We start from the raw sequence: 61,646 nt of genomic DNA on the forward strand, positions 1-61,646 counted from the left end.
TATTCAAAATTACATTCAGTCAGCATTTTAACCCTTTAGGTGTTTCACAGGAATAGCAGCAAAGTGAAGGAGAAAATTCACAAGCTTCATTTTTTACACTCGCATGTTCTTGTAGACCCAATTTTTGAATTTTTACAAGGGGTAAAAGGAGAAAATGTAAACTTATATTTTTAGCCCAATTTCTCTCGAGTAAGCACATACCTCATATGTCTATGTAAAGTGTTCGGCGGGCGCAGTAGAGGGCTCAGAAGCGAAGGAGCGACAAGGGGATTTTGGAGAGTACGTTTTTCTGAAATGGTTTTTGGGGGTATGTTGCATTTAGGAAGCCCCTATGGTGCCAGAACAGGAAAAAAAACACATGGCATACCATTTTGGAAACTAGACCCCTTGAGGAACGTAACAAGTAAAGTGAGCCTTAATACCCCACAGGTGTTTCACGACTTTTGCATATGTAAAAAGATTTTTTTTTAAATGTCATTAAAATGTGTGTTTTCCCCCCAAATTTCACATTTTTGCAAGGGTTAATAGCAGAAAATACCCCCCAAAATTTGTAACCCCATCTCTTCTGAGTATGGAGATACCCCATAAGTTGACCTGAAGTGCACTACGGGCGAACTACAATGCTCAGAAGAGAAGGAGTCATATTTGGCTTTTTGAGAGCAAATTTTGCTCGGGGGCATGTCGCATTTAGGAAGCCCCTATGGTGCCAGGACAGCAAAAAAATACCCACATGGCATACCATTTTGGAAACTAGACCCCTTGAGGAACGTAACAAGGAATAAAGTGAGCCTTAATACCCCACAGGGGTTTTACGACATTTGCATACGTAAAAAAAATTGCTTTTTTTACACTAAAATGTGTGTTCCCCCCCCCCCCCAAATTTCACATTTTTGCAAGGGTTAATAGCAGAAAATACCCCCCATAATTTGTAACCCCATCTCTTCTGAGTATGGAGGTACCCCATAAGTTGACCTGAAGCGCACTACGGGCGAACTACAATGCTCAGAAGAGAAGGAGTCATATTTGGCTTTTTGAGAGCAAATTTTGCTCGGGGGGCATGTCACATTTAGGAAGCCCCTATGGTGCCAGGACAGCAAAACAACTCCCCACATGGCATACCATTTTGTAAACGAGACCCCTTGACGAACGTAACAAGGGGTACAGTGAGCATTTACCCCCCACTGGTGTCTGTCAGATCTTTGGAACAGTGGGCTGTACAAAATTTTTAATTTGCACAGCCCACTGTTCCAAAGATCTGTCAGACACCAGTGGGGTGTAAATTCTCACTGCACCCCTCATTACATTCCGTGAGGGGTGTAGTTTCCGAAATGGGGTCACATGTGGCTTTTGTTTTCTTTGCCTTTGTCAAAACCGCTGTAACAATCAGCCACCCCTGTGCACCTCAAATGTACATGGTGCACTCTCCCTTCTGGGCCTTGTTGTGCGCCCACATATGGGGTATCTCCGTAGTCGGGAGAAATTGTATTTCAAATTTTGGGGGGCTTTTTTCCCCTTTTACCTCTTGTCAAAATGAAAAGTATAGGGCAACACCAGCATGTTAGTGTAAAAAAATTACTAACATGCTGGTGTAGACCCCAACTTGACCTTTTCATAAGGGGTGAAAGGAGAAAAAGCTCCCCAAAATTTGTTAGGCAATTTCTCCCGAGTACGGCGATACCCCATATGTGGCCCTAAACTGTTGCCTTGAAATACGACAGGGCTCCAAAGTGAGAGCGCCGTGTGCATTTGAGGCCTGAATTAGGGATTTGCATAGGGGTGGACATAGGGGTGATTCCCAAACAGGGTGCCTCCAGCTGTTGCAAAACTCCCAGCATGCCTGGACAGTCAACGGCTGTCCGGCAATACTGGGAGTTGTTGTTTTGCAACAGCTGGAGGCTCCATTTTGCAAACAGTGGCGTACTAGACGTTTTTCATTTTTATTGGGGAGGGGAGGGGGGCTGTGTAGGGGTATGTGTATATGTAATGTTTTTTACTTTTAAATTTTATTTTGTGTTAGTGTAGTGTAGTGTTTTTAGGGTACAGTCACACGGGCGGGGGATTACAGAGAGTTTCCCACTGTGAGTTTGAGCTGCCGCGCAAAATTTGCTGCATCGCAAACTTGCAGCCTGATACTCACTGTAAGCCCCCTGCTCATGTGAATGTACCCTGTACATTCACAGGAGGGGGGGGGGGGGGGAAGAGAATCTCCAGCTGTTGCAAAACTACAACTCCCAGCATGCACAGTCTCAGTGCATGCTGGTAGTTATAGTTTTGCAACAGCTGGAGGTACACGGGTTGGGAAACGCTGAGTTAGCAAACAGACAATGTTTCCCAACCAGTGTGCCTTCAGTTGTTGCCAAACCACTACTCCCAAACATTCTCAGGCATGCTGGAAGTAGTAGTTCGGCAACATCTTTAGAGCCAGATGTTGCCGAACTACAACTCCCAGCATGCTTGGAGTTGTAGTTTTGCAACATCTGGAGGACTACAGTTTGCAGACCACTAATGCAATGGTTCCCAATCTGTGCCCTTCCTGATGTTGCAAAACTACAACTCCCAGTATGCCAAAACTGTCCAGGCATGCTGGGAGTTGTAGTTCTGCAACATCTGAAGGGCCAGATGTTACAGAACTACAACTCCCAGCATGCCTGGACAATAAGGGCATGCTGAGGATGTGTAGTTTTGCAACATCTGGAAGGGCACAGTGGTCCCAAAACTGTGGACCTCCAGATGTTGCAAAACTGCAACTCCCAGCATGCCCAGACGCCAAGGGCTGTCTGGGCATGCTGGGAGTTGTAGTATACAGGGTCCCAATACAGCAATGCATGTCGCTTTACGACGACGTGCATTGCTGTAAAGGGCCCGACCGCAGCTGAAGATCCACTCACCTGTCGCCGCCGCCGTCTTCATCGCCGGGATGCGGGTCTTCAGGGACGAGTTAAGTACCGGGGCTGGTCCCCAGCACTCCCCCATCCCCCGCCGCGTCCTCCGGTCTTCCTCCCGTCCTCTCTGGACTTCCAGGGGCCGGGCAGGAGGAAGTAACCGCCCCCCCCCGCTATTGGTTGGTTAGCTAACCGAAGAATCGCAGGGGATAGGAGGAGGTGGCAGGCTTGCCACCTCGCTCCTATACTTCAGCATGGTCCTGGCTGTCTGTGACATCCGGGATCATGCAAAATTACCGGGCGGTCGGGTCCCAGAGACCCGATCAGCCCGGTATCGCCGCAGATTGCAGGGGCGATTTCCCTAGCAATTTGCCTACATGGCCCCCTCGGCGTTTGCCCTGGATCCCTGCTGAAGTATTTCAGCAGGGATCCGCTTCCGATCTCCGCCGGGTGAGCGGCGGAGACCAGGAAAACACCATGACGTATGCATAAGTCATGGTTCGTTAAGACCCAGGGTGTGATGACGTATGCATACATCATGGGTCCTTAAGGGGTTAAAGAGATGGCGTACTAAAAAATAGCAAGCAAGTCTGAACCAAGTAGAAATGGACTACTGGTGACCAACAACATATACAAAAAGAAAATATTTACAGCTCACCACTTCGTAGATCCAATTGCAAGATATCCTGTCCAAGGTACACAGTACATAAAGCACAAAGCCACTCTGTGGTAGCCATCAATAGAAAAGCAAGGCTCCTTGTCCGGGGGAAGTCCAGTCCAGATTAAAACGTATCCAGTTTTATTTGGAATTCATTAAAATGTCCAGTGGACTACACACACAATATAAAAACCAAGGCTTGAACTAATAACCCTCGACACCATATAAATGGAAAGATACCAACTCTGTAGGGTCCACCCCTCCTTTGTCTGCACACCTGTGTAATCACTAACCCCGATCACTCCCAGGGTGTTAACCCTTCATTAGTAAGTGACTCACATTATTGAGGACATATGAAAGAATACACATTTAAATAAGGAATACATATACCATTACTGAATAGCAAAAATGTATATGAATACTAAAATTCCATTATATACACTTCCTCGGGTTTAAGCATAAAAAAATACACATGAGAGTAAATCAATAAAAATACATAATATCTGTCTTGTTATAAGTGACCAGTCATTAAAAATTTTGTTGACCAAACATGTTTTTAAATAAACAACAGTATAAAAGTTATTTTTTTATTATTTTGAACTTTTCAGAAATTCCTTGTGGCAATTGTATTTGGTGTTGGAGTTCTTGCGGTCCTATGCGATGCATTCTGTTACAGTTCTGAACGTAAACTGATACTGGGTGAAGAACCTAAAGGTTGGTGTGGGTGAATTTATATTTTTAGTTAGTTAACTTTTAGGCTAGGTTTCCACTTGTTTTTTCTTTTTATTTTTTGTACACCTAAAAAAAACGCCAGCAAAAACGCCAGAAAAACTGCCACAGGTTTTTCCTGCGTTTTGGCAGTTTTTCTGGCGTTTTTCCTGGCGTTTTCCCTGGTGTGTGGAAACAGCCAAATTTGTACCCTGTGGCAGTTTTCTCACTGCCTTCTGGGTACCACTCTGTGGGTTGGATGCTGAGCGCCCGGTCCACAGAGTGTAAGGAGATGAGTGATGTATAGCATCACTACTCACCTCCTCCGGCCGTATATTATACAGGGGGGCATAGTGTACCCCGTGTATACTATACAGGAGCCGGGAATCCTGTCACCAGACTGACAGGACTCCCTGCTCCTATAGCCCCTTGGGGCGGTATACAGAATATACAGCTATCTACAGATAGCTGTATATAGTGTATACAGAACACTTACCTCCCTCATTTCTGTCACCGCCGCCGGGTCCGTGTAGCTCCACCCCCTAGTGATGACATCATTAGAGGGCGGAGCTACAGACGAGATCCAGGCTATTTAAGTCTGAAGCTCTGTTCACATTGTCCGTTTTGGATAATGGGAACAGACCCTTCTGCCAGTGTCTACCCAGACAGGGAGACTCCAGCTGTTGCTAAACTACAACTCCGAGCATGCTCAGACAGCCGAAGGCTGTCTGGGCATGCTGGGAGTTGTAGTTTTGCACCAATTTGGAGGCTCCCTGTTTGGGAAGACATTGCATTATGGGCGCTCTCCCCTGCAGAGAGCACAAAAAATATCTTAACCCATTTTTTTTGTTTGTGCTTTTAATTCAATTTTTTCTTATCATTTCAGATCTGTGTATGCAGAGGATTATGGCGGATTCGATGGATTACGACGGATGAACTTGATTTATTTTATTTTAATAAAATGGTTAATGAGGGCTGTGTGGGAGTGTTTTTAAAATAAAATAATTTTTCCAATGTGTTGTTTTTTAATAATGGAGGCTGTCTAATAGTCTGAATCCATTACTAAGCCGGGGCTTAGCGTTAGCCCCAAAAACTGCTGGCGCTAACCCCCAATTATTACCCCGATACCCACCGCCACAGGGGTGCTGAAAAGAGCCGGTACCAATAGGCCCGGAGCATCAAAAATGGCGCTCCTGGGCCTAGGCGGTAACAGGCTGGCGTTATTTAGGCTGGAGAGGGCCAGTAACAATGGTCCTCGCCCACGCTGGTAACATCAGGCTGTTGCTGCTTGGTTGGTATCTGGCTGATACTGAAAATAGGGGAACCCTATGCGATTTTTTTATTTTATTTTTTTTATGAAAAAAAAACGCATAGGGTTCCCTGTATATTCAGTATCAGCCAGATACCAACAAAGCAGCAACAGCCTGATGTTACCACGGTGGTCGGGAACCATTGTTACTGGCCCTCCCCAGCCTAAATAACACCAGCCTGTTACCGCCTAGGCCCAGGTGCGCCATTTTTGACGCTCCAGGCCTGTTGGTACCGGCTCTTCCCGGCACCCCTGTGGTGGTGGGTACCGGGGTAATAATTGGGGGTTAGCGCTAGCTGTTTTTGGGGCTAACACTAAACCCCGGCTTAGTAATTGATTCCATCTATTAGACAGCCTCCATTACTAAGCCTGAATATTAAATTTAAAAAAAAACACAACACATTGGAAAAATTATTTTATTTTAAAAAACAGTCTCCCACAGCCCTCGTTAACCATTTTATTTTAAAAAAATCAAGTTCATCCGTCGTAATCCATCGAATCCGCCGAAATCCTCTGCATACACGGATCTGAAACAAGAAGAAAAAAAAACACAAAAAAATGGGTTAGGACATTTTTGGCGCTGGATAATGTATAGATGAGGGCGGCCGCTCTTCTATGGTCCCCTGCACTGACGTATATATGCACCTATTCAAATTTCCCACAGTGTTGTGATTGGCTGGAACCATCTGACCAATTACAGCTCTCTGTGGGAAATATGAATATGTGTATATATATGGCAGTGCAGGGGACCGCATCTATACATTATACAGGAGGATCGCAAGGGACCCAAGGCGATCTTTCAATAAGTACAGGTAACTACTACTCCCATCATGGAAGTGTGTGTTCCATGCTGGGAGTAGTAGTACTACCTAAAAAATGTATAAAAAAAGTTAAAAACACACACACTACATTTTTATTATTGTCGGCTACATTTTTAGTGCCCTACCTGCCCACATAAATTGATCCCTGTTTAAAAATTAATAATCATTTTGTTATAAAAGGATACATTTCGTTAAATACAATTTTTTCCATCACTATTGTATCTTTTTTATTATTATTTTTTAATTGTACCCTACAAAATTTTAATAAAAAAAGGTATTTCCATAACTTTTTTGGATCGCTAAAGTCCAACAGAGAATAAAAACCGCCTGAAAAAACGCCAAAGTTAAAACCCACATGGCGTTTTTTCACTCCCATAGACTTCTATGGGAGGAAAACGCCAAGATTTTCCCGGAAAAAACGCCAAAGTCTCGACAAGAGGACATTTTTTTTTAAACTGCCAAGGAGACCAAAAACTCCAAAAGGATTAACGCCAAACTGAAAAACGCGAAACTGAAAAACGCCTAGTGGATTTGGCATTTTGCAGTTCCCTATTGACTTGCAGCTAACATCTTCTTCACAAAAAAACCGCCATGCGGCAGAATGGGCGTTTTTATTGGTGTTTTTGTAAAAAAAAAAAAAAACAAGTGGAAACCTAGCCTAATTGTGTTAGTTTAGTTCGTTTTTAGAATCAACTAGTGGTTGTTCAGTAGTGGTTTTAAAATGTTGCTAGTAGTTGCTTTAAAGGGGTACTCCGGTGGAAAACTTTTTTTTTTTTTTATTCAACTGGTGCCAGAAAGTTAAACAGATTTGTAAATTACTTCTATTAAAAAATGTTACTCCTTCCAGTGCTTATTAGCTGCTGAATACTACAGAGGAATTTTTTTTCTTTTTGGAACACAGTGCTCTCTGCTGACATCATGACCACAGTGCTCTCTGCTGACATATCTGTCCATTTTAAGAACTATCCAGAGTAGGAGAAAATCCCCATAGCAAACATATGCTGCTCTGGACAGTTCCTAAAATGGGCAGAGATGTCAACAGAGAGCACTGTGGTCATGATGTCAGCAGAGAGCATTGTGTTCCAAAAAAAATATTTCCTATGTAGCATTCAGCAGCTAATAAGTACTGGAAGAATTAAGATTTTTTAATAAAAGTAATTTACAAATCTGTTTAACTTTCTGTCACCAGTTGATTTAAAAAAAAAAAAAATATATATATATATATATATATATATATATATATATAGTTTTCCACTGGAGTACCCCTTTTATAGTTTTGCTTTCAGTAGTTTACTAATGATGATTAGTTTTATCAATAGTAGAGTACTAGTTTTGATGTTTTACAAGTGAACTATCCTTTTAGCTATTTTACACTGTAGTTTACTGTTTAAAAGTATTTAAGGAAAAACACTTTATACATGGGCAAAGATTTATTCTGATTTATAACAGATTTCCAGGAGTGTCACTTGGTTACCTGGGTAGATTACTTGGGTCGAATTAGGTAGGGACATTGGGGGAGATTTATCAAAACCTATGCAGAGGAAAAGTTTCCCAGTTGCCCATAGCAACCAATCAGCTTGCTTCCTTCATTTTTAACAGGCCTTTGCAAAATGAAATAAGAAATCTGATTGGTTGCTATGGGCAACTTTTCCTTTGCACAGGTTTTGATAAATCTCCCCAATTGGGTTGAGTTCAGCTTGTGGTTTCATTTTTGGTAATAGAAAATAAACCCAAAAAGTATACAGGCATTTATACCAAAAGAGAAGCCATAAGGCATTTCACAGGTATGGAAGCAAGGGAAAAAACTAGTAAAGTGCAAGAATAATATGTCAATTTGTCAGGCAAACATATCCAGCAATCTGTAGGCATACAGTGAAATGTACTGGAATATAATCAGCAAAAAAAGGAGGGGCAGCAAGCCAGCCTTGCAAGTTAACCATAGAAAAGAGATGGAATACAAAAAAAAAAAAAGATAAATGCAGTGATAATGTGATGCCCCAGTATGGGATATGGTCCTTCTGTCCCGTCAGGTTGAGTCGCTGTCTGTCCCCGGGTCTCTCTTGTAGTGTCTCCCCCTATGTATACAGGTTTCACATAAAGGGTTTTAATAATGAGTAAAAGACCTTTATTGTTTGTCACATGATGATATTTGTACCCCATGATTGTGTTTAAGTCACATGTTTAAGTAATATGATTGTTACCCAGAGAACCCAGTGACCAGGTGACCTCACAATTAACCTATGGGCTCCTTGCACAGCCCCCCCCCCCCCCTATATAAGATAGGGAGGAGCTGCAATCGCTTTGTGGTAACTGCCTTGGGGTGTAGTGTAGTTGGGGTGTTGCTTCGGTATATGAGGGGTTAATTTGACCCCTGTCACTTGTGACACCAGGGTGAGGGTTAATACGCTGAGGTAAATCTTCGGCCTATCGCCACCCTTCCCAGAAACGATAGGTGCGTGCTTAAATGAATGAAGGTCCACAATAGAGATGAACTTGAACTTGCATAAACTTTACTGAGGTACTTGCAGTACATCCAACTAACAGCAACAGTTTTAGCAATACAGTCTCTATACAGCACGGCAGTGATTGACAGATGCTGAGGACCATTGACTTATCCAAAGGACTATTAGAATTAGGATTTGTGCAGAGATCCGTCCGGATTTAGGGATCTATTTAGGTCCGGTGATCTTGCGGAGTTAACAGGGATTGAGATAACTCACAGTTTTGTAAAGATGGCCATTGCGGCAAGGCTTGGGCCTAGTCACTGCTGATGACAGCTGCGCAGATCCTCCTCCATCAGCAGCCCACGAGGAAAGAGAGAGATTAATGGCCACCGTTCCCTTATATGGGCAGGGGCAGGGCCATTTTGAATTGGTCCGTGTCAGCTGTCACTCACCGTTACAATGCATGGTGGGCGAACACCTGACTTCCTCCAAAGGTCCTTGAACCAGAAAACCATAGAGTTTTTGGAACGCATCACGTGACCCGCAGGTCCTTTGATGCCACTACAAGGTAAGTACACTTTATTTACATATTTACACATTGAATTTGAATAATTTTAACTATTAAAGGGGTGACAAGGTGCTAAATATTGATGAGGACCCCACCGGTACCTAGGGACTCTGTCTTTGGGGACCTCACTACAAGGTAACAGATGCAATCCGGTACCGGGACACCACAGCTCTCTTTCATCTCTCTTAGCTCTTGAGGTCCAGTGCAGTCAAATCGTCTCAGTATCAGTGTCCAGAGCATCGGAGGCCTAAAGCCTGCAGTCACCTGTCAATTGCAAGTAAGCAAAAGTCATCTAATTGTCAGTCATCAAGTCAGTCAATTCAAGTCTACTGTATGGTCACCGTGGCCTGCATTATAGTCAGTCCACCTACTGCAGTCGATGAGAAACAGTTTGTGCCAGAAGAGTGTATGGGACTGTTCAAATTGCAAAGGGTTACTGGCAGGCAGGGGAGAAATAGAGGGGAAGGTGAAAGAAAGACTATTATTTACCGTTGCAGACTGTGCAAAGTCAGTACCTGAAAGGGTTAAACATATTCTGGTGTTTCCCACATGCAGGCTGCCGCAGCTCCGCCCCGTCAGTCCCCAGCAGTGACGCCTCTTCAGTGTGCGATCAGGAACTAAAGATCCACCCTGTGTTGCACAAAGGAAGGCTTTAGCAGCCGGACCAAACAGGAAGTTCCCTGGGCGCAGCCATATTGAAGGTTCCAGCGGCTGTGTCCGACTCTGAAATATACAGTTAAGCAAACGCTGCAGTGCACTCTGCAGAAACCAACGATCTCCCGCAGTAAGTCTCCGGCACCGTTGGTGATACGCATTAACTCCTTAGTGCCCAGCAGTGTCCCCGGGTACTTGCCATATAGTGTGGGAGCACCACTCAGAGGGTCCCATTCAGCCAAGATTAAGCTGCTGCAGCACCTTACCAAATGTATTAAAGCGACAGCGCACTTAAATCATCTTAAAGCGACAACTCACTTAAATCATCTTAAAGTGACAGCCCACTCAAAGAGATCTACAAGATGTCAGCACCCAGCTCTCCAGATCAACCCGGCAACAGTGCCCCTTCATCACCAATGGCGGGAGCCACTTCACGTCAACAATGTGGGTGTTCCAGACATGGATATTGGGAGCCCACCATCCAGTTGGGGAAACATGTACTCAGAGGGTAGGGAGTGATTGTAACTATTGTGTCTGATAAGGGGTCTGCAGAGTTTATATTGAGGATGAATATCATGAAACACTGTTTTGCTGAAATCGTAGATTCTTTGCATGCCTCTCTCTCCTACATGTCCCCTTTAGGCCAGCGGGCTGCGCAGCACCACTTAAAGGTTCTACAGGCCGAGCAGAAGTTTGCCAACCAGCAAGGTGAAATTTGCAGAGTGCAAATTCAAGACATCAGGTAGGTCAGTGACATTACAACCCAACAGAGACAACCATTTGGTGCCGTGCATGTCCTGGATTAAGAAACAAGGACTATCAAGCCCTGCTAGAGCCTATGCAGTTGGAAGATAATCCACTAGTCTGAGCTGCAAGAAGCCTTGCTACCGTTACTAATGGGAGAGTTCCACTCCAGCTAGTCTGTAAGATGTGGCTAAAGTCCTACCTAAATACACTCCAGTCGCCCAGCTGTATCTTCTAGAATCAAGGGACATTTTAACAGAATGCAAGGTGGCCCAACAGCAGATGGCCCAAGTGGTTCCGGGATCTTCTGTATGTTCCCCTGAGCCCTGGTGGGCACAGCTCCAAGTGGGAGACGAAGCCACTCCGAGAGATCAAGTCAGTGGAAGCATCAATGTCACCAAGAGGCACCATGAAGCTTTCAGTAAGCACCCCACTAACTTTGGATGTACGTCCATGATCCAGCACCGGATTCTGACAGTCGACAGCCCACCTATCAAAGAAAGACACCGTCCATTCGTGCCAGGCATGTATCAAACTGTTAAGAAGATGCTGGGTGACATGAAGGATGCAGACGTCATTCAAGAGAGTAAGAGTCTCTGGGCTGCGCCCCTTGTCTTGGTCAAGTAAAAGGATGGGACCATCCATTTTTGTGTCGACTACAGGAAACTGAACAATGTCACACATAAGGATGCTTATCCCCTTCCAAGAATCGAAGAGTTGCTTACAGCCCTCAGGACGGCTGCCTACTTCTCCACCTTGGACTTAACCAGTGGGTATTGTAAAGTGCCTATTGCCATGGAAGACCGAGAGAAGACAGCCTTCGTGACACCCATGGGACTGTTCGAATTCACGAGTATGCCGTTCTGGCTGTGCAATGCCCCTGCTACGTTACAGCATCTGATGGAGCGGTGCCTGGGCCATCTAAACTTTCCTGTTGTCCTTTTGTACCTAGATGATGTCATTGTGTACTCCAAGTCCCACCAGGAGTACCTTGGTCATCTGTAAGACCATCTTCCAAGTCTTGATCAAACATGGGCTGGAGATTAAGCCGTCCAAGTGTCATCTGCTTCAACCTCAGGTACATTACCTAGGTCATGTTGTCAGTGCCTAGGGAGTCCAGCCTAATCCTGAGAAGATAGAGATTGTCATGGACTGGCCTACCCCGCGCACAGTGAAAGATGTCATTAGCTTCCTGGGATTTGCCGGCTACTACAGCCGCTTCATTCCCCACTTCACCCAGATTGCAGAACCGCTCACAGCTCTCTTACGGGGTACAGCGAAGGAGAACTACAGTGGAAGACTACCTGTTGAATGGGCCGAAGAGCAAGAAACAGCGTTCCGAGCTCTTAAACACCTGTTGACAGAACCACCCATCCTGGCGTATCCAGACTACAGTCAGCTGTTCCGGTTGTATACTGATGCCAGCTTTGAAGGTCTGGGAGCGGTCCATGTCCCATGCAAGAAGGGCAGGAGCGAGTGATAGCCTATGCCAGTCATAATCTGTGAGGAGCAGAGAAGAACAATGCCAATTACAACTCCTTTTAACTGGAACTCCTCGCCCTCGCATGGGCCGTAACTGAGAAGTTTAAAGGCTACTTGGCTTCCATGCCATTCACTGTCTACAAGGATAATAACCCATTGGCCCATTTGAATACTGCCAAACTGGGTGCCATCAAACAGCGTTGGGCCTTAAGATTGATCAAGTTCAACTTCACCATCAGGTACAGAAGCGGCAAGTCAAAGGTCAATGCCGATGTACTATCTCAAATTACCCCAGGTGAAGAACCACCTGTCGAAGACGAGTGGGAAGACGTGGATATGCCCCCATTTTACCAGAAGTTCATGTGTCAGAATACTGTGACCACCCTTGAAGAGGGAGAACTCAGGTTTGAGAAGGTCCAGAAAGACCTATACATCTGGAAGACTCTACAAGACGAAAGTCGAGTCATGGGGGATCTGTTGGACAACCTTCTGATGAAAAAAGTACCAACCCGTCTACGCCGGGCCCAGTGTGACTAAGAGTTGAAACGTGTGTGGTGACAGAGAAAGCGACTGTTTGTGCACAAAGGATTCTTGTACCGCAAATCTTTGGATCCGTTTTCTGGTGATCCACTTAAAAAGATTCTGGTTCCCCAAAGAGACATGGCGATGGTACTCAACGCATACCATGATCAGTCGGGACACTTTGGGGTCCACAAGACAGAGGCCACTGTCAAACAAAGGTTCTATTGGATCGGAATGCAGAGCGACATCGAGAAATGGTGCAATGAGTGTGCCGTCTGCAACGCCCTCCATTCCATCCAGAGTGAAAGGCCTAACCAGTTGGTTGCACTAGACCATGTCACGTTGTCTCCTACCTTGTCCGGGTACACTTACGCTCTCACCATGGTGGATTACTACTCCAAGTGGGTTGTCATAGTGCCAGTTAAAGACCTCACAGCGAAGACCACAGCCCAGATGTTCTACTCTCATTGGGTGCAAATCCTTGGGTGTCCGGAGTCTGTCCTAACCGACCGAGGAATGGCCTTCTAGGCTCAACTCTTCCAGGAACTGTGTCAGTTCGATGCTTGCAAGAAACTCTGGACTACTGCTTACCACCCTCAAGGGAACGGGCTCTGTGAGCGCATCAATCAAGTTTTTATCCACATGCTGCGAGCAGCATCTGTGTTAAAGCACGAAAAGTGGCCCCGGTTGATGCCCGAATTGCTAGAAATTTATAATAACACAATCCACTGTTCTACTGGATACACCCTGTTCTACTTGATGATGGATCAACATGGGCAGCTGGCAAAAGACCGGACGTTTGGACTCCAAGCTCCCTTCAACAACTCTCTGCAAGCCTCTATGGAGTGGGTCTTTGATCACCAAAGAAGGATCCAGGAAGCCAGAGAGATTGTCAAGAAAAAGATGGGGAGGCTCAGCAAGGCAACGCCAATCCCCTTCAGTTAGGCGACAAGGTCTGGGTGCGGAAGTTCCCGAGGACCCATAAACTGGACTCAATTTGGGAGATGGAGCCCTACACAGTGACGACACGGAAACGGAGCCCTACCCAGACTCAGATGTGTACGCGATCCAGAAACCAGGGTACGAGCCTCAAGTCGTCCACCGTAACCGGATAAAATCATGTTGCAAAGAAGAACCTCCAGTACCTCCTCCACCATCTGTCAACCCTGTGAGGGAGTACGTGCCTAGAGAGGGGATCCTCGCATCCATGGATGTCCCCATGTTCTCTCCCAGTCAACCTGCAATCTTCGTTATAATGGCATCTCATGGGCCGGTGCAACCAACTCTAGTCACCTCACCAGCTCAAGTCCTGTCACCATAGGCACCAGTCTACACTCTGGTTTCCAGGTCTCCAGTATCTCTGCTAGCCAGCCCGAGTCCAGATAGTCCAGAACCAGCTCAAACTCTGGAAATGGATCTTCAAGAAGCCTCTATCACTCCAGTCATGCCAAGAGCTCCCAAAGAGGGAAGTGTTCCTGAGTCGCAAGAGGTGGTCCTGTGTAGATCCCAACGGTCTACCCAGGGTCAGCTACCGCAAGATACAAAGACTAACGCCATGTACAGTCAAGATTTAATATAGATTAAAGTCGTGTACTACATATAGTCCATCAGTACACATAAATCCATGTACACATATCTAATGTACATTAGAGCTCTGGCACTCACTATATCACAGTCCATTCAAATATCTTTGAGTGTCCTATGTCTCACATGTCTAATGTAACTTTCTTGTGTCCATGTGCTCAGGATACTTTGCTGGCCAAAAGGTATTCCTGTATTCATTACGCACGTAACTAAAAAGTCAAAGGTAGCAAGTGTCTAGTGTTATCTGAAAATGTTTAGCATAAATATAGCTAAAAAGTGTTCTGGGGAGTAGTGTGTCATGCCAATGGACCAAAGGGTTATTACATAAGGAACCTAACCGACCCGCGTTTGGGTCCCAGTTAAAGGGTAGCTCTCACCATCACTTTTTTTTTTCTGTCCCTGCCTATTACCCATCTATCCCTAACCCCCTCCCTGCCTTTAATTTTTTTTTTTTACATATTAAAAATGCTTTTTTGTCTGCCTGGTAGCATGCTCACTACCAGGCACACTTCCCTAGCAGGCACCACGTCACTGATGCCTGCTGGGGCCGGCACTTCCGCCTGTAGTTCACCTATACAGGGTGCCTCCAGCTGTTTCCCCACTGCAACTCCCAGCTTGCCCTGACATCTATTGGCTGTCAGGGCATGCTGGGAGTTGTAGTGGGAAAACAACTGGAGGCATCCTGTATAGGTGAACACCGGAGCACATACCGCTCCCCGCCACGCAGCCCGCAAAAATATCAGTACTTTATTGTTCAAAATATAGTTCAAAAACATACATATTAGCATAAAACATGAGAAAAATGGCCCTAGGATGATACAGGCATAGAAAAAGGGGGTGTTGGTACCAGTGTGCATGCAAAATGGCATCCAGGCTACAAAGTAATAAGTGTATCACAGTGGGGAAATATTTTGAGGCATATACCATATAGCATAGGAATAGTTCCACAGATAACCAAAGCTAGCCACACAACAGAACACAAAAAGGAAAATAGAATAGTAATAAATTAATATACACTGATTAGATCACACTTACCAACATGCATGTCATCTGGAAACACAGCACCACCAATCTTTATGTGCATTTGTGAAAGATCTGCATGAAAATAATTGTGAAATCACCCTAACGGGTGGATGTTTAGTGAGTTTTCTGCTACAGGTTTGAGCTTCAGTGGGTTTATAGCAGACCCCACTCAAGTTAATGTGGCTCAAACACATAGTGTGAAACTTGCTAAACATCCGCAGGTGAACGTACCCTTAAAGTGGTTTTCAAATATTCCCAACAGGCTTATATCCAGGTTGCAAAAAAATTGAACACTTCCTTAAATTCATTGCCACTCCAATGTCACACCCTGGTGTCCCTAGCAAGCAAGTGCAATAACTGGCTCCATTGGTCACATTAGTGATTGGCTGCTGTGTCACATGCACTTCCTCTGCACTTCTGGTGATAGATATTGGATCGCAGGAGCAGCGGTGAACTTAGCGGTAAATAAAGGTTTTATTATTTTACTAACCCAAGGTCCAGCCTGCAGAGAATTTTTTTAACATTTAATTTTAAATTAATTTTAATTTAAAGGGGTACTCACGTGAAAAGCCTTTTTTTATTTATTTATTTATTTTTTAAATCAACTGGTGCCAGAAAGTTAAACAGATTTGTAAATTACTTTTATTAAAAAATCTTAATCCTTCCAGAACTTTTTAGGGGCTATATACTACAGAGGAAATGCTTTACTTTTTAGATTTCTCTGATGTCATGACCACAGTGCTCTCTGCTGACATCTCTGTCCATTTTAGGAACTCTCCAGAGCAGCATATGTTTGCAATAAGGATTTTCTCCTGCACTGGACAGTTCCTAAAACGGACAGAGATGTCAGCAGAGAGCACTGTGGTCATGACATCAGAGAAATCTAAAAAGTAAAGCATTTCCTCTGTAGTATATAGCCCCTAAAAAGTACTGGAAGGATTAAGATTTTTTAATAGAAGTAATTTACAAATCTGTTTAACTTTCTGGCACCAGTTGATTTAAAAAAGAAAAGTTTTCCACCGCAGAACCCCTTTAATTTAATTTAATGACAGAACAGAAATTTGTCTAATTGTCTTTTAGAAATATTTAGGGTTCTCATGTAAAAATCTTTCCAATATTTTTATTTCTAGGGTGTTACTACAGAAGAAAGATGTATCCACTTAAAAGTCAGTGGCGGACAAAAACTTGTATGGACTGTACATGCAGTTCTGATGGAAGTTACGAGTGCTGCTCAGCGTAAGATGAATCTTTCACTAGTTTAACATAAAGGATACTGGATCGATCAGCCATAAGATTAAAATCAGTTGAAGTGAAAAACATTATCTCATTACAACCGGTCGAGGGGTAGGATATACTTGGCTACAAGTGCACAGTTATTTCTTAAAGGGGTACTCCAGTGGAAAGCAATTTTTTTTAAATCAACTGGTGCCAGAAAGTTAAACAGATTTGTGAATGAATTCTATATAAAAAAACGTAATCCTTACAGTACTTATCAGCTGCTGTATGTTCCACAGGAAGTTCTTTTATTTTTTAATTAATTTATTTTCTGTCTGACCACAGTGCTCTCTGCTGACACCTCTGTCCATGTCAGGAACTGTCCAGAGCAGCATAGTTGTCACGATTCGGCTGGCTGGAGGTGGATCCTCTGTGCCAGAGAGGGATTGGCGTGGACTGTGTCGGTGGACCGGTTCTAAGTTGTTACTGGTATTCACCAGAGCGCGCCGCAAAGCGGGATGGTCTTGCAGCGGCGGTAGCAACCAGGTCGTATCCACCGGCAACGGCTCAACCTCTCTGACTGCTGAGATAAGCACGGTACAAGGGAGTAGACAAGAGCAAGGTCGGACGTAGCAGAAGGTCAGGGCAGGCAGCAAGGATTGTAGTCAGAGGCAACAGCAGGAGGTCTGGAACACAGGCTAGGAACACACAAGGAAACACTTTCACTGGCACAATGGCAACAAGATCCGGCAAGGGAGTGCAGGGGAAGTGAGGTATAAGTAGGGAAGTGCACAGGTGAAGGTACTGATTAAAACCTCATAGGCCAATCAGTTGCGCACCGGCCCTTTAAATCGCAAAGACCCGGCGCGCGCGCGCCCTAAGGAGCGGGGCCGCGCGTGCCGGGACAGCACAGACGGGGGAACGGGTCTGGTAAGCGAATCGGGATGCGCATCGCGAGCGGGCGCGTCCCGCATCGCGAATCGCATCCCGGCTGGGAACATTATCGCAGCGCACCCGGTCGGCAGGTCTGACCGGGGCGCTGCGAATAGGAGAACGCTGTGAGCGCTCCGGGGAGGAGCGGGGACCCAGAGCGCTCGGCGTAACAGTACCCCCCCCCCCCTTGGGTCTCCCCCTCTTTTTGGAACCTGAGAATTTGAGGATAAGTTCCTTGTCCAGGATGTTGTCCTCAGGTTCCCATGATCTCTCCTCTGGGCCGCAATTCTCCCAATCAACCCAAAAATTTTTTTTACCTCTGACCGTCTTGGATGCCAGAATTTCTTTCACCGAAAAAACGTCAGAGGACCCGGAAACTGGAGTGGGAGAAACAACTTTGGGAGAGAAGCGGTTAAGGATGAGTGGTTTAAGGAGAGAGACATGGAAAGCATTAGGAATATGGAGAGAAGGAGGAAGAAGGAGTTTGTAAGAGACAGGGTTGATTTGGCACTTGATTTTGAAAGGACCAAGATAACGTGGTTCCAGTTTATAACTGGGGACACGAAAGCGGACATACTTGGCGGAGAGCCATACTTTGTCTCAGGGAGAAAAAATGGGGGGGAATTCTTCTTTTCCTATCGGCATGTTTTTTCATCCTGGATGAGGCCTGTAAGAGAGAATTTTGAGTCTCTTTCCATATGGTGGAGAAGTCCCGAGTCACCTCATCAACAGCGGGCAAACCAGAGGACATGGAAGTGGGAAGGGGGGGAAGAGGGTGACGGCCGTACACCACGAAGAATGGGGATTTAGCGGAAGATTCAGATACTCTGAAATTGTACGAGAATTCGGCCCATGGTAGAAGATCTGCCCAGTCATCCTGGGGGGAGGAAACAAAATGTCGCAAATAGTCACCCAGAACCTGATTAATTCTTTCTACTTGCCCATTGGATTGGGGATGATGAGAAGACGAGAAGTTTAATTTGATTTTGAGCTGATTACAGAGGGCCCTCCAGAATTTAGACACAAATTGAACGCCTCTATCCGAGACAATATGCGTGGGCAGCCCGTGAAGGCGAAAAATGTGTATAAAAAATTGTTTCGCCAACTGAGGCGCAGAAGGAAGACCTGGAAGAGGGATAAAATGTGCCATCTTGGAGAATCGATCAACGACCACCCAAATAACTGTGTTGCCATGGGATAAAGGTAAGTCAGTAATAAAGTCCATACCAATCTGAGACCATGGTCGTTCAGGAACAGGCAGAGGATGGAGGAGACCAGCAGGCTTCTGGCGAGGGGTCTTGTCCCGGGCACAGACTGTACAAGCCCGCACGAAATCAACAACATCAGCTTCCAGGGTAGGCCACCAATAAAATCCAGAGATGAGCTGGGTGGATTTTTTGATGCCAGCATGGCCTGCGAGGTGTGAGGAGTGTCCCCACTTGAGAATCCTGAGGCGCTGGCGTGGAGAGACAAAGGTCTTCCCTGGAGGAGTTTGTCTGATGGAAGCTGGAGAAGTGGAGATCAGACAGTCCGGAGGAATAATGTGTTGTGGGGAAGCTTCCACTTCAGAGGCATCCGATGAACGAGAGAGGGCATCAGCCCTAATGTTCTTGTCAGCAGGGCGAAAATGAATTTCAAAGTTAAAACGGGCAAAGAACAACGACCACCTAGCCTGGCGAGGGTTCAGCCGTTGGGCAGACTGAAGATAAGAGAGATTCTTGTGATCAGTGTATATAATAACTGGATATTTGGATCCCTCCAGCAGGTGCCTCCATTCCTCAAGCGACAATTTTATGGCCAGTAGTTCTCGATCACCAATGGAGTAGTTTTTCTCCGCCGGAGAGAAGGTCCTAGAAAAGAAACCACAAGTAACAGCATGCCCGGAAGAATTTTTTTGTAGGAGTACTGCTCCAGCTCCCACCGAGGAGGCGTCTACCTCCAGCGAGAAGGGCTTAGATGGATCAGGTCTGGAGAGTACGGGAGCAGAAGAAAAGGCAGTCTTGAGATGATTGAATGCGTCTTCCGCTTGAGGAGGCCAGGACTTAGGGTTGGCGTTTTTCTTGGTTAGGGCCACGATAGGAGCCACAATAGTGGAAAAGTGCAGAATAAATTGTCTGTAATAATTGGCAAACCCCAGAAAACGTTGGATAGCACGGAGTCCGGAGGGGCGTGGCCAATCCAATACGGCTGATAGTTTATCTGGGTCCATTTGTAGTCCCTGGCCAGAGACTAAGTATCCTAGGAAGGGAAGAGATTGACATTCAAAGAGACATTTTTCCATTTTGGCATATAATTGATTGTCCCGAAGTCTCTGAAGAACCATGCGGACATGCTGGCGGTGTTCTTCTAGGTTAGCAGAAAAAATCAGAATATCGTCTAGGTAAACCACAACACAGGTATATAGAAGATCACAAAAAATTTCATTTACAAAGTCTTGGAAGACGGCAGGGGCGTTGCAAAGCCCAAAGGGTATAACCAGATATTCAAAGTGTCCATCTCTGGTGTTAAATGCTTCCACTCGTCCCCCTCCCTGATGCGGATGAGATTATATGCACCTCTTAAGTCCAGCTTGGTAAAGATGTGGGCGCCTCGTAGGCGATCAAAGAGTTCCGAGATAAGAGGTAGGGGATAGCGTTTTTTTACAGTGATTTTATTAAGTCCGCGGTAATCAATGCAAGGGGGTAAGGAGCCGTCTTTTTTGGAAACGAAAAAAAATCCAGCTCCGGCAGGGGAGGAAGACTTGCGGATAAACCCCTTTTTTAAGTTCTCTTGGATGTACTCCGACATGGCTTGTGTTTCCGGAGCAGACAGAGGATAGATTCTGCCCCGGGGTGGAGTAGTACCAGGGAGGAGGTCAATAGGACAGTCATAAGGCCTGTGAGGAGGCAAAGTCTCTGCTTGTTTTTTGCAAAAAACATCAGCATAATCCAGATAGGCCTTGGGGAGACCAGATATCGGAGGAACCACAGGGTCTTGACTGACAGTACAGGGAGCAGGCTTAAGACAGTCCTTGCGGCAAGAAGTACCCCAGTTCTTGATTTCCCCGGTGGTCCAATCGAGGGTTGGGGAACGGCGTTGAAGGTACTGGCACAGTACAGGAAAAGGTTCTCCATGCGGCGTCGTGTCCTCTCTTGAGATGTCAAGCGAGACCGGTCAACTTGCATAGCCTCCACGGCGGAAGGCACAGGAACGGATTGCAGTGGACCAGAGGAGAGAGGAGCCGGGGAGAGAAACCACCTCGTGCGAACAAAGTCCATATCCTGGCGGAGCTCCTGAAGCCTTTCGGAAAAAAGCATGTCAATGCGGGTGGCAAGATGAATAAGTTCATGCAGGTTAGCAGGGATTTCTCGTGCGGCCAGCACATCTTTGATGTTACTGGATAGGCCTTTTTTAAAGGTCGCGCAGAGGGCCTCGTTATTCCAGGACAATTCGGAGGCGAGAGTACGGAATTGGATGGCGTACTCGCCAACAGAAGAATTACTCTGGACCAGGTTCAGCAGGGCAGTCTCGGCAGAAGAGGCTCGGGCAGGTTCCTCGAAGACACTTCGAATCTCCGTGAAGAAAGAGTGTACAGAGGCAGTGACAGGATCATTGCGGTCCCAGAGCGGTGTGGCCCATGACAGGGCTTTCCCAGACAGAAGGCTGACTACGAAAGCCACCTTTGACCTTTCAGTTGGAAACTGGTCCGACATCATCTCCAAATGCAGGGAACATTGTGAAAGAAAACCACGGCAAAATTTAGAGTCCCCATCAAATTTGTCCGGCAAAGATAAGTGAAGGCTGGATGCGGCCACTCGCTGCGGAGGAGGTGCAGGAGCTGGCGGAGGAGATGTGTTACGCCGAGCGCTCCGGGTCCCTGCTCCTCCCCGGAGCGCTCGCGGCGTTCCTCTCTCTGCAGCGCCCCGGTCAGACCCGCTGACCGGGAGCGCTGCACTGACATTGCCGGCGGGGATGCGATTCGCATAGCGGGACGCGCCTGCGCGCGAATCGCATCCCAAGGCACTTACCTGTCCCGGCCCCCGGCTGTCATGTCCTGGCGCGCGCGGCTCCGCTCCTTAGGGCGCGCGCGTGCCAGCTCTCTAAGATTTAAAGGGCCAGTTCACCAATGATTGGTGCCTGGCCCAATTAGCTTCCACCTGCTCCCTGGCTATAATACCTCACTTCCCCTGCACTCCCTTGCCGGATCTTGTTGCCTTGTGCCAGTGAAAGTGTTTAGTGTTGTCCAAAGCCTGTGTTTCCAGATCTCCTGCTATCCATATTGACTACGAACCTTGCCGCCTGCCCCGACCTTCTGCTACGTCTGACCTTGCCTAGTCCTTCTGTCCCACGCCTTCTCAGCAGTCAGAGAGGTTGAGCCGTTGCCAGTGGATACGACCTGGTTGCTACCGCTGCAGCAAGACCATCCCGCTTTGCGGCGGGCTCTGGTGAATACCAGTAGCATCTTAGAACCGGTCCACCGGCACGGTCCACGCCAATCCCTCGCTGACACAGAGGATCCACAACCAGCTAGCCGAATCGTGACAGTAGATCCGGCCATGGATCCCGCTGAAGTGCCGCTGCCAAGTCTCGTTGACCTACCCACGGTGGTCGCCCAGCAATCGCAGCAAATTGCCCAACAAGGACAGCAGCTGTTGCAGCTGACCGCCACGTTACAGCAACTTCTGCCACTGCTACAGCAGCAACCATCTTCTCCGCCAGCTCCTGCACCTCCTCCGCAGCGAGTGGCCGCTCCTAGCCTCCGCTTGTCCCTGCCGGACAAATTTGATGGGGACTCTAGACTCTGCCGTGGCTTCTTGTCTCAATGTTCCCTGCATGTGGAGATGTTGTCGGACCAATTTCCTTCAGAACGGTCTAAGGTGGCGTTCGTAGTGAGTCTTCTATCTGGAAAGGCTTTGTCTTGGGCCACACCGCTCTGGAACCGCAATGATCCTGCCACAGCCACAGTCCAGTCCTTCTTCGCTGAAGTCCGTAGTGTCTTCGAGGAACCAGCCCGAGCTTCTTCTGCCGAGACTGCCCTGCTGAACCTGGTCCAGGGTAATTCTTCAGTAGGCGAGTACGCTATCCAATTTCGTACTCTCGCTTCCGAATTATCTTGGAATAACGAGGCTCTCTGCGCGACCTTTAAAAAAAGCCTATCCAGTAACATCAAGGATGTGCTGGCCGCACGAGAGATTCCTGCCAACCTGCAAGAACTTATCCATTTGGCCACCCGCATTGACATGCGTTTTTCTGAGAGACACCAGGAGCTCCGCCAGGAAAAAGACCTTGATCTCTGGGCATCTCTCCCACAGTATCCTTTGCAATCTATGCCTGTGCCTCCCGCTGAGGAGGCAATGCAAGTGGATCGGTCTTGTTTGACCCAGGAAGAGAGGACTCGCCGTAGGGAAGAAAATCTTTGTCTGTACTGTGCCAGTACCGAATATTTCTTGGTGGATTGCTCTATTCGTCCTCCACGTCTAGGAAACGCACGCACGCACCCAGCTCACGTGGGTGTGGCGTCCCTTGGTACGAAATCTGCTTCTCCACGTCTCACGGTGCCCGTGCGGATTTCTCCTTCTGCCAACTCCTCCCTCTCAGCCGAGGCCTGCTTGGACTCTGGTGCCTCTGGAAATTTTATTTTGGACTCTTTGGTGAATAAGTTCTGCATCCCGGTGACCCGTCTCGTCAAGCCGTTCTACATTTCCTCGGTCAACGGAGTTAAATTGGATTGCACCGTGCGTTACCGCACAAAATCCCTCTTAATGTGCATTGGACCCCATCACGAAAAGATTGAATTGTTCGTCCTTCCCAACTGCACCTCTGAAGTCCTCTTCGGTCTCCCATGGCTCCAGCATCATTCTCCCACCCTTGACTGGACCACTGGGGAGATCAAGAATTGGAGCTCTGTTTGCCACAAGAAATGCCTCACCTCTGCTCCCAGTCCCATCTGTCGGGCCTCAGTGTCTCCTCCTGTGCCTGGTCTCCCCAAGGCCTATCGGGACTGTGCCGTACCTCCTCATAGCCCCCGTCCTGGTGACTCCCTGCCCCTTGCCAAGCTTCACCCTCTGCCCTCCCTCCCCATTCCCACTCCTGCTGTACTGCCTGCCTTTGAGGAAACCCTACAATCGCTCCCAGTGTCCTCGTCCCAGGTGAAGCAATTGCCGGACAAAAAAAGGGGGAGACCTAAAGGGGGGGGGGGGTACTGTTACGCCGAGCGCTCCGGGTCCCTGCTCCTCCCCGGAGCGCTCGCGGCGTTCCTCTCTCTGCAGCGCCCCGGTCAGACCCGCTGACCGGGAACACTGCACTGGCATTGCCGGCGGGGATGCGATTTGCATACCGGGACGCGCACGCTCGCGAATCGCATCCCAAGGCACTTACCTGTCCCGGCCCCCGGCTGTCATGTCCTGGCGCTCGCGGCTCCGCTCCTTAGGGCGCGCGCGTGCCAGCTCTCTAAGATTTAAAGGGCCAGTGCACCAATGATTGGTGCCTGGCCCAATTAGCCTAATTAGCTTCCACCTGCTCCCTGGCTATAATACCTCACTTCCCCTGCACTCCCTTGCCGGATCTTGTTGCCTTGTGCCAGTGAAAGCGTTTAGTGTTGTCCAAAGCCCGTGTTTCCAGATCTCCTGCTATCCATATTGACTACGAACCTTGCCGCCTGCCCCGACCTTCTGCTACGTCTGACCTTGCCTCTGCCTAGTCCTTCTGCCTCACGCCTTCTCAGCAGTCAGCGAGGTTGAGCCGTTGCCAGTGGATACGACCTGGTTGCTACCGCCGCAGCAAGACCATCCCGCTTTGCGGCGGGCTCTGGTGAATACCAGTAGCATCTTAGAACCGGTCCACCGGCACGGTCCACGCCAATCCCTCGCTGACACAGAGGATCCACAACCAGCTAGCCGAATCGTGACAAGATGATTGTTGAAGCTGTGGTAGTAGCTGCTGTAGCATCACGTCAGACAGTTGAGACAGCTGGTGGCCTTGTTGCGCTATCTGTTGCGACTGCTGGGCGACCACCGTGGTGAGGTCAGCGACAACTGGCAGCGGGACCTCAGCGGGACCCATGGCCGGATCTACTGTCACGATTCGGCTGGCTGGAGGTGGATCCTCTGTGCCAGAGAGGGATTGGCGTGGACCGTGTCGGTGGACCGGTTCTAAGTTGCTACTGGTATTCACCAGAGCCCGCCACAAAGCGGGATGGTCTTGCAGCGGCGGTAGCAACCAGGTCGTATCCACCGGCAACGGCTCAACCTCTCTGACTGCTGAGATAAGCGCGGTACAAGGGAGTAGACAAGAGCAAGGTCGGACGTAGCAGAAGGTCAGGGCAGGCAGCAAGGATTGTAGTCAGAGGCAACGGCAGGAGGTCTGGAACACAGGCTAGGAACACACAAGGAAACGCTTTCACTGGCACAATGGTAACAAGATCCGGCAAGGGAGTGCAGGGGAAGTGAGGTATAAGTAGGGAAGTGCACAGGTGAAGGTACTGATTAAAACCTCATGCGCCAATCAGTGGCGCACCGGCCCTTTAAATCGCAAAGACCCGGCGCGCGCGCCCTAAGGAGCGGGGCCGCGCGCGCCGGGACAGCACAGACGGGGAACGGGTCTGGTAATCGAGTCGGGATGCACATCGCGAGCGGGCGCATCCCGCATCGTGAATCGCATCCCGGCTGGGAACATTATCGCAGCGCACCCGGTCGGCAGGTCTGACCGGGGCGCTGCGAATAGGAGAACGCTGTGAGCGCTCCAGGGAGGAGAGGGGACCCGGAGCGCTCGGCGTAACAATAGTTTTGCTATAGGGATTTCCTCCTGCTCTGGACGGTTCCCGAAATGGACAGAGGTGTCAGCAGAGAGCACTGTGGTCAGAAAGAAAAGAAATTCAAAAAGAAAAGCACTTCCTGTGGAACATTCAGCTGCTGATAAGTACTGGAAGGATTAAGATTTTTTTTTTTATAGAAGTAATTAAAAAATCTGTTTAACTTTCTGGCACCAGTTGATTAAAAAAATGTTTTCCACTGGAGTACCCCTTTAAAATTGATGGGGGAAATTCATTAAAGTTTGCACCTGATGCAGACTCTTCAAAAGTGGGCAGGGCTTGATACAGAGGGGGTCTTTGTGAAAAGAGGGCATGGCTACCTGCGCTCTAAATTTACAATTATGCCTGCTGCCAGGGTACTGGTAACCTTTTTGGTAGCACAGCATGCAGTATTGTTGCACAGTTAGGGCTAATTTACACTGCAGATTTTCAGCCTGCAGAGTTCTGCATGCAGCAGACTGCTGAAATTGATGGCGGTAAATCCACAGTGTGCATAGAGCAGCAGAATCCCATTAAAAATTAAAGCAGTTTTTTACAGTGAAACATTAAAATTTTTTATTTCATTAGCACAAACTGCTCTTTTCAATTATTCAGTTATGGTAACATTCATATAGATGAATATTGGGACCAAATGCTGGTGTTTGGAATTTTTTAAAATTTTTGTTTAGTTTAGATTTACCATATTATTTATTTCCTATTTTTTCTATAGTGTTTACTTCATATACTAAATATATTCTACAGTATATTAAGTATATACATGTTTACATGCTGTGCTGTGATGGAGGGCATCTTAACAGTTAAATGCATTAGCTTTTATTGCTGATTTCCGCTGTAACTGAGGCCAATATATTAGATTAGATATTATTCTATTACATGGGAAATACAGCCCCCCACCTAGTGCTAATCTAGGTGGGAAGCAGGAAGCCTTATGGATTTTGCTTACCTTGTCAGGTTGTGCGCCAGATTCTGGTGCATTGCGCCAGAAATTCTGTCTGCACCAGAATTTGCACCAGAATTGAAAAAAAAACGACTAACTCTTCATTTTACTAAGAAAACCTGAAAAATGGGTGTGACCGTTGTGAAAAGGAGGCGTGGTCACTGAAAAGGGTTGTGTCCCCGACATTTTAACAAAAAAACAACATATTTATTAAGGTTTCCACAGAAAATGTGGTGGATTTGAGCTGAGGAAAACCCGACAGATCAGAACATGTGTAAAAAAAGCTAAATGTAGGGAAAGTGCAGAATGTAGGGAAACCTTAGTAAATACCGTGGAAAACTATTTGTAGGGAATTAAAACCCACAAAGAAACCTACACTCCACTCTTAGGCTAGGATTCCACTTTTTGTGCTGAGTTATGGGGATTAAAAAAACACCTGAAAAAATGCCAGTGCAATGTCCTGCATCTGGCGTTTTTTCTGGCATTTTTTCATTTGTGTGGAAATTGCATTTTTGTCACCTTTTGGCGTATTTTTTTTTTTTGGTACCCCAAATTTGTTGGGTACCAAAAAAAAAAAAAGGATGCTGCAGTGATGGAAAACATTTTATTAAAAGAAATGTATATATTTTATAACAAACTTTTTATAATTTTTTAATAAAGTGTGTGTGTTTCACTTTTTTTTCTAAATTTTTTACATTTTTTAGGTAGTACTACTACTCTCAGCATGGAACAGACGTTCCTGACACCCGATGCAATCGTCCATTATATAGCACAGATGCCGCTGTATACAGCGCTCCCATCTCTGCTCTGTACTCCGGCCAGTGATGTCAGTAGAACATAATTCATTCATATTTCCCACCGAGAGCTATGATTGGCCGGATGATTGCAGCCAATCACAGCTCTGTGGAAAATATGAATGAGTGAGTGGCTGGCCCGGAGTATAGTGCAGAGCAGGGATGTGAGCGTTGTATACAGCCGCTCCATCTCTGCTATAGACAGGACGATCACAGCGGGTGTCAGTAGTGACATCCACTGTGATGTGTCCTTAAGCAGGCACTACTACTCCCAATATGGAGCACACACTGTGCTCCATGCTGGGAGCTGTAGTATCTGCATTAATAGACAGATCGCAGCGAGTGTAACTTCTGACACCCGCTGCAATCTGTCTACTAATTCAGGTACTACAGTTCCCAGCATGAGTCAGAGTGTGCTCCATGTTGGGAGTAGTATTACCTGCAGTTAGGGACAGATCACTGTGGGTATCACTCCTGACACCCGCTGTGATCCACCTGTATAATGTATAGAGGCAGCGGCCGTTCTCCTATGGTCCCCTACATGGCCGTATATATACACATATTCCTATTTCTCACAGAGAGCTGTGATTGGCTGAAACCATCTGGCCAATCACAGCTCTACAGGAAATATGAATATGTGTATATATACATCAGGGCAGGGGTCCATAGAAGAGAGGCCCCATCTATACATCACACAGAAAGATTGCAACGGGCGATCTGTCTATTAGTACAGGTACTACTACTCCCATCATGGAACAGTGTGTTCCATGCTGGGAGTAGTAGTACTAACTAAAAAAAAAAAAAATAAAGAAAGAAAAAAAAGGGAAAAACACACACACAATACATTTTTTATAATTGTCAGCTACATTTTTATTTCCCCGCACACATAAATTGATCCCTGTTTAAAAAGTAATACATTTATTTTTATTAAAAAAAAATATAAATTTTGTTCGATACAATTTTTTCCTTCACTACTGTATCTTTAAAAAAAATAATTTAATGGTACCCTACGAAATTTTATTAAAAACAGGTATCCCCATCAAAACCGCCCGCAAAAAACGCCAAAGTTAAAACCCACATATCGTTTTTCTTGGCGTTTTCTCACTCCCATAGACTTCTATTGGAGCAAAACGCCACGATTTTGACTAAAAACGCCGGTTTGAGCTACATACAGCGTTTTTTTTTGGAGAACACAAAGGAGCTGAAAAAAAGCCAAAAAAGTTAAAAAAATGCGAAAAGGATTAAAAAAAACCGCCAAAGTGAAAAAAACGCGAAGTGGAATTAGAAATTTGCGATTTCTCACTGATTTAAAGCTAACATCTGTCCGCAGCATTTTTTGGCCAAAAAAACCGCCATGCGGCAGAATTGGCGTTTTTCTTGGCCTTTTTGAAAAAAAACAAGTGAAATCCTAGCCTTAGGCTAAGTCTCCACTTGTTTTTTTTCTGGCAGTTTCTGTAAAATTGACATTGCAGTTTTTGAGCCAAAGTCAGAAGTGGATCCATAAGGGAGGAGAAGTGTAAGTTATTCCTTTACATGTCCTATTCCTTTTGAATCAACTTCTGGCTTTGGCTCAATAACTGCAGTGGAAACTCTTAGTAAATCAGGGCCAGTGTGTTTAGCTCTTGCATATTTTCCTACCCATTGAAGTCAATGGGTAGTAAAATCAGCTGCAGAAAATACGTAGAAAAATTTTGATTAGATTTATCAAAACTTGTGTAGAGGATATGTTGCCTAGTTGCCCATACCAACCAGGGACGTGCACAGACATTTTGGAGGGCAGGGGCTCAAATAAAATAAAGGGCACTTTTCATTATATATATATATAAAAAAAATAAAATGTTAGTAAAAGCCTTACATATGTTTAACCCCTTAAGGACCACGGGTTTTTCCGTTTTTGCACTTTCGTTTTTTCCTCCTCACCTTTTAAAAATCATAACCTTTCAATTTTGCACCTAAAAATCCATATGATGGCTTATTTTTTGCGCCACCAATTCTACTTTGCAGCGACATCAGTCATTTTACCCAAAAATCTATGGCGAAACGGAAAAAAAAATCATTGTGTGACAAAATTGAAGAAAAAGGCCATTTTGTAACTTTTGGGGGCTTCCGTTTTTACGCAGTACATTTTTCGGTAAAAATGACACCTTATCTTTATTCTGTAGGTCCATGCGGTTAAAATGATACCCTACTTACATAGATTTGATTTTGTCGTACTTCTGTAAAAAATCATAACTACATGCAGAAAAATGTATACGTTTAACCCCTTAAGGACTCAGCCCATTTTGGCCTTAAGGACTCAGACAATTTAATTTTTACATTTTCATTTTTTCCTCCTCGCCTTCTAAAAATCATAACTCTTTTATATTTTCATCCACAGACTAGTATGAGGGCTTGTTTTTTGCGCGACCAGTTGTCCTTTGTAATGACATCACTCATTATATCATAAAATGTATGGCGCAACCAAAAAACACTATTTTTGTGGGGAAATTTAAACGAAAAACGCAATTTTGCTAATTTTGGAAGGTTTCGTTTTCACGCCGTACAATTTATGGTAAAAATGATGTATGTTCTTTATTCTGAGGGTCAATACAATTAAAATGATACCCATTATTACATACTTTTATATTATTGTTGCGCTTAAAAAAAAACCCCCAAACTTTTTAACCAAATTAGTACGTTTATAATCCCTTTATTTTGATGACCTCTAACTTTTTTATTTTTCCGTATAAGCGGCGGTATGGGGGCTCATTGTTTGCGCCATGATCTGTACTTTTTTTTGATACCATATTTGCATATAAAAAACTTTTAATACATTTTTTATAATTATTTTTTTTCAATAAAATGTATTAAAAAAGTAGGAATTTTGGACTTTTTTTTTTTCCGTTCACGCCGTTCACTGTACGGGATCATTAACATTTTATTTTAATAGTTCGGACATTTACGCACGCGGCGATACCAAATATGTCTCTAAAAAAATTTTTTACGCTTTTTGGGGGTAAAATAAGAAAAAACGGACGTTTTACTTTTTATTGGGGGAGGGGATTTTTCACTTTTTTTTTACTTTTACTTTTACATTTTTTTACATTTTTTTTTACACTTGAATAGTCCCCATAGGGGACTATTCATAGCAATACCATGATTGCTAATACTGATCTGTTCTATGTATAGGACATAGAACAGATCAGTGTTTTCGGTGATCTTCTGCTCTGGTCTGCTCGATCACAGACCAGAGCAGGAGACGCCGGGAGCCGGACGGAGGAAGGAGAGGGGACCTCCGTGCGGCGTTATGAATGATCGGATCCCCGCAGCAGAGCTGCGGGCGATCCGATCATTCATTCAAATCGCGCACTGCCGCAGATGCCGGGATCTGTATTGATCCCGGCACCTGAGGGGTTAATGGCGGACGCCCGCGAGATCGCGGGCGTCGGCCATTGCCGGCGGGTCCCTGGCTGCGATCAGCAGCCGGGATCAGCCGCGCATGACACGGGCATCGCTCCGATGCCTGCGGTTATGCATAGGACGTACTTGTACGTCCTGGTGCGTTAAATACCACCTCACCGGGACGTATATTTACATCCTGCGTCCTTAAGGGGTTAAAATTGTCATCTTCTGACCCCTATAACTTTTTTATTTTTCCATATTTGGGGCGATATGAGGGCTAATTTTTTGCGCTGTGATCTGAAGTTTTTAGTGGTACCATTTTTGTATTGATCGGACTTTTTGATCGCTTTTTATTAATTTTTTCATGATATAAAAAGCGACCAAAAATACGTTATTTTGGACTTTGGAATTTTTTTGCGTGTACGCCATTGACCGTGCGGTTTAATTAATTATATATTTTTATAGTTGGGACATTTATGCACGGCCTGGAGACATCTCAGGCTTGGAGCAATCAATCGCCGAGGGGACACGCCGGACGCAGGTAAGGGGACCTCCGCTCATGTCCCAGCTGATCGGGACACCGCATTTTCACTGCGGTGGTCCCGATCAGCCCCGCTGAGCAGCCAGAAAGGTTTCACTTTCGGTTTAGACGCGGCGTTCAACTCTGAACACCGCGTCTAAGGGTTAATAGCGCGTGGCACCTCGATCGCTGCCGTGCGCTATTAGCCCCGGGTCCTGGCATCAGATACATGCCGGGACCGACCTGATATGACGCGGGGTCACCGCGTGACCCCGCGTTATATCGCGGGAGCCGGCCAAGGACGTAAATATACGTCCTTGGTAGTTAAGGGGTTAAGGGGAACTCTAGTACAGAACATCTTACTCTCTCCTACTCACAGGATAGGGGATAAGTATCTGATTACAGGGGATCCCACCACTGGGACCCCCTTCTATCTTCTGCCCAGCACCCCGGCTCTTCTCATGTATGGAGCGATCTAAGCACCGTGCATGGATTCCTGTCGACCACTGCACAAAGCAGTGGCAAACACACCCCTCCATGTATCTCTGGCTCCCCCATGTATCTCTGGCTCCCCCATAAAGATACATAGAGGGACATGTCGGCCACCTCTTCACGCAGTGGTCGACGGTAATCCATGCATGGTGCTTAGATCGTTCAATACATGAGAAGAGCCGGGGTGCTGGGAAGGAGAGAGTGGGGGAGGGGGTCCCAGCGGTCGGACTCTGTGGATAGGGGATAAGATGTTCTGGACTTTACAACATCTTTACAGCCGGATCTATGTTATCATATTGTAACCTTGTCTTTTTTAATATGTAATGACTCTGTTTATGATTCTATGTACTTTTATTTTCTTATTCTCAAATATCTGTTTTAAAGAAAAATTCTTTATTAAAAAAAACTGTTATAAAAAAAAAAAAAAGATGTTCTGTATCAGAGTTCCCCTACAACACAACACAATTCCTGAGGTAGGGGCCTCCGTTGTCATGTCAGCTAAATAGGACCCTGCCTCACCCCAGGTAGGTCCCGATCAGCCCCCCTAAAACCCACTGGCACCAGTAGTTTGCACTTTTAGATGCCACAATCAAGTTTGATCACAGCATCTAAAGTGCCGTATATTGCTGTGATCACTGAGGTCTGGCATTAACTGTATTCTGGCTGCTGATAACAGCCATTACTTACCGGCATTGAAGCAAATTCAGCTCCAGATCTCACTTCAAAGTCTAGTAGCATCCTCTAGGTCAAGGGGTCCTCAAACTTTTTAAACGGGGGGCCAGTTCACGGTCCCTCAAACCGTTGGAGGGCCGGACTAAAGATATCAAAACATGAACACCATGCACACATATATCTTATTAGTGGACTACCACTTTAAGTACGCAGCACAGTTCCCCCCACATTAGGTTGGCAGTATAGATCCCCCCACATTAGGTTGTAGTTCCCACACATTAGGGTTGGCAGTACAGTTCCCCCACATTAGGGTTGGCAGTACAGTTCCCCCACATTAGGTGCAGTACAATTCCCCCACATTAGGTGCAGTACAATTCACCCACATTAGGTGCAGTACAATTCACCCACATTAGGTGCAGTACAATTCACCCATATTAGGTGCAGTACAGTTCCCCCACATTAGGTGCAGTACAGTTCCCCCACATTAGGTGCAGTACAGTTCCCCCACATTAGGTGCAGTACAGTTCCCCCACATTAGGTGCAGTACAGTTCCCCCACATTAGGTGCAGTACAGTTCCCCCACATTAGGTGCAGTATAGTTCCCCCACATTAGGTGCAGTATAGATCTCCCACATTAGGTGCAGTATAGTTCCCCAAATTAGGTGCAGTATAGCTTCCCACCTTAGGTGCAGTATAGCTCCCCACATTAGGTGCAGTATAGTTCCCCCACATTAGGTGCAGTATAGATCCCCAAATTAGGTGCAGTATAGATCCCCCAAATTAGGTGAAGTATAGCTCCCCACATTAGGTGCAGTATGTTCCCCCACATTAGGTGCAGTATGTTCCCCCACAGACATACAGCCTCCAGCCATACAGTGTATGGCTGGAGGCTGTATGCCTGTGTTCTGCCCCTCCCCCCCCCCTGCGTGCGCCACATTCCCGGCGGCCCCTGTTGTTTTAAAGTAAACGCGGGGTCTCTGAGAGCGCATCCCTGTGTCCCGAAAACATCTTTCGGGACACAGGGATGTCCCAGGCAGCGGCGGGCTGGATAAATGTCCTCGGCTGGCCGCATGATGCCCGCGGGCCATAGTTTGAGGACCCCTGCTCTAGGTGTTCAAAAATTATATGTATGCGATAATAAAAATGAACTATATAAGTTGAATTTCAAATACAGACTGAAAACTATAATACTATTACTTCCCATTTGACAGGTTACACAGTCATGAATGATACCTCCAAATGTCTGCTGTAGCTGCACTCGGACAGCAGGCTCTCTCCCTGTATATGAGGGTCCCTACCTGCAGCCATCTCAGTCCGATCAGCAATCTGCTGTTCCATGCCTGCTCAGGTGGCTGAAGCAGCAGAGTGCAGATAACACTGATCAATGCCATGCTATGGCATAGCATTGAACAGTGTATACAATCAGAATATTGCATATAATAATTCCCTATGGGGACTAATAAAATGGTGTAAAAATTGTAAAAAAATGAAGTTAAGAAATGTGATTTAACCCCTTCCCTAATAAAAATTAGAATCACCCCCCCTTTTTCCATTTAAAAAAAAAGTATGTAAACAAAAATAAACATAAACATACATGGTATCGCCGCATGCATAATAGGGGTCAGAAGATGACAATTTTAAACATACTAATTTTGGTGCATGTAGTTATAACTTTTTAAAGTAATATAATAAAATGAGGGTCTGAGGAAGCGTGCCTATGCGCACGTGCATTGGCTGTCACCCCTTCGTTCGAGCCATGTCCTTGTCTGTATTGAGCACCTTGCACTTTGTTGGATAAATAAAACGGTTTTCGTCTACGGCAGTGGAGTGCGATCAGTCTTCTTTACATTTATATAATAAAATAAAACCTACATAAATTGGGTATCCTTGAACACGTATGAACCTACAGAATAGACAAAAGGTGTCATTTTTACCAAAAAGTGCACTGTGTAGAAAAGGAAGCCGCAAAAAAAAAAAATTAAATGGTGTTTTTTTCTTCAAATTTGTCCTACAAATAATTTTTGTAGATTTTGTGGTGAAATGACTGATGTCAATACAAAGTACTATTGGTAGCACATAAAAAAGTTCTCATATAGGTCTGTTGGTGGAAAATACAAAAGTGCAAAAAAGGAAAACGCTCCTTTTTTCTGGTAATGTTTACTTATCCGTATGAGGGCTCATTTTTACGCCGTGATACATAGTTTTTTATTAGAATTTTTATTCACTGTTTATAAATTTTTTTCTCATACACAAAGTTATCAAAAATTTGCAATTCTGGACTTCAGATTTTTTTTTTCCTTTTATGCTATTGACTGTGTGGTTTAATATTATATTTCAATAGCTTGGACATTTCCTCACGTGGCGATACCACATGTTTATTTTTGTTGTTTATTTTGTATTACATTATTTAATTTGAAAAATGGGAAAAGTGGGGGTGATATAAACTTTTATTAGGGAAGGGGCTTATTCACATTTATTAACACTTTTTTTGAAATATTTTATTTACTATTTTGTATTACCACCTCTAGTATTTGGGGCAACAATGCACTACAACTCCCAAGTGACAGTGCATTACAAGCTCACAACCTCCAGCACACAAGGCAAGAAGGCACTACAGACTGTGCAGTGCCTTCTTGTTTTATGTGCTGGAGGTTATGAGCTTGTAATGCACTGTAGTTTTACATACTGGGAGTTGTAGTGCATTGTCACTTTACATGCTGGGGGTTGTAGTGCATTGTCACTTTACAAGTTGGGGGTTGTAGTGTTTTAACCTTTTGCATATTAGAGTCTGTACTAAAAACTTCAATATGTAAAGTGACAAAGCACTACAACCCCCAGCATGTAAAGTGACAAAGCACTACAATCCCCAGCAAAGCACTACAACCCCCAATATGCAAAGGGACAAGGCACTACAATCCCCAGCATGTATAATGACAAAGCACAACAACCCCCAATATGGAAAGGGACAAGGCACTACAATCCCCAGCATGTATAATGACAAAGCACTACAACCCCCAATATGCAAAGGGACAAGGCACTACAATTGTTGTAGTGTTTTGTTCCTTTGCATACTAAAAGTTACACGCACAAAAAAACACTAAATTAAAACTATTACCGTGGCAGGCAGGGCAGAGGGCAGAGGAGATCACCGGAGACACTTCAGGAATGCAGACTCCTCTGCTGTAATGCTGCGGGGGTCACGTGACCTAGCAGACGTGCGCACGTCTTTTACCCAGGCAGCCCCTGCGCTCTATTGTAAGGAGGACTCCCGGAGGCCTTGGGATAGTTCAGGTACTGGCCGGACTTGAGATAGAGAGCGAGCAGACCGGAGGGGGAGGGAAAAGAGAAGGAGGGGGACTTGTCTGGGTTGGTAATTATGCTATGTGAATCAAGAGTTCTGCTGACAACCTGTGGAGGTTGCGCTGCCCTGACTTGGGCAGTGCTGTAGATGTTTATAAAAAAAAAAAACAAGAAGGGCATTAAAGGGGCAGATGCAAAAGGGCAGGGGCTAGAGCCCCCTTTGAAGCCTATGTGTGCACGTCCCTGATACCAACCCTTTCAAAAATAAAAGAAGCAGTCTGGTTGCTATGGGCAACTTTTAATCTACACAGTTTATGATAAATCTTCCCCTTTAAGTTTAACCCCTTAAGGACTCAGCCCATTTGGGCCTTAAGGACGCAGAAAAATTTAGTTTTACATTTTCGTTTTTTTCTCTTCGCCTACAAAAAATCATAGCTCTTTTATATTTTCATCCACAGACTAGTATGAGGGCTTGTTTTTTGCACAACCAGTTGACAGTTGTAATGCCATCACTCACTTTACCATAAAATGTATGGCGCAACCAAAAATATACTATTTGTGTGGTGAAATTAAAAAGAAAACCACAATTTTGCAAATTTTTGAAGATTTCGTTTTCACACTGTACAATTTACGGTAAAAATGACATGCGTTTTTTAATCTTTGGGTCAATACGATTAAAATGAGGCCCATGATAACATACTTTTCCATTACTGTTGCGCTTAAAAAAAAAATCGCAAACTTTTTAACTAATTGAGTACGCTTAAAATCCCCTTATTTTGAACACCAATAACTTTTTCATTTTTCTGTATAAGTGGCGGTATGAGGGCTCATTTTTTGTGCCACAATCTGTACTTTTTATTCATACCATATTTGCTTATATAAAACATTTAATCAATTTTTTATAAATTTTTTGGGGAAATTTTTGCTTATGTAAAACTTTTAATCCATTTTTTATGAATTTTTTTTGGGAAATTATTTACATTCACGCCGTTCACCGTACGCTATCATTAACATTTTATTTTAATAGCTCAGATATTTACGCACGCGGTGATATCAAATATGTATATAAAATATTTTTTAACACTTTTTGGGGACAATTTACGTTTTTATTGGAGGAGGGGGGTTTTCACATTTTTTTCTTAATTTTTTTACTGTTTTACTTATATTTTCACACTTTAATAGTCCCCACAGGGGACTATTTATAGCAATCATTTGATTGCTAATATTGTTCAGTGCTATGTATAGGACATAGCACTGATCAGTGTTATCGGTCATCTTCTGCTCTGGTCTGCGGGAAGGCAGATCAGAGCCGAAGACGCCGGGAAGGCAGCGGAGCCAGGTGAGGGGACCCCCGTCAGCCGTGCTGGAGCGCTGCGGGCGATCCGATCATCCATTTTAATGACCGCGATGCTGCAGATGCCGTGATCTGTATTGATCACGGCATCTGAGGGGTTTATGGCGGACACCCACGGGATCGCGTATGTCAACCATTACGGGCGGGTCCCTGGCTGAGATCAGCAGCCGGGACCTGTCGCGCATGATCCGTGCATCGCTCCGATGCTCGCTGTTATGCTTAGGACGTAAATGTACGTCCTTTTGCGTTAAGTACCAGCTCACCAGGACGTACATTTACATCCTGCGTTGTTAAGAGGTTAAAGTGCATGAGCAGTCAGCAAGTGGTTAAAATATGGTTGATATCCACAGTCTTTTCTGGACCTGTCTATGATCAGTCTGTCAGTTGCAATCAATGGGTCACCTATTTGGACAATACACAAACATGTGTATCAAATCACTCTAGGACAGGTATACATGGTGGGCACTGCACTTACAGTGTCTCAAGCACGGACCTACACAGGTGTGCAAATCAGATTAACTGGTGCAAGGCTGTATAAGAAGCATTCAGGAGTTGGGGGTGCTCAGCCATAAAGAGCGCAAAACACTGCATATCAATGTCAAACAAGTAAATGGTAGCACTCCCACAATCTCCTATGCAAAATTATCTTTATTGAATATTTTTAAAACAAGAAGTAATACAGGGTGAGCAGGTATAGCAGACACGAACACCGGTATCGGTCCTGTGCCTGCTATACATGCTCACTGTGTTTCACTTTTTGTTTTAAAGATATTCAATAAAGAAGATCGTTTTGCATAGGAGATTGTGGTGAGTGTTACCATTTACTCTTCTCGTTTGACAAACATGTGACTTGCGATGTACCTATACTTCCATAAACAGAATATAATGTGCTTTTAATATTCTTCTATCTCATATAGTTACGGCACGCCAGTGAGATATGATAAGGAGAGATGCAAATTCGTATTTGACCAGAAGGAGTGTGTTTACAAACTGATTCCAAATGAAGATCCAGCCAAACAGTGTGAATCGTATGCAATGGTGGGATAACCAGTTGTCTGCAATCTTCACAACAATGCTGATCTTTTTAAGGAAAATAGTTACTGTACTTTTATTTACCATGTTAAGGATAACACAAAATAAAATGTAGGCTTTATGACTCCTTGCTGATTCTATTAAGATGAAAAAAAATATATCTTTAAAAAGACAAAAAAAATGTACGTAAGCCATTGAATGATTGCTTATCTAAATCCCCTAGGGTGATCAAAAACATTTTTTTTAAACTTAAAAAAAAATGTTTTAACCCCTCAAAGGGGTAATCCGATGGGAATTTTTGCTTATTTTTTTTTAAATCAACTGGTGCTAGAAAGTTAAACAGATTTGTAAATTACTTCTATTAAAAAAAATCTTAATCCTTCCAGTACTTATTAGCGGTTGTATACTACAGAGGAAATTTTTTTTTTTTTTTTTTCTGTCACGACCACAGTGCTCTCTGCTGATACCTCTGTCAATGTGAGGAACTGTTAAGAGCAGGAGAAAATCCCCATAGCAAACATATGATACTCTGGACAGTTCCTAAAATTGTGTCAGAGGTGTCAGCAGAGAGCACTGCGGTTGTGACAGAAAAGAAATCCCAAAAGAAAAGAATTTCCTCTGTAGTATACAGCTGCTAATAAGTACTGGAAGGATTAAGAATTTTTAATAGAAGTCATTTACAAATTTGATCATTTACAAGTTGATAAAAAAAATAAAAAAAAGTTTTCCACCGGAGTAACCCTTTAAGGATGCACTTTTGCTGTTTTCCTCCTCGCCTTCTAATAGCCATAACGCTTTCAATTTCTCACCTACAGACCAATTGTACTTGCAATTACATTACCACCAAAGCTAAAGTGAAAAAAAAAATATGTGCTGGCGAGATTAAAGAAAAAACACTATTTTGCTACTTTTGGGGGCTCCATTTCTATGCAGTGCACTTTTAGCTAAAAATGACACATTGGACCTCATTTACGAAGGCTTTTTCGAGTGGATTTTGTAGGGATTTTTGTGTCATGTGGCAGAATTTCCAACAAAAAATCCAAATCCTACTAAGGCTGGGTTCACACTATGTTTGTAGTGTATGGGAACCGGATACGGCTGGGGGGAGCGAAAACCGGGCACTCCCGTATCCCATCCAGATCCGGCCCAAACCCCATTTATTTCAATGAGCTGACCGGAGTCAAACGCTGACTCTGGTCGGCTCATTTTTTCCCCATATACGGTTTTCTGACCGGACCTAAAACCGTGGTATACCACGGTTTTAGGTCCGGTCAGAGAACCGTATGCAGGGCAAAAATTAGCTGACTGGAGTCAGCATTTGACTCCAGCCGGCTCATTGAAATGAATTACATACGGGCCGGGTCCGGATGGGATACCGGAGCGCCCGGTTTTCACTCCCCCCAGCCGTATCCAATTCCCGTACACTACAAACGTAGTATGAACCGGCCCTATCTCTTCACTTCGCTCAGAAAACCCTACAAAGCAGTGTGGCCATCAGGGAAAAGGGTATGTCTCCAAAAAAAAAAAAAATATGTGGTGGATTTGAGCTCTGGAAAACTCCACAGCTCAGAGCATGTATAAAAAAGCAAAATATAGGGAAAATCGCCAAATACAAGATACAATGGTAAATACCATAGAAAACTCCACTCCACTCTCCATAGTAAATAAGGCCCATTATCTTTATTCTGTTAGTCAATAAAATTACAATGGTACCCAACTTATATAGGTTTTATTTTACAACTTTTTTGCTCCAAGAGCTGTAGTTTTTATTGGTACCATTTCGTTTTGATAGGACTTCTTTGATCACTTTTTATTTAAATTTTTTTTCTGGTATATGAAATTACCAAAAATCAACAATTTTGGAGTTTGGTATTTAAAATTTTTTTTTTTTTATTGTTTAATTAACATTACATTTTAATAACTTGGACATTTATTCGCGTGGTGGTACCACATATGTTTATTTAGTTTGTTTACATCATTTTATTTGAAAAATTGGAAAATGGTGGTGGGGGGGATGATTCAAACTTTTATTAAGAAAGGGGCTTATTCATTTATTAAAATATTTTTTTTTACATTTATATAAATTTTTTTTAGTCCTCATAGGGGACTATAACATGCAGTCTTTAGGTTTCAAACACTGAACAATTGAATACACTAGTCCTAAAAGACACCAAATAAATACCATATCATATACTCTCCTTTTGATTGTAATGAAAATATAGGAGGGACTCCAAAAAGTATTTTTATACACAGTAAACTGAGTGCAACAACCTTCTTAGATAAAAAGAAGATTTTTTTTATTTAAATACCAAATAAATACCACTTACAACAACCCAATATAACATAAATAAATGGAGATGCCAACAAGGCAATGCTAATCAAATTAGTTAAGAAGGCAGCAAAGTATTTTTTTTTTATATATAAAACAACATAGACTTCACTAGGGGCCCCTTGAGAAAGGAGATTATCCAAAAAGTGAGTACAGAGGGATCACGCCATAAGATATGGGTAAGAACATTGGGGGGTATTTATAAAACCATGTACTCCATTATTTTGGCTGTAGTTTATCTCTATTTTTTGGTGCAGTTGTTTTTAGAGACAAAGTTTTGCGACAAACCAAATAGAACATTTTTTTTCAAAGGGACGTTGGAAGTTGTGATTTCAGTTGATATGCAGTGGTCCGAAATTTATGATTTACGATTTTTCAGTTTGTCGCATCGTTTGGCGAAGCTGTGCTAATTTAGGCCCAATTCTACACCAGTCCTGATGTGCCTTAGAAACTGGCTGTGGACAACATTATTAAAAGTCCCACATTTGTTGCACGGGTTAAAGAGTTTCACAAAAAGTTGCAGAGGAATGTTATAAGCACCAGATTTATCACATGCCCTGCACCATGTAATAAATTTGTAATAAATTTTCATGAATTCCCCCCATTATGTATACGTGATAATTTTACATGGCACTGGGCCCTTTCTTTATGTTCTGTCTCCCTGAGCATATATACTTGCAGTGTGGCTAGGAGCACTATTTCCAAAGTAGTGTCTATTATGGCTTAACTACTACTACAGTCTATAATATATGTATAGTTTAGATTCATCAAAATGTCTATGAAATCTACAACTTTAAAAACTAGAGATCATAGACCAAACATTAGCCCGTAAACAGCTCCATAGGAAGAAAAATAGAAAATAGAGTTATCAGGGTAAGAGCATGGCAGTTAGCAGATTTTAGTTTTTTTTTGTTTTATTAAAAATTAAATAAAAATATTATAGTCAAGAAAAACTTATCCAAATTTTGTGTCTTTGGAATTGTACTGACCCATAGAATAAAAGTAGCATGTCAGAATTACTGTACAGTGAAATAGAATTTTACCCTACGCATACTTTTTTGTCTGGCTTTATATAATATATAATAAAATAAGATTCCAGTAAAAAGTACAACTTGTTCCACAAAAAGTGCTCATACAACTACATTGTAAAAGTGTAACCAAAAATATAAATTCAGTAGGTTGGGAAGAGGTCAATATTGCTTTGGTGTATTACATCAACAGTCCACTGAAGATGACCATGAGGATTTTTTTTTCACCCAATGTATGCCATACAACTGTCCTATTAGCATGTCTCAAGAAAGAATTGCCATGGTGGGCAGGGAAAAGTGCAGCCCTGACCTCAAACAGACAACTGTCCCTGCCTTTTGAGGTGCCCAGCTCCTTAATAGGATGGCCCAAACCATGGTTCCAGACCATACACTGCTACAGTGCAAGGCACAGTAAAGTCCAATGCAATAAACAAACACTGTAGAGATGTTATGGAAGCAGGTCAGGACACAATGGTTTACCGGGCATAGAAAAAGAAACAAAACACAGTGGATAAATAGACAAACAGAAAAAGAATAATCAGACAGGCCAAATCCAAACCTAGAGAGGTCACAGTACAAATAGGAAAAACAGAAGAATAGTCTGGTCACTTAGCCAAGGGCCAAAATACACAGTAAAGATCAAGTAAGTAGAATACAGGAGCTAGTGCTGAAATAACTCAAACACAGGCAAGGAGTAACATACTGACTGCATATACATATGCCACTTGAGAAGGGCATGGACACGGAGGCCAGATTTAATTGGTCCAGTGACCAAGCCCCCTGATCGGCTATGGCATCATCACATCAAAGCAGAATGAAGCAGCCAAACTCAAGAGAGGTTAACCCTTCTGCCAGAACAAGATCCACGACAATACTTTTTGCAAAATACAATTCAGTGTCAGAATTTTATTTGCAGAAATTCCTCAGTGTGAACAGAGCTGTGGGAAGATCATTAAAGTCAACAAGACTAGCATTCGAGGTGGCTGTGAAGCTTAATACTGGCACAGAAGTAAGTTCCTCGATTCCTTAGTGTCCATAGTGTGCACATACCCTAAGGGTAATTGATATGCAAGAGAACTCTTTCTGGTCCAATCATACAAAAGTTAAAGTAAGAAACAGACTGCCCATGCTGACCATTGTCTGCCAAATTATCTACAATGGGAGTGTGAGAATCATAACTGGACCCTAGAGCAATGAAAGAATAATGTTTGGTCTGATGAATCACATTTTCTTTCACATTATGTGGAAGGCTGGTTGGGTGTCAGTGGCATACTGACTGGCTGGTCTGATCAGACTTCGTACGAGGGTAGAGGATCCCACATACCTTGCCCACATACCTGGCTGCTCCCACATACCTGGCTTCCCCCACATTCCTGGCTGCCCACACATATCTGGCCCACATACCATGCTGCCCCCACATACCTGGCTGCCCCCACATACCTGACTGTCCCCACATACCTGGCTCACATACCTGGCTGCCCCCATATACCTATCCCACATACCTGGCTGCCCCCACATACCTGGCTGCCCTCACATACCTGGCTCACATACCTGGCTGCCCCCACATAGCTGGGTGGCTAACCTGGCCCACATACCCAGATGGCTAACATTGCCCACATACCTGAGTGGTTTACCTGGCCCACATACCTGGATGGCTAACCTGCACAACATACCTGACTAGCTGACCTGGCCTACATACCTGGCTGGCTAACTTGGCCTACATACCTGTCTGCCTAACTACCTACATACATACCTGTCTACCTAAATACCTTTACACCTGGACTACATACCTGTCTGCCTAGCGATCTACCTACATACCTGGCTACCTAATTACATACCTGGCTACATAACTACCTACCTACATATCTAGTTATGTAACTACCTAGATCCAAATAGCAGCACACAAAGTAGTAGGTGCAAAATTAAGAAAAATGTATTGCATCATTCCAGTGTATAGAGAGCAATGTTTCCGCGATCTCTCGTCACCATTCTCAAGCTCAAATAATTGACCCTCAGTGCAGGTTATATACATTTGGATAAATACATAATTACATAACATCAGTGCACAGTGTAATACATATATAATTACAATATAATAAGAGACATGTGTCCAATACACTGGTGATTTGAGTGATACTCATGGTGTTTATCCATAATGTGATTCCTCCGAGAGCTTGTGATGTAGTGGGCGGATGCTTGAAAATTGCTAATATACAGTATTTACATCTTTATACATATTATAAACACTTACCCAGCAGAGCAAATGGACAGGCATGTAACACGCTTGTTTAGCGTGGCATAATAGTGACTGCGCAGGTGTAAGCAGCCCCACCAATCAGAAACGAGCTGGCCCACTCGTGCATGTCCAATCAGAACGCGTTCTCAGTGTAACCTTTTGGAGCATGCGTCCTGATGTGAGTCTGCGCATGACATGCCATCTTTGTGAAGGGAAGGTATCCCACACCACGGACGAGACGCTGAGCATGCGCATAAGTTTACAAGCGCATATCCTGCGCCATCTTTGAAAAGGTAAATTATCCAGTATTGTACAGATATATATGTTTAGAGAACCACTGCTGATGATCCCATGTCCTCTTTGCATGGGGTATTTAACAGATAGAGCTAGCATGGCTCATAACCCTATAGCTAGTGTATGGGCTGTGGGTATGTACACACAGATGGTACCTGCGTACACAGATGTCACTGCATGTATGGGGTATAGAGCAGACTGGCCCCAGTCATCTGACAGTTCCCGCTGCCCAAACTCCACCCAATGCCCCTAGCTCTTTCGGGATATTCTGTAACCCCCAGAATAATTTAGACACCTCCAATAAGTGGCCAATAACAAAAATACATATTGGTGGTGCTTGGTGTATGAAGATAAATACAGCAACATGTCAAATGCTCTGCTGGTGGCTATACATGATGAGTGTCCAGAACATCTGAAATACAGAAAAAAAGAAGAAAAGCAACATTAGTATGGTCAGAGTTCATAAAATACAGAGAGATGCATATCAGAATCAAGGGTTACTTCTAGAGGGCTACCTCCTATTCATTTTTGTTGTGGATTTAAATTCTGCATTCAGGTTCACACTTCTTTAGCAAAATTACCCGATTACCACCTCTTTTGGGAGGTGGGATATTGTCCAAGATCATGAATTTAGGGTCACGCTCCTGCTGGTGTGCTTCCGCAAAATGATTTGACACTGGAAGGTCGTCTCTTCTTAAAGAATATAGTGGTATAGAGACCTCTAGGTATATATTAAATAACTTGTATTAGATAAATATTAGAATTGAGATGTGAGGTAGGTGTGTATGTGCAAATAGACTAGCAGTAGATGATATTAGTAAAAATTAGTTTATTAATGTAAAATATAGTAGTCCTAGCAGGACCCTTGCTATGGATCTACTAAATATATTAACAACGAATTTGTGCAAAAACTGTTAAAAATAATATTACGTTGTGCAAAGAATAATAAAAATATAAAAATATAAAATATCTATATACATATAAAACTCAACGTGAGTGTGTATGTATGTATGTATGTGTGTATGTTCCACAAAAACTTTCAAACGGCTAAAGATATTAACATGAAACTTGGTACAAATGTTACTTATATGTCAACAACAAACATAGGATAGGTGATTTAACCCTTACTCACCCCCATTTGCCAGGGGCGGGGCTTATGTTTAAAGTCCCATGCAAGTCAATGGGGAATATATGTTACTGCATAACTTCCAAACGGCTGGAGATATTTCGATAATACTTGGTCACATGTTACTTATATGTCCACTTAAAATATAGGATAGTTAATTTAACCCTTAACTACCCCCATTTGTGAGGGTCAGGGTTTTTGTTTAAAGTCCCATGCAATGGGAAATGAATGTTCCCACATAACTTCCGTACGGCTGGAGATATTTCAATACCTGGTACACATATTACAGGTCGGGATATGAGGACAGGATGGGACTTCGGGATAGGAGAACGGGATAGGAGGATGGGATATGAGGACAGGATATGGGGACGGGATAGGAGGTCTGGATAGGAGGTCGAGATAGGAGGATGGGAAAGGATGACGGGATAGGAGGATGGGATAGGAGGACGGTATAGGAGGTCGGGACAGGAGGTCGAGATAGGAGGACGGGATAAGAGGTACGGGTCGGGATATGAGGTCAGGTAGGAGGTCGGGATAGGAGGATGGGATATGAGGATGGGATAGGAGGTCTGGATAGGAGGTCGAGATATGAGGACGGGAAAGGAGGATGGGAAAGGAGGACGGGATAGTAGGTCGGGATAGGAGGTGGAGATAGGAGGTGGAGATAGGAGGTGGAGATAGGAGGTGGAGAAAGGAGGACGGGATAGGAGGTCGGGATAGGAGCTCGAGATTGGAAGACAGCATAGGAGGTGGGGATAGGAGGACTGGATAGGAGGTCGAGATAGGAGGACGGGATAGGAGGATGGGATAGGAGGACAGGATAGGAGGACGGGATAGGAGATCGGGATAGGAGATCGGGATAGGAGGTTGGGGTAGGAGGACGGGGTAGGAGGTCGAGACAGGAGGTCGAGATAGGAGGATGGGATAGGAGGTCGGGATGTGGGGTTGGGATATGACAACAATATATGAGGATGGGATATGAAGTCAAAAGCTTCCTCCTTTGTTTATTTTCCTCCCCAACAAGGATTAGGAAGGAAAACCGGGCAACACCGGGTACTCAGCTAGTTACTAATAAAATAATGGGGCAGTCACCAATGGTATAGAAAATTGTGGACAGTATATAACGTTTTGTAATCCATGGAAATGCTTTGTAATCCACAGAGATACTTTTACAAATGTTGGGCATACTTCAACTATATTGGTAGTGTTGCAGTCCACTGAGGTTTAGCAAAATAGTAACAACTAAAGTATCAAATAAAGTATATGCCGGTGCTTCTGCACCACTCACCGCTTCGCTGTGTGCAGGAAACCTGGGATGGAAGCCCCTATTTCGCTGGGCTTCATATCACAGACTGGCTCAGCTTGGCGGCCGGCTCAGTGTGGATGTCTGCATGGTAAATTCGAGGATTTCCCAATTCTGATGGCAACAAGGATGCGGTGTGTGGCTGGTGAGTGGATGCAGGTGCAGATTAGCAATGCTGAAGTCATCGTCCTCGTGTTGGAGAGTGCACGTATGCACAGTGGTCCCAAAACAAGGGATTCCAGCTGTTGCAAATGGTAGGATGGTGTAAGGCTTCCAATGGTGAACTGAATGCTGGGGGTGGATAGGCTAGATGCGTTTCGGTAGTGACCCCTTTTTCAAGAGCTATTGCTAATCTGAACCTGCATCCACTCACCAGCCACACACCGCATCCTTGTTGCCATCAGAATTGGGAAATCCTCGGACTTACCAAACAGACATCCACACTGAGCCGGCCACCAAACCAAGCCAGTCTGCGATACGGAGCCCAGTGAAATAGGGGCTTCCATCTGAGGTTTCCTGCACACAGCGGAGCGGTAAGTGGTGCAGAAGCACCAGCATATACTTTATTTGATACTTTAGTTGTTACTATTTTGCTAAACTTCAGTGGACTGCAACCCACCACCAATATAGTTGAAGTATACCGGACATTTGTAAAAGTATCTCTGTGGATTACAAAGCATTTCTATGGATTACAAAGCATTATAACTGTCCACAATTTCCTATACCATTGGTGACTGCCCCATTATTTTATTATATTTTAATATTTCTTTTTATTATTCTTTGCACAACGTAATATTATTTTTAACTGTTTTTGCACAAATTCGTTGTTAATATATTTAGTTGATCCATAGCAAGGGCCCTGCTAGGACTACTATATTTTACATTAATAAACTAATTTTTACTCATATCATCTACTGCTAGTCTTTTTGTGTTACACCGAGCACTCCGGGTCCCTGCTCCTCCCCGGAGCGCTCGCGGCTTTCACCTTCTTGCCGTGCCCCGCTCAGACGCGCTGACCGGGAGCGCTGCATTAATATTACCGGCGGGGATGCGACCCGCGTAGCGGGACGCGCCCGCTTGCGGCTCGCATCCCGGTCTCCTCACCCATCCTGTTCCCCGACGGCTCAGTCCCAGCGCGCGCGGCCCCGCTCCCTAGGGCGCACGCGCACCGGCTCTCTGCGATTTAAAGGGCCAGTGCGCCACTGATTGGCGCCTGGCCCAATTAGTGCTCACACCTGTGAATTATCTTTATAACCTCACTTCCCCATCCCAGCATTGCCGGATCTTGTTGCCTTGTGCCAGTGAAAGTGTTCCTTGTATGTCCCAAGCAAGTGTTCCAGACCTTCTGCTGTTGCCCCTGACTACGATCCTTGCTGCCTGCCCTGACCTTCTGCTACGTCCGACCTTGCTCTTGCCTAATCCCTTGTACCGCGCCTGTCTCAGCCGTCAGTTGGGGTTGAGTCGCTATCGGGTGGAACGACCTGGGGGTTACCTGCCACTGCAAGTCCATCCCGCTTTGCGGCGGGCTCTGGTGAAAACCAGTAACCCCTTAGACTCCGTTCCCCTGGTACGGCCCACGTCATCACTCCACTGACACAGAGGATCCACCACCAGTATCCTCACAGTATCCGGATCCTGACAATTTGCACATACACACCTACCTCACATCTCAATTATAATATTTATCTTATTTATCTAATACAATTTATTTAATATATACCTAGAGGTCTGTATACCACTATATTCTTTATTCCCTTTCTGGCACGTAGGGTTACGTGTAACACAGAAACCTTGGTACATATTAGCACAGTGTGAGCCCCCCAAACTCTTGTTTTCAAGTCTCTTCTTGAGGATTGTATAGCGATGTTGATTGAGACGAGTCTTGAGGTCAAGACTCGTCTCATCAACATATAACAATTGGCAAGGACAACAGAGAAGATAGATTACAAAATGATGATGCGTGTCTTGTGTTCATTAATGAGTTTTTTAGGGTATCGTCTCTCCCAAAAATCATTGGTCATTTTGGATAGAGCTCTGTCTAGTTTGATGTCATCATCGGGGATACGTTCCGCCCAAAGCATTTGACTGAATGGAAGGGACCTCACCATTGCTCTTGGATGCCCACTATCAAACCTCAATAGTGTATTGCTATCCGTGGTCGCGTAGTATAGGTCAGTAGTCAGTTTGTTGTCAGTCTTCCCTACTGTCACATCTAGGAAGTTTACAGATGTCATAGAGTGAGTAATGGTAAATTTAATATCTGTATATACGTTCTTGAGGAATTCATGGAATAGTAGAAGTTCGTCCACGGTTCCTGTCCATAGTAGGAAAATATCGTCAATGTATTGCCACCACTTCAGCACGTGGCTGAAGTGGGGTGACACATAGATGCATTCCTCCTCTAAGTGTGCAACATAGATGTTGGCGTATGTGGGCCCCACATTACTGCCCATAATGGTACCCCATCTTTGCATGTAATAGACATCGTTGAACATGAAATAATTACATTCAAGCACTATTGTGAGCAGTGAGACAATAAAGACAATCTTGTGTGTAGGAAAATCGGACAAAATTAAGGCATTTTCAACGGCATTTACACCTCCATCATGATTGATGGAGGTGTCCAAACTTGCCACGTCTAGAGTGGCAAGGATGGTCTGATTGTTGACAGTCACATCTCAAATTTTATTTAGGAGATCTGAAGTATCCCTAATGTAAGACTGGGTATTGGTAGCAAAAGAGCGAAATAATTTGTCTGGAAAAATCGAGATATGGGAAGTTCACTGATTCACGACCAGAGACAATTGGTCTCCCTTGAGGTTTCTCACGATCTTTATGTATTTTTGGTAGTAAGTAGAGCATAGGTGTCACAGGGTAGTCAACTAACAGATATTTTTTCAGACTATCATCAATCAGACCCTCCTCAAAGCCGTATTCTACTAGTTGTGTAATGCGAGATTATTTCCGTTTTAGGGTCTCTGGATAACAATTGATACATTTCAACATCACTTAGTTGTCTCTCTGCCTCTTGTATATATTGGAGCCTGTCCATGACCACTATAGATCCACCTTTGTCTGCTGGTTTGATCACCAGACGGTGGTCATGGACAAGCTCCTGTATGGCATTGAGTTCATCCTGTGTCGTATTGGGGTGTTTTAGGCGTCTATTTTGATTGCTCAATTTTTTTAGGTCGCGCTCAATGCACTCCTCAAATGCACTGATAGCATATGAATCCAAAGGGGGTTGAAACTAGCTAGGAAGATGTAAATCAAAATCTCTAAGTGCCATCCTGGAGGGGTCGGCCCGTTTGACTTTCCCCATAATGTCACTGTAAGTTATCTTTTTAGCAGATTGTAAGGAAAACCACAATTTCAATATCAAGTTACGAATAAATTGTATTACATCCAATTCAAGCTCAAACCAGTTGACGTAGGTACTGGAACAAAAGCTTAGACCGTTAGACAAATGGATGAGATACTTACCACGGTGTTGGTGTTTAAGCTCTCTTTTTCTTGGTGTGATTGTTGTTGTGCCCCTTGGAGGCCATGGGGTCCTGTTCTGATTTCTTGTCCTTACGCCCCCGTTGTGTTTGCGGTCTCCCCGCCGATACCATCCTAAAAAAGGCTCCTGTACCTCATCCTGTCAAGAAGACTCTGGTGTCTGGTTGGAGGAAATTTTCTGATCATTATAAAAATCCTTAAAGGGGTATTCCAGGCAAAAACATCTTATCCCCTATCGAAAGGATAGGGGATAAGATGTCTGATCGGGGGGGGGCCGGCCACTGGAACCCCCCACGATCTACCTACAGCAGCCTGCATTCTAGGCGTAACTGCGTCTGAAGTTTCGGAAACCTCTGGGCTTCAGAGATGGGGATTTGATGTCACCTTACGCCCCCCCCTCCATTAATTTCTATGGAAGGGGGCGTAACGGCCGCAACGCCCACTCCCATAGACATGAATAGAGGGGGCGTGGCGTCACGTCATGTCCCCGTCTCGGAAGCCCGGAGGTTTCTGAAACTTCAGACGCAGCTACGCATAGAATGCGGGCAGCTGCAGGGAGATCGCGGGGGTCCCAGCGGAAGGCGCCCCGTGATCAGACATCTTATGCCCTATCCTTTCGATTGGGGATAAGATGTTTTTGCCCGGAATACCCCTTTAAACTTCCTAGTACGTCTGAAAGAAAATGGTTTATTAGTCCACAAATAAACTTTAGACATGGAGTAGTCCTGGGTATCTCTGAACCACTTGTGTCTTTTTGTCTCCTCGAGACCTGTCTTGACCTTGCATAAAAATTTATTTTGCTTTTCAAAAAGAGCAGTAAATTCCTCACTAGATAAATTTTGTTTCAGCGATGTTTCCAAATCTGAAACCTTGCCTTTTTTGATTTTTTTATCTTTCTGCAGAAATTCTAGTTGCAGTAACAAAAGTTCAAGGGAATACTGGTTAGTTATCCTTTCAAAGCGGTTCCTATAATTGGTATCCATAGCACATGTACAGTCTGACGGTTGTATCCTCATACCTCTAGGATTGCGTGCAACCTTATAATATTCTCTTAGTGTGCTATAGTGAAGTTGTAAAGTCATTAATTTCTCGGTTTCAGACTCATAATTTCTTTGTAGGTCTATGATGGAAGGAATATATTGGAAAGTCGCCTCTCCTTCGGCACTCCCTAGAATTCTGCAGACATCGCTCTCTGTATATTTGAATACACTGGTATTGGAAAGAGTACTCACATTTCTTGCATGACATGTCCGTTATTCTGCAAATTTTGTTACATGTTTATTTATATTCTTCCTTCAAAAATTTATTTTATCATCTGGTTATGTACTAGTAGTATCTTCCGTATACCAATTTGTGTAATTCTTACACTTTTTTTAACGTATATTTGATTTATATGTTATGCTAATTAATTGTACCCGCCTAATTTCTGCGTTTTTTTTCTAAGTCTGTTTGTGTATATATACCCTCTCAGAACCTTGTCTTGTTATACCAATCTGAGGAAGGGGAGTACCCGAAACACGTCATTGGTTCCTGAATAAAAGATACTTTCTTTAAAAAATTATTTTATTATCGTGTCTGCTATCTCTGGACTAATCTGCGCCTACAGAGGGTTTTTTCTTCATACTTCTGGTTTCACTTGTGGACGGACGCCAGCTCCTATCCACTACCCCCTGGCTTTGCACCTTCTCCGTGAACCAGCACTTGTACCCAGCAATCGGGTTATATGCGCATATATTGTGTGCTCCAGGGGAGCACAATAATACCTACCCTAATACATTTCTGTATCCATAAGATAATGCACTAGGTGCCTTGTGTGGTTGCTTTCTTCTTTTTCCCTATTCTTGATTCACATGATGTCCAAGTGCGCTCCATCAGACAAGAACATGAGAGCAGAAGAACCTGCACGCAGCGACTCTGCATACTGTGTTCCCCCCTACTAGACCACCTATTTTTTATTCATCAGTTGCTTCACAGTATGGTAGTCGTAATGAAGCTCAGATGTGTGGTCCGTATCCTCCTATCCATCAAGCACCACAATACTATCAACCCAACCCTCCTGTACCACCTCCTCAACAGCAACACAGTGAAGGTTGCTCGGACTTCACCGCTTCCCTTAGGTCCACACAGGACTAGTTTTTTTTTTTGTATTTTTTCTAAGTTTAACATTTTTAGATTGTGTATAATGTGCCACACACTTTATGTTGTGTGTGTTTGTATATTTTTTATTGTTTTGATCCCATGAGGGTCTGTTTGTGTTAATTGTGTCCCTTATTTGGGTAATTTTGGACCAGTTTGATCTTTATTTTATTTATAAAAAATATTTATGACAAAACTGAAGTGTCCACTGTTTGTCTTTTTCTTGTAATCCAAAAAAAAAATTAGTATTAGTATTGCTTCATACTAAACAAAAAAAAACAAAAAAAAAAAACACATTCAGATTAACTCCTAGAAAGACACGTCTGTTGCCAGGGCACCGAACCTTCAGGAGACCAAAAAAATTATCTGCAAAACGATCTTGCATACATAAACCACTTAAATATTACCTAGATGTATTCCAGCTGATCGAGGTGGGAAAGGATGCAAGATTTTCTTCGAAATCTATCTCCAAACCATCATGGTCTCGGACATAGTTATGAAGAACACAGCATGCTTTCACCACTTGATCGACGGTCTCTACATTTAAGCAGATTACAGTGTGAAGAACTCTCCATTATGCCAGAAGCACATTGTACAACCTTTCGGGCTCGGCTTAGACGGTAATTAAAGATCCTCTTCCTGGAATCTAAGCATCACTTTGGAAATGGTCTCAAGAGGTTGGTGGAGAGCCGAAAAGCCTCAACAGACACCATTACAAAAGGAGCTGGATCCGAGGTTCCAGGAAGAGGTCTGGGAGGGGGCAAAGAAATCTGGTTCAAGAGAAGTTGACGCCCAATCTTTGAGGCCTGCAACACCCTTGAGTCTGAGGAGCTCCCATATCCACCTACATTCACTGCCACAAATTTATAGTTAATGTCGGCCACAGCCATAAGAATTATCGAAAAATATATTTTATAATTAAAATATAAAGAACCAGAATGTGGCGGCTTCTGTACGCGGATATGTTTACCATCCACTGCACCTAGACAGTTGGGAAAATTCGCTACTTGTTCAAAACCAGCAGATACTTGGAGCCAGGTTTCAACAGTAGTTGCAGGCACCACTCCTCCCAAATCACAGTAGATGTCTCCTTTAATATATTGCCTATTGTAGTTTTTCCCACAAAAAAATGGGACTGCAGAGATGAAAATTATTCTCCAGTTGCCAGGAATCTGAAAGAGAAAAAAAAAAAAATTGTCAAACAAATACATCAAACATTAAAGTTTTACTACAGTGTGAAAAAAATACCCAAACAACTTTGCAACGAAAGATTGTCAGATTTAGTAATATTAGAACTGACAAAAATATTACCTAATGTATGCTCCACAAGAACTTGGCTATTTTTGTTAAGTCAGACCACAGTGCTCTCTGCTACCCTCTGTCTGTGTGGCAAAATGTCAACAACAAGAAAAAATGCCACATAAACCTATACTGCACCAAACAGTTCAAGACACATACACAGAGGTGTCAGCAAAGAGCAATGGGTTCAGAATGTTAATAACTATCCAAATTCCTGTGGAGCATACATGAGATGCAAATTACTGGATGTATTAGGAGTTTAACATACAAGTTAGGTAGAAATATGGTTCATTTTCGTGCAACAGTTGATTTGCAAAATATTCTTTTACAGTGGAGAAAACATTTAAGCAAACACAATCCAAAGGGTTATAATAATACATACCTTAATGTGATCAAGAGCCTAACCACAGGTGGAATTGGCTTCCTCATGTGGGTCTTGTATGGCAAACTTCGAGGAAGATAGGAATTCCGGCGCTGATCAAGGAGGAGACAATGGAGCCAGGTGTGTAACGAACAGATTTAATCCAATGCGACGCGTTTCCCCGCGCTTGCGCGGTTTCATCAGGCATGTCAAACACTTCTCAAGGAGGGGTTTATATACGCGCAGGTATTAACCCCTGCCTGACAAAATGGATTTTCACATCAAATATATAAATGTAAACATATATAATCATAAAATGCGTATGGACACTTGATAAAAATTATTATTAAAACAAAACCAAGGAAAAATTAATTATGATAAATAAAAATAGGGAGGGAAAAAAGGGGGAAAGGGGAAAAAAGAAACGCATAATGTGTGTAGAGACGTGGATCATGAAAAATATGTCATCACAACCCCTTATCTACATGTGGCCAGGATGTAACAAATGACATATATATATATATATATATATATATATATATATATATATATAATTTTTCTCAAGTGTCCATACGCATTTCTATGATTATATATGTTTACATTTATATATTTGATGTGAAAATCCACTTTGTCAGGCAGGGGTTAATACCTGCGTGTATAAAAACCCCTCCCTGAGAAGTGTTTGCCTTGCCTTATGAAACCGCGCAAGTGTGGTGAAATGCGTTGCATTGGATTAAATCTGTTCGTTACACACCTGGCTCCATTGTCTTCTCCTTGGTCAGTGCCGGAATTCCTATCTTCCTCGAAGTTTGTCATACATCTCCTTACTGTTTTTAGGAAGGCTGCAGACCAGGATCATCTTATCAAACGCATATCCTGGCAGGGTAAGCCTTTACTTTTCCCTCCCCTCCCACACACCTGTGATCCCGTTGATTCTCCACAAGGGAGCGCCTGTTTTTCTTTGTTTTACAGATCATGTAGGTCTCCTGAAGAGTCAACGAGGGCCTCAAGATGCTGAACAAATTGTCAAAAGCAAAAATTCTTGTAAACTCATAACATTTCTCTGGGTACCTAAAAAAAAAAAAAGGTAAAATAAAGCAACAGCAACATATTGCCTAGGTTGCTACACAGGTTTGCTGATAAAAAATAAATAAAAATAAAATTATATATATATATATATATATATATATATATATATAGTTCAAATAAATAAACATAGGTTCATCTATCAATAAAAAATAATATACCCTCCCAAAGTCCGGTACCAAACGTAAAAAGTGCCTCCAAAAGACATCTGCCAAAGGAGAGGATGGACCCAGTATCTGTGTCTCCTACGAGATATAGGCTTCAAAAAAAACATTGCACAAAAAAAATTGTCAGTTTTACAGTTTTTTTTACATTTCCCAAAAAATAAATATATATAAACACACAAACCTGACGCAGAAACTGGATCCTGTGTGCCAAAAGCAACAGCAAACAATTTGCAGCATCGCTGGGAGCCAATCTTCCATGGGGAGCAGACATTCTGAATAAACAATGCCTTCAAAACCACAAAAAAGCCAAAAAGGCATCCGCGGAGCGGAAGTAGAACTCTACAAAGGAAATTACATCAGAAGAGGACAGATACTTTCCATTAATCTTAATCCCTTTTAGCTGTGTCCAAAATCCAACTTGGAAAGGCTGGAAAAATTGCCAAGGTGCCAAAAATACAATTTCCACAAAAATGAAAAAACGCACGTTTTTTTCAGGCATTTTTTTTTATTCAAAAAAACGCAGCACAAAAAAACAAGTGGAATCCTAGCCTAAATTGTACTCTGTCACAGAGTGTTAAGAATGGTGTGTACTGGTTTTTATACCGTCTACAGACTAGTATAAGCAGCAGATGATTTCTTGTGGAAAAAATATACAGAATTACACTGAAAAAATCATTCCTGCCTCCTGTGATATGGTTCATGAAGTTCAGGCGGCTTGTTGATATGTAGGAGGCAACGAAAAGCTATCTGCCCCCTGATAAAATTCTGTGACTAGGAGGTTAATGGCTGGCATCAAAATCCTTCTCAGTGACAACAAGCACTGCACTTCTCTCTGTCCACAATGCTGATGTAACTAGCAGTTGGCAGTGGAACGCTGAGGTATAAACAATTCAGCGTCTCTGTAACACACACAGACACGCAGTCCGTCCTAACTCTGCAGTGTATATGGCATGAAATGAGCAGCCGCAAGATGGCTGCCGATTATATAGGGCTGTGACATCATAGGGCTCAATTAATGCTGATAGGCTGCATCCCGCATGTGATTCAGGGTCATTCCGTCTACCTCCCTTCCCACCTTGCCTTCCCAGCATCTCCTGCCCCATGTAATGACATGTGGATCTGCCATTTTAGGTGTCCTGGAGCCTGTAAAGCTGTAAAATGGAGTTTAATGAAGCGATTCACGCGATAGAATCGCGGCGATATTCGCAATCGTTGCGAATCGAATATTTCATAAAATTCGTAACGAATTCGGGTTCATCAGCTTCGATTCGCTCATCTCTAGTTATTTACATCAATTATTTAGGTAAATGAGAAAAATATCATTTGCATAATAATTTGGAACAGGGTGTATAAGGAAGAGCTTGTGCGGGAGGTGCTGCAGCGAGGTCGGGCCTGGAGCCCAAGTCACAGCACCCTGCGAGGAGGCTTCAGGTACCGCTAAACACCCCCACTGTGTCTATATGCATAATATATATATATATATATATATATATATATATACACACGGGGATGCTTCTCTGCACCCTTTCATCCTTTCTATAGCCTAAACCCCATTGTTACCCCCTGCAAGACACCCCAAGTTCTGCCTAGTCCTACTCATTGCTGCCCTCCCCTATCTGCACCCCCATATAAACTTTCAATAAGGTTCCCTGTGTGTCAGTATGATCCTCCGCCTATCAATAAACCCTATGTGTGTCAGAAATATCAGTCACTATGGGGGATATTGTCTGTGAGAAGCAGATTTTTATGTAATTTTTTTTTTGCATTCTTTTTGGTGGCCTTGCGCCTTTTTTTTACCAAAAAGGCGCACAGACTTGATAAATATTGCATTTTTATTTTTTTATTACCTCATTAAGCGCTTGGAGCTGCCAAAAGCACAGGCATTTTCCACAGAGCATTTTTTAAAAGGACACCACAATCTAAAATCAGGAAACACTATGGGCAACACAGCAATTTCCCCTTGACAAAGGGTTAGATAATTCAGCCACACAAAAAAAAAAATAAATTAAAACTTGGAATTAATAAAAGAAATCAAAAAATGGTTTGGCTTTGTACATGGAAAATTAGACTCAATTCCAACAGCTGGGGGCAGGGTGAGATATTAAAGCAAAACTGTTCTTTACCAAAAATGCAGATTTGTAGATTAGAAAGAAACCAGATTTTTCACATTTAATTGGGTAAAAAGATGGAACAATTTAATAAATGGATACACGCCATCTTTGTAAATTTAAAATGGTAAGGGGTGGGAAAATGAATAAAGGGAAAATGTAAAAATGGGCATTTATCCGTGAAGTAAGATTACAAACATGTACATCACTCTTGTTAATGAAAAGGACATAGAGGTAAATAAAAAAAATAAAAAAATGACCAACATACTAAAGCTCATATTATTAATCCATAGATGCTGCAGAGAAAAAAACATTTTAATAATACAAATAACTAAATAACATTTGATAGGGGACATAACCACACATGACACAGTGTTAGAACACATAACTTTGTTATTAAAGCAGTATAACAAGGGATTAAACTGTACAAGGGTTCTGCTGACGTTTTCCAAAGGTTGCCTCTAGCCGGGTCTATATTTGTGCATTTTTTGAATGATATGCACCCATTGATGCGCTAAAATTACAGAGTGTTAAGAATGGTGTGTACTGGTTTTTATACCGTCTACAGACTAGTATAAGCAGCAGATGATTTCTTGTGGAAAAAATATACAGAATTACACTGAAAAAATCATTCCTGCCTCCTGTGATATGGTTCATGAAGTTCAGGCGGCTTGTTGATATGTAGGAGGCAACGAAAAGCTATCTGCCCCCTGATAAAATTCTGTGACTAGGAGGTTAATGGCTGGCATCAAAATCCTTCTCAGTGACAACAAGCACTGCACTTCTCTCTGTCCACAATGCTGATGTAACTAGCAGTTGGCAGTGGAACGCTGAGGTATAAACAATTCAGCGTCTCTGTAACACACACAGACACGCAGTCCGTCCTAACTCTGCAGTGTATATGGCATGAAATGAGCAGCCGCAAGATGGCTGCCGATTATATAGGGCTGTGACATCATAGGGCTCAATTAATGCTAATAGGCTGCATCACGCATGTGATTCAGGGTCATTCCGTCTACCTCCCTTCCCACCTTGCCTTCCCAGCATCTCCTGCCCCATGTAATGACATGTGGATCTGCCATTTTAGGTGTCCTGGAGCCTGTAAAGCTGTAAAATGGAGTTTAATGAAGCGATTCACGCGATAGAATCGCGGCGATATTCGCAGACGTTTTCCAAAGGTTGCCTCTAGCCGGGTCTATATTTGTGCATTTTTTGAATGATATGCACCCATTGATGCGCTAAAATTAAAAGGACGCATATAGTTAATATCCTCCACTGCATAACACAAAATGGAATTCTGCTTCTCGCAACCATTAATGTGAAAATGGCATATAAGTAAAAGGCACATTTTTTTTTCCACAAAAATGCTTTGCGCAATAAATATGCACCTTTTTAAAGCAAAAATATTCATGGGAAAAGCTTTATAAATCTCTCTCCCCCCCCCCCCCCCCTCCCCATGGCCCTCTCTGTGTCAGTATGATCGTCCTCATGACAGTAAGATTTTCTATCTGTCAGTAAGGCCCTCTCTGTGGCAGTGAAGTCCTCCGCCTGACTGTGAGATCCTCCCGCCATCACTGGTCCCAGCCCCATCACCATACAAGAGGAAGGATGCTGTACAAAGGCACTGGTGAGGATGTCAAGAGATCAAATGGCAGGCAAAGGAAAAGAGCCAAGGGGGCCAGCAAAATTAGGTTTTTCCTAGGGTGACAAAATTCCTTGCACCAGCCCTGAGTACGGAGCTCCATCCCTCACTAATATATAAGAGAGAAAGCTGCTTAAAAGATTTAATGTCATCACTTATCCACAAGATAGATAACTAGCCGATCAATGGAGGTCCAACCACTGGATCTTGAAATGTTGGAGTTACCCCTTTTATCCTCTCATGTGCCACATAGTAATACCTAGATAATATTAGAGGAATACTTTCCAAACTTTAACCCCTTGGGGACGGAGCCCATTTTGACCCTAAGGACTGGAGCATTTTTTGCATATCTGACCTCTGTCCCTTTATGCATTAATAACTCTGGGATGCTTTTACTTATAAATTTGATTCCGAGATTGTTTTTTCGTGACATATTCTACTTTATGTTAGTAAATTTTTGTCGATACTTGCATCATTTCTAGGTGAAACATTCCCAAATTTTATGAAAAAATTTAAAATGTTGCATTTTTCTAACTTTGAAGCCCTCTGCTTGTAAGGAAAACAGAGATTCCAAATAAATGATATATTCATTCACATATACAATATGTATACTTTATGTTTTAATCATAAAGTTGACATGTTTTTACTTTTGAAAGACATCAGAGGGCATCAATGTTTAGCAGCAATTTTCAAATTTTTTACAAAATTTTCAAAATAGTAATTTTTCAGGGACCAGTTTAGATTTGAAGTGGATTTGAAGGGCCTTCATATTAGAAATAACCCATAAATGACCCCATTATAAAAACTGCACCCCTCAAAGTATTCAAAATGACATTCAGAAAGTTTGTTAACTCTTTAGGTGTTTCACAGGAATAGCTGCAAAGTGAAGGAGAAAATTCAAAATCTTCATTTTTTACACTTGCATGTTCTTGTAAACCCAGTTTTTGAATTTTTACAAGGGGTAATAGGAGAAAAGGCCGTACAAAATTTGTAACCCAAGTTCTCTTGAGTAAGGAAATGCCTCATGTGTATGTGAAGTGTTAGTCAGGCGCAGTAGAGGGCTCAGAAGGGAAGGAACGACAATGGGATTTTGGAGAGTGAGTTTTTCTGAAATGGTTTTTGAGGGGCATGTTACATTCAGGAAGCCCCTATGGTGCCAGAATAGAAAAAAAAAACACAAGGCATACTATTTTGTAAACTACACCCCTCAAGGCACGTAACAAGGGGTCCAGTGAGCCTTAACACGCCACAGGTGTTTGACGATTTTTCGTTAAAGTCTGATGTGTAAATAAAAAAATTATTTCACTAAAGTGCAGTTTTTTACCCAAATTTACCATTTTTACAAAGGGTAATGGTAAACAATGCCCCCCAAAATTTGTAACCCCATCTCGGAGTATGGAAATACCCCATGTTAAGACGTAAAATGCTCTGCGGGCGAACTACAATACGAAGAGAAGGAGTCACATTTGGCTTTTGGAAAGCAAATTTTACTGAAATGGTTTTTGGCCAGAACAGCAAAAAAATAAAATAAAATAAAATAAAAAAACATGGCTACTATTTTGGAAACTACGCGCCTCAAGAAATGTAACAAGGGGTACAGTGAGCCCTAACACCCCACAGGTGTTTGACGACTTTGTGTTAAAGTCGGATGTGGAAATGAATTTTTTTTCCCCAAAAATGCAGTTATTTTCCCAAATTTTACATTTTACAAGGGGTAATAGAGAAAATGGCCCCCAAAATGTGTAACCCCATTTCTTCTGAGTATGGAAATGCCCCATGTGTGGACGTCAAGTGCTCTGCTGGCATACTACAATGCTCAGAAGCGGAGGAGCGTCATTGAGCTTTTAGAGAGAGAATTTGTTTAGAATGGAAGTCAGATGCCATGTGCGTTTACAAAGCCCCCCCTTGGTGCCAGAACAGTGGACCCCCCACATGTGACCCCATTTTGGAAACTACACACCTCACAGAATTTAATAAGGGGTGCGGTGAGCATTTACACCCCATCGGCGTTTAACAGATCTTTGGAACAGTGGGCTGTGCAATTTAAAAATTACATTTTTCATTTTTACGAACCACTGTTCCAAAAATCTGTCAGACACCTGTGGGGTGTAAATGCTCGCTGTGCCCCTTATTACATTACATAAGGGGTGTAGTTTCCAAAATGGGGTCACATGTGGTGAGGGGTCCATTGTTTGGGCATTATGGGGGCTTTGTAAACACACATGGCCTTCAATTCTGGACAAATTTTCTCTCCAAAATTCCAATGGCGCTCCTTCTCTTCTGAGCATTGTAGTGCACCCACAGAGCACTTTACATCCACATATGGGGTATTTTCTTATTGGGGTTACAAATTTGAGGGGTCTTTTATGAAAAATTTAGGGTAACACCAAGATTTTTGTGAAAAAAATGTTTTTCTTAATTTTCTCATCCAAAGTTAACGGAAATTTGTCAAACACCTGTGGGGTGTTAAGGATCACTATTCCTCTTGTTACGTTCCGTGAGGGGTGTAGTTTCCAAAATGGGGTCACACGTGGGTATTTATTTTTTTGCGTTTATGTCAGAACCACTGTAAAATATGCCACTCTTGTGCAAATCACCAATTTAGGCCTCAAATGTACCGCAAAGCATTTTACACCCACATATGGGGTATTTCCGTACTCAGCAGAAATTGCGTTAAAAATTTTGTGGGTCTTTTTTTCCTTTTACCTCTTGTGAAAATAAAAAGTATGGGGCAACACCAGCATGTTAATGTAAAATGTATTATTTTTTTTACACTAACAGGCTGGTGTAGACCCCAACTTTTCCTTTTCATAAGGGGTAAAAGGAGAAAATGCCCTCCAAAATTTCGAACGCAATTGCTCCTGAATATGGAAATACCCCATATGTGGCCCTAAATTGTTTCCTTGAAATACGACAGGGCTCCAAAGTGAGAGAGCGCCATGCGCATTTGAGGACTACATTAGGGATTGCATAGGGGTGGACATAGGGGTATTCTACGCCAGTGATTCTCAAACAGGGTGCCTCCAGCTGTTGCTAAACTCCCAGCCGACACCGACATGGGGGGCCTCATGATTTCAGCAGGCATCCCGTCATCGGAAATGCGGAGGGCATACAGGTACACCCTCTGTCCTTAAGTGATAAGACGCAAGGGTGTATCCATATGCCCTCCGTCCCCAACAAGTTAATACCCTCTCTAAGAAAACAATGGGGAA

At 43.6% G+C, this 61,646-nt stretch overlaps 1 protein-coding gene across 2 annotated transcripts; it reads left to right on the top strand.

The window, feature by feature from the left end:
• The first annotated feature begins 8,028 nt into the window (after positions 1-8,028).
• LOC130282312 (beta-microseminoprotein-like) lies at positions 8,029-37,927 on the top strand. 2 transcript variants are annotated; one of them, XR_008846334.1, is made up of 3 exons: positions 8,029-8,162; positions 16,530-16,635; positions 37,704-37,735. XR_008846334.1 is itself a non-coding variant. In XM_056530416.1 (3 exons), the coding sequence occupies exons 1-3, from the start codon at positions 9,378-9,380 to the stop codon at positions 37,831-37,833; spliced, it is 249 nt and encodes an 82-aa protein (XP_056386391.1). In that variant the 5' UTR covers positions 9,260-9,377; the 3' UTR covers positions 37,834-37,927. The 2 variants fall into 2 exon arrangements, 1 of the variants encoding a protein (XP_056386391.1); XM_056530416.1 differs by lacking the exon at positions 8,029-8,162 and adding an exon at positions 9,260-9,390 and having other exon boundaries at positions 37,704-37,927.
• The last annotated feature ends 23,719 nt before the right edge of the window (positions 37,928-61,646 follow it).

This window comes from Hyla sarda, chromosome 7, assembly GCF_029499605.1.
Source record: "Hyla sarda isolate aHylSar1 chromosome 7, aHylSar1.hap1, whole genome shotgun sequence".
Classification (NCBI taxonomy): Eukaryota; Metazoa; Chordata; class Amphibia; order Anura; family Hylidae; genus Hyla; species Hyla sarda.

Coding starts and splice junctions, on each gene's coding strand:
- LOC130282312 (XM_056530416.1), top strand. Junction 16,636..37,703: donor AGTTACGAGTGCTGCTCAGC/GTAAGATGAATC, acceptor TATCTCATATAG/TTACGGCACGCCAGTGAGAT.